Raw genomic sequence first — 71,686 nt, 5'->3', positions numbered from 1 at the left:
TGTCTTGCAATAACTAATAACTGAAGAAAGACACGGAATAACATGTTCAAATTTGATTAAAGCACAGACATTGACCACTGCAGAATCCTCAAAATGCATATCAGTGGAGGTTGGGGCCATCCAAGGCTATAAACCATAGTAAAAGGTAACATTTACAAAAAATGTGCACAAAGAGAAATATATATATAATAGGAGTTTGTGTTCTAAACTTATCATCCAAAACGGCGACAACAACAGTAATAAAATAATAATAGAAATCTGCCCTTGAGGAGGTAGATTTTTCATAGCACAATCTAAAAGTTTTTTCTATTTTCATCTTTCTATGATCTTTCTATGTTTCACCCTTGAACAGGAGAACAGGCTATTTGCATTCAGTTCCCGTGGAAGAGACAAACAACTACAAATACAACTTTTGCTCTCCCGATGCATTCATCTCGTGTTTTTGTTTTTTTGTTGATGTGGGAGCCATTTCCAAGGAAATCCCGTCCCACGTTGTGGCGAGGAACACACATAATTCAAGGCTCTCCTTGATGGAAACTTTGTAAATATATTCTTTTCTGTTCAATAGTGAAGCTGGACTGAAGATCCCATCTAATCAGATTTAGTAGTGAATCGGCCGACCAGGTGACACAGAAATCGAGGAGAGGGGCATGAATGTTCATCATTGCGACTGTCAGATTTGACCGAATATCAAGTTCAAGACTTGATTCTCTGCACTTCATTCCAGTTCTTTAATCACGAATAGGACGCAGGATAATAATGTCCTGAAGAAAAGGGATTTGACCTCGGAGATGAGATGAATGAGTTGTGTGGCACTGCACATGATTGCTACCGCGTGAGAAGGGTTGTGAAGGTGAGTGTTCTCATCTAAGTGTCTTTATCTATCTCATCGCTGTTTGCTTCAGACCTCGAGGACCATGCGAGGAGACCCTACTCTGATCAAACATATAGATATGTGTAAATATATCCTCAATGAGGTGATCAAACAAGACAGGCTCTGGTGGGTTAAGAAACAGATAACTCTTTCTACGACTTACAGACTTCCGTTTCCACTTAGGACAAGTATTAGGAGGCCTATTGCACAAAAGTAATGTTTCCCACTGTGAATAGCTGCTGCTTCTGCATCCTTCACAAAAAGACCTCACGTTTCACTATCTTTAACAAGTGTTTTCACTCTCAGGGACGGACGCTTCCATTAGAGAAGCCCACAAAAGAGTTGTGGATAATACTATCCTCTCAAATCTTTCGGTCTGAACGAATGCGTCGTTTACTGCTCCCTGCCAAGCTTAAACTGCGGCAGAATGCCAAGGTGCTTTGTAAGAGGAAACAGCCTTGGATTCAGAATTAAGGGAAGTCCCTCTGAAAACACTACAGCCACCTGAGTGAGAGAATTAGAGAGCCAACAACCCATTTGTTGCTTTTTTGTCTAAAGTGCCTGGAAATCTTACCAATGCTCTAGAAACTGCGATTGTACTGGTTGAGCAAATTCGGTGACTAAGTCTTCAATTAGGCTTTTAACCCGCTTTGGTTTGTGGAACTGTATCCATTTTTCTTCTTGCCATCGTATAGATTGCACTGGGTTAGGAAGGTAGTCATAGAAGGAGCCCCAAACGAAGCTTTGTGGAGGTACTTGTCCCAATTTTGCTGAAGGGAGTGTAGGCTCTACGCAGGCTGTAACTTGGATTTAGTTTTGAATGTGATGTGATAAGGACTGAAGACACTGATGTCTTATGGCAGAGGAAGTTGATTCTGTAGTTCAAGTCAGACAATTAGCGTTAATCCAGACAAATTAATGTTTCGGTTCATTGCCTATCCTTGCACTGTTTCGAAATCAGATCTTTCAAGTTATCAGAAAAGCAGAAAGACAACCCAGCTACTTAATTTTCAGCACAAATTCAAGGTCAGAGAAGCAGATTTGTACCAACAGCAGGTAAGCTTACCTAGAATATATCTTTTGTGTGTTACATAATGGCATTTATACGTCAATATAAACCACCTAGTTTTTGTATATTTTATACAATATGTAATATCTTTTGTGTAGTAGTTTTTAGAAGTTTTTGATTTTATTCTTGCAGTTTGGTATTTTCAAACAAAATTTTATATTTTTCTTTACAGAATATATATTTGTTGAAGATGATGATGATGATTTTTTTTTTTTTTTTTTTTTTTTTTTTAATTTTGTTTTGTTTTGTTTTGTGATTTGTACTTATTTTTTATAATCAAAAATAAGATGTAATACTTAAAAATTAATTGGGTTTGGTTTTGGTTTAGTTTGATTTAAACTACCACAAATACAAACAAAACCTAACTAAATCAAATTAGGATGTCCAAACTAAATTAGAATGTCCAAACTAAATTCAAATCAAACAACATACCTCAAACCAAACTTAGTAAAATCAAAACCAAACCAATCAAATAAAAAAATTATATGATGTAAACTTTTTAATGTGACTTTATCAATTCATGATGTGACTAATGTAACTATGATATGTTTATAATTGTTATTTAATATCACAATGGTCAATCTTTCTCATAAAAGAATTAATGCAAAAACATTATTCATTACACCTTAATTATTGGATTTATTATATTTTACTTTTGCCAAATTTAAAAGATTTATAAGGTGTATATTGATTAAGATTTAAACTTCAAGCTACTCAAAAATATTGAACTAAGATCAACAACAAATTTTTCTTATCAAAATTAATATGCTTAAATTGATGCCATCATAAAATAAATATTTTCTATGAATGTTGGCCTTTTCAAATAGAACCAATTTGGCATGATTGTTAATATAATCTTATGCAATTTAAAATAAAAATAGTTATGTTTTGCAACAATCATCCTATAAAATAATAATATCTATTATTTTGCTATAGTAATTTTTTATAGTAACATTTATATTTTCTTCAATTTTATAAACAATCATTGCTTGATGTCACTTAATTTTAAGAGTAATGATGGAGCACATAGTATCTAAATTTTATTCTTAAAATAAATTTGATTATTTATTAAATGCTCATTATTTTCTACATTATCTTTCAATAGATAATAGTAGAAAACATAAAGTTTTTGAATCTAATCAATTATTCATTTAAAATCATCAAAGTTCTTAATACTATATGGATATAAAAATACATCAATAGTTTTTGGATTTTATTCAAGGTATATATCATATTATTATTAATAATAAATCATTAGGGATATTGCTTCCTTAAAAACACTCTTTCTTCTAGCTTTTGTAAAAGTACTCTTACAATGTTGTTTAGTTAAATTGATAGCAATAATGGCATATTTTAACATTGAATATTCTACACCATTTAATGATGTCAATTTTTTTGCTGAAGCTTTGAAAATTTAAAAATATCTTTAAATATTTTCTAATTGCATTGGTTAATAGAACATTGTTCTAGATTATCACTACATTCTACTTTGTCAGTAAATCAAATCATGGAGATTTTTTAATCACTTGGCTGAAATTATTAGAATAACAAAAAAATAATAATAATAAAAAATTAATAAAACTTATTGATAATAATTAATAAGGTTTTCCAATTGATTAAGAATAAAATTTAAGATTATTTTAATACCTAATTTGGATGAACATAAAGTACAAAAAAATAAGTCATTATATTTTATAATTGAATTATTATTATAATTGCATTGAGATAACAAAAATTCTATATTATTAATAACACTAGAGCAAATATTATTTAATGTGGCAATTAATTTATTATGCCAACAAATTTTTTTTATAAATTTAATCAAAGTTTCTTATATATATTTATTTATTGTTAAGGGCATGAACCTCAAAGAACCAAAATGTCAATATACTTTTGTGTCACTTGAAAAGATTAGAAAATCACTCAAAGGTGATATAGTATTAAATTAGAGTGGTTATTACCAAAGACAAGAAGACTAGAAAGTCTTGAAACAAGACTAAAGACTAAAAAGGCATTGACAAGAAAGAAGAAGGCTTTATTTTTGCCTCCATATATACTCTTAACTAGGAGCTATGTAGCAATGTCCTATAGGACCTCCAAAACAAGTTGACTTTGCAAGACACATATCTTACCTTGCAAGGCAAGTTTTTTATATGTGTGCCACATAGTTAATTTGTTTTGCAAGCTACCAACATGTGGTTAACTTGTTGACCAAGTTTCTAACCTACCAATCAAATACAAATATATGTAAAGTTAAAGCAAAGTCTATGAAGCTTCTAGAAAGCTACTCTAGAAAATATTATGAAATAAATCTACTTTTACCTACTTCTACCTAATCATATAGTTAAATATTAAAATAAGTATGTATGTCCATAACACCTACACCAAGATCTAAAACAATATGTAAAAATTCTATGATAAAAAATAATATAACATATTTTTTAAATATTTTTTAATAGAATGTGTTATAATAAAATTCTATTAGTGATGATAAGTAGCCATTAAATTCAATAATAGACTTTAATGTGATGGATTTGAGATACTCCACAAACATCAATAAAATATAAATGAAGTGTATATTAAAGGTACTATGTCTTTACAACTATGCATTTTGGTATTTATCTAAGCCACAAGAAAAAAAGTTCATAAAAGATGAAATATTTAATTTAAAAAAATACAAGATTTTACATATTTAATAATAAAAATTTAAGACTAAGTATTATTATCTACAATTTTTTCATGTGATTGTTGCATAAATATACTGTATATTGAGAATTGGGCTAACATGTGCAAATCTTAATTAATACTATTATATTAGAATATAAATTAAGATTTTTATAAGTAAGATTATATTCAGCTAATAAATAGTTAATAAAAATACTACACAATTACATTTTTGGCAATGTTTGGTAACAATAGTTATAATACATTCTACCACTCTTATTTTAAAATTAATTTTTTTGTATACCATTTGATTAGCAAGTGTTGCAAATAGACTTGCTTTAATTTTTGCAATATATACGTTTGTAATATATAAGAATTCTATCTTATTTTATATTAAAAAATAATTAAATTGAATCTTAAAAAAGATTATATATATATATATATATATATACTAGCTTTAAAAAATAAAATAATATTTTTTTAGTATATAATAATATATAATAGATTCTTGTATTAGTAAATAAAATAGAAACATACAAAATAAATAATAATATGTTAGATGAATAATTCTTTCTTCAAAAAATATCAAAGAAGCTTCTTATTTAAAACCTAAATTTATAATTATTTTAGATATGTCATGTGACTACAAAAAATTCTCTTAATAAGGTGCTTATTTTTAAAAAGTCCTAAAATCTAGATATTTGGAAAATAAGTCTTTTAGTTCTTAAAAAGCTTTTATAAGTCTATATTTAATAGCTAATATGTAAGAATGCAAGACTAAAGCTATATTGAGTCTTGTGAGCACATTTTTTATATTTCAACTTTAATTTAAATTCATCTAATTTCTTAATATATAATTTTTTTTTTCTCAATAACACCTTAGTTTTTAATATTTTTAGGTTTTTTTTTATTTTTATATCTATAGCATTGAGTCCTTCAATAAATAAATTAATCTACAATACTAAAAAAAAATAAAAAAATAAAAAAAAATAAAAAATTGCTTTACTATTAAAAATTTTAAGATAAGTAATCAAAAGATAAAAAATTAAAAAAATAAAATAATTACTTTTTATTTTTTATTAGAAAGACATAGATATTTTTTAGTTTATTTTTTATTTTATTTTATTTTATTTTATTATTTTAGCAATAATGTTGTCTTAAATTACTATGATAATTCTTAAAAATATATAAAATATCTAAGAATTTTAATTATATTTTATAAAAAAATCCAAATAATTATAGAAGATCTAAGATTTTTATTGAAGAATATGAATTGTTTTAAAATAATGTATAATGTTTCTAAAATTTTCTAAAAAGCTTTGGAAGATTTTAAGGTATTCTAAATATTATTAAGGAATTGCAATGATAATACATACATTTAAAAAGTACAAAGTTATATTTTTAAATTTTAATTTTTTAAATATATTATTGATAAAAGATATATACATATATGTACATATAAATAAGAGAATGTTAAACAAACCTAGGTTTTTACTACATTAATCTATACATGATGAAGAATATACAATACATGATGAATAAGGTAGATTTTTGTTGGTTTTGGATTAAGCAATGGAAAAATAGATCTAGAGTTTTTATTTATTTATTTATTTATTTATTTATTTATATATTTACTTATTTTTTATGATAGATAGATAAATTTAGTAAAAATATGGATCTATTTAATGTTTTCTTATGAATATACATACATAAATACATACATACACATGGAGAGCTATTAAAGCCACGTTCCAATTTTATTAAAGCCACACCCCTCTTTCCACCCCATGATCCATTTTGTACATGTCTCTTGTCCTTGACCCCATTCCTAAATCCCATTTGTAGTGCCCATTTCCAACTGTTAGGGACATAGTCCTTAGACCTTTCTAGAGACAAGTTTCTAAAACCTTCTAGAAAGAAGTCTCTAGAAACTTCTAGAAGATTCCTTCAATATTCTCTTAGAATATTCTTTAAAGATTCCCTAAAGATTCTTTGAAGATTCCCTAAAGATTCCCTTAGAAGGCTCTAGAAGATTCTTAGAATATTCTAGTAGATTCTAGGAAGTTACTTAAGAAGCTTCCTAGCTCTTGGGTAGTTGCTCGAGAAGCTTCATAGTTCTTGGGAAGCTTCTTGATGCGCTTCCTTAGAACCATAGGCCAGTAGTATATATAGGAGTCGAGGCTGAAGAGTTCTTCAGTCTCGACAACACATCTCTTAAAGCTCTAATTCAATTCTCTTGGCGTTGCTCTGGTACTCATCTGATAATCTAGTTCTTGTCATTTCTTCTTGAACTTCTTGTTTAGATTTCTTGTTTGTATTTTTGGTCCGTGATAGTTTGTCGAGACTGCCTTTATCTTAATATCAGAGCTGAATCCTTCTTGTTTGAGAGCGGATTACCCCTCTTCTTGAAGGTATTCTAGCGCTTTAGGGGTTGCGGATTACCTTCCTCTAAACTGATATTTTCTCAATCACAATATCAGAGCTTAGTTCTTTGAGGCAGAGAGTGGACTACCCCTTTTCTTGGAGATACTTGAGCGTTCTAAGGGTTGCGGATTACCCTCTCTTGGACTGATATTAATTCCTTCTTTTTGTTTAGCATAGCTAGTAAAAAAGACTGTTAACATCGATTTCAGAGCTTTGCCTTCTTGATAGAGTGCGGATTACCCCTCTTCTCGAAAGCATTGAGGCATTTTTAGAGGTTGCGGATTACCCTCCTCTAAAACTGAAATCGTTTAGTGTTTTTTTTTCTTTTCTCCGAGTAGGTTTTAGTGACAGATAGTGCTATAATTTTCTCCAAGAGACTTAGCAATTTCTTCTTCTCTCAAAATTTTAATCCATCTATTCTCTAAATATAGAAGTAGACCAGGTCATAGACAGTGCATCTCCACAAGTAGACAATAGAGTGGCAACTCTTGCAGATCTTCAAGCTCTTATGAATAGTGTACGAAATGAGATTACATTTCTTCGCAATCCAAGTAAAGAACCTCAAATTGATCTAGTGACCGAAGAAGCTAGACGCGAAATTCATAGCCTACAACAAGAGATTATTCGACTGAGAGAAGTAAGACATGTATCACATACGACCCCTATGGATACTTCAAGGATTAGTACGAAAGAACCAAAAGCGAGTATGCCAGACAAGTTTGACGGAACAAGAGCCAACTTCCGAGGTTTTGTGCAACAAGTACGGCTTTACCTACGCCTATACCCTTCTTGTTATCCGAATGGATTTACCTAGGTTGCTTTCATAGATACTCTTCTATCAGGAAATGCTCGCTCTTGATTTGCTCCACTATTGGAGAAGGATTCTCCAATATTGTACGACCTAGAGGCTTTCATAGAGAGACTTACTGCTGTGTTTGGAGATAGCGATCGAGAAAAAGTGGCTGAAAGAAAGATACAAAATCTACGACAAGGATCACGTTCTGCTGCAATCTATGCTGCAGAATTTCAACAGCTTACATGTGATCTTGATTGGAATGATAAGGCGTTCATGACACGATTTTGATATGGACTGAGAGATGATGTCAAGAACTTATTGATCACCATGCCTAAGGCGGATACTTTAGAAAAACTTATATCTCAGGCAATTATTTGTGACAACCGCCTCTTTGAATTACGACAAGAAAGACGATCAGGCTGGAGAAATGATGGAGCATTTGCTACATTTTCAAAAGGTCCAGAGAATCACTCCACAAATCCTGAACCCATGCAAATTGATGCGGTACGTTTCAAACCCCTCACAGCTGAGGAAAGGAAGCGACGGTTTGAACAAAACTTGTGTTTATATTGCGGAGAAGCGGGCCATAAAGCTGTAGATTGTCGGAAGAAACAGAAGCCTCAAACAACAAGACTCAGGAGTACAAGCATGCAGGAAAACAAGGACGCCCAGCCACAATAGGGACCGTGCGGCTGGACATCTCAACATCCAAAATTAATCAAGGTCCCTTTCTCTCAGCTCAACCTTCAGATTGTTTTATGGTACCTTTACATCTCGGTATTCAAGAACTACAAGTCGATGCTTTATTAGACTCGGGTGCATCCGCTTGCTTTATAGATGAAGAGTTTGCCAAGCTTCACAATATTTCTCTTGTAAAGAAACTTAAGCCTGTCCATGTAGAAGTCATAGATGGACGACCATTGTCTTCGGGCAATGTTATCCATGAAACTAAACCATTGAAGGTACGTCTTGAAAACCATGAGAGCAATATTGTGTTTAATGTTATCAAGACCCCTTCATGTCCTATCATTTTGGGACTATCTTGGCTTGATAGATATAATCCATTGATAGATTGGAAGTTGCGGAAAGTGACATTTCCAACAAACTCCTTGAAGGTGGAATTTGCCAAGACAATGTCTAGAAACAAATCCTTGTTTATAGGTGCAAGGGCTTTCATGAAAGAAGCTAGGCAAAATACACCTCTTGTCATCTTCGCAACTCCGACTCGAGAAGATGCAACTCCGACTTTGGTTATTCCAAAGCAGTATGAAGAATTCAAAGATGTCTTTGAAAAGAAGAATGCTGATATGCTGCCAGAGCATCGACCCTATGACTGTGCCATTGAATTGCAAGAAGGAGCACAACCATCTTTTGGACCAATCTACAATTTGTCGCAGACGGAGTTGACTGAGTTGCGGAAGTACATTGACGAGAATCTAGCCAAGAACTTCATCCGTCATTCAAAGTCGCCAACTGGGGCACCAATCTTATTTGTGAAGAAGAAGGATGGCTCACTACGGATGTGTGTGGACTATCGAGGTCTCAACAAGGTGACAAAAAAGAATCGCTACCCACTGCCTTTGATCTCTGGTCTTCTAGAACAACTTGGGCGTACAAGGATCTTTACAAAGATTGACCTAAGGGGAGCTTACAACCTTGTGCGAATTAAGGAAGGAGATGAATGGAAGACAGCGTTCCGAACAAGGTATGGCCATTTTGAATACAATGTCATGCCATTTGGTCTTACTAATGCTCCAGTGGTCTTTCAACACATGATGAATGACATCTTTCGAGAGCATCTAGACGATTTTGTTGTCATCTATCTAGATGATATTTTGATATTTTCTAAGAACGAGGAAGAATATGAGAAGCACGTTCGTTTGGTACTCAAAAAACTATGGGAGCGAGGACTCTATGCCAAATTGGAGAAGTGCTTATTTCACCAAACTGAGATGGAGTTTTTGGGATTCATCGCGACTACGGAAGGCTTGAAGATGGATCCAAAGAAGGTGGAAGCAATCATGTCTTGGGAAGTTCCGAAGACGGTTAGGGACGTACAATGTTTTCTTGGATTTGCTAACTACTATCGGATCTTCATCAAGAATTATTCTCAAGTTGTTGCCCCCCTCACTCGGTTAATGTGTAAGGACAAGCTCGAATGGGGACCTATCGCAGAAAAAGCATTTCAAGATTTGAAGATGGTATTTACTACAGCTCCAATCTTGGTACATCCGGACTTTACAAAGGCCTTTTATTTGGAGACAGATGCTTCGGATTTTTCTTTGGGAGCTGTACTTTCACAGATGGGCGTAGATGAGAAGCTCCATCCAGTTGCGTTCTATTCTCGAAAATTCTCTACTGCTGAGATCAACTATGAGATCCACGATAAGGAACTCCTTGCTATAGTAGATTCTTTCCAAGAGTGGCACCACTTTCTCGAAGGAACTGCACATCCAGTGACCGTATATACGGATCACAAGAATTTGGAGTATTTTATGTCGGCTCGGGTTTTGAATCGGCGTCAAGCTTGGTGGAGTATGTCGCTATCCAGGTTCGACTTTGTTATTACTTATCGGCCTGGGAAGCAACAAGGGTTGTCTGATGCATTATCAAGGAGATCATATCTCGCGCCAAAGGCTGGAGATGCAACATTTGATCAACAGTGCACGACATTGTTGAAGCCAGAGAAATTTCGGCTCAACGCAGCTTTTGTACCAATTGATGTTGACTTCCTCGACCAGGTACGGGCCGCAACCATTGAAGATTCTCTAGCCCTTGATATCAAGCAACATGCTAGTGATGATAAATTCAAGATGGAAGGAGATCTAGTATATTTCGAAGAGCGGTTGTATATCCCAAAAAGGCCAACACGACTCCGAGTTCTTCAATCTCGTCATGATTTTCCAGCTGCGGGACATTTTGGATTCAATAAGACCTTGGAACTTATCTCCCGCAATTTCTGGTGGCCTCAAATGTGGAAGGATGTGAAAGATTTTTTTGTATCTTGTGACATTTGTTCAAGATCCAAAAACCCTCGACATCGGCCTTATGGACTTCTACAGCCATTGCCTATTCCGCGCCGACCATGGTCTTCGATTTCTATGGACTTTATTACGGATCTACCACCATTGAATTCATTTGACAGCATTTTTTTTGTCGTAGACCGGCTTATAAAGATGGCGCATTTTGTCCCTTGCAAGAAGACATCGTCAAGCGAAGACACAGCAAGACTCTTTCTTGATAATGTGTATCGATATCATGGTCTACCAGATGATATCGTATCGGATCGAGGAACCCAGTTTGTGTCAAAGTTTTGGAAATCTCTTTTTGAAATATTGAAGGTGGATATCAAGCTTTCTTCGGCATTTCATCCTCAAACGGACGGCCAAACAGAACGGGTGAATCAAGTTTTAGAGCAATATTTACGTTGCACCATCAACTATCAACAAGATGATTGGGTCGCATATCTACCGCTAGCCGAGTTCGCATATAACAACACCCTTCATGCGTCAACTCAACAAACGCCATTCTTTTCCAATTATGGATACCATCCGAAGCTTGACTTATGGAGTTCGTCAACGATTAACAATCCGGCAGCTGAAGGATTGGTGAAGGAGCTTTCGCAGCTTCAAACTACATTGAAGCTTCAATTGCAAACTACCCAAGAATCTTACAAGGCGTCCGCGGACAAATTTCGGAATCAGGCACCTAAATTCACGATTGGAGACAAAGTTTGGCTGCTTCGACGAAATATTAAGACCAAGCGGCCATGTGACAAATTGGACTATCGGAGATTGGGACCATTTGTTATCCGGAAGTAGATCAATCCTGTAGCGTATCGTCTGGAGTTACCAGCTACTATGAAGGTACATCCTGTCTTTCATGTTTCTTTGTTGGAGCCTTATCGAGAATTGTCTTTTCCTGGAAGAGTACAATGTCCACCACCTAGCATAGAAATAGAGAACCACGAAGAATATGAGGTGGAAAAGGTCCTGAATTCACGGCAAAGACTGGGTAAATTAGAATACTTTGTGCATTGGAGCGGTTACGATATTAATGAACGAACATGGGAGCCGGCCGAAAATCTCGCGAATGCGTCGCAAAAGGTACAGGAGTTTCATCGACGATATCTTGAGAAACCCAAGCCGGTTCGACGATAGCTTCTTACTGAAGCTTGCTCATCTAGAAAATAGAAAAGAGGAGAGAGCACCACCAAAATCCATAGTTGATGTAGTCATTCTCTCCAAGATAGCGTAGAACTTTGTTAGTAGCCCAAGTTTGTTCTTATTGTTTTAGCCTTTGAATATGGATAGCCAAGATACTACACTTGTCATGTCATCTCAAGCAACTAGCTCACGAAGACGACCGCGAGATGAAGAACCGCTTGCACCACAACGACGTTGAAGGATTCCGAGCAACAGATCGCTGGTGATTGTATTTGAGGTCGAGCCTGCCTACAATGGTCAGCCAGAAGGAGTGTTTGCAGGACAATTTCACAATGAAGACACGGAGGTTCATGCTTGGTCAGAAGTTGAAGGCGTGGGCTACTACCGTTGGCTTCAAGGACCATTGAATCACTTGCCTCGTGAACAACAATTGGAGTTCATAGCAGAGGTTATGCGACAGATCTTCATTTTCTTGCGTTGGTATTGACTGACAATAACATTGCTTCTCGGAGACCTCGAAGCTAGAGGAGGAGGTGATGTTAGGGACATAGTCCTTAGACCTTTCTAGAGACAAGTTTCTAAAACCTTCTAGAAAGAAGTCTCTAGAAACTTCCAGAAGATTCCTTCAATATTCTCTTAGAATATTCTTTAAAGATTCTCTAAAGATTCTTTGAAGATTCTCTAAACATTCCCTGAGAAGGCTCTAGAAGATTCTTAGAATATTCTAGTAGATTCTAGGAAGATACTTGAGAAGCTTCCTAGCTCTTGGGTAGTTGCTCGAGAAGCTTCATAGTTCTTGGGAAGCTTCTTGATGCGCCTCCTTAGAACCATAGGCCAGTAGTATATATAGGAGTCGAGGCTGAAGAGTTCTTCAGTCTCGACAACACATCTCTTGAAGCTCTAGCTCAATTCTCTTGGCGTTGCTCTTGTACTCATCTGATAATCTAGTTCTTGTCATTTCTTCTTGAACTTCTTGTTTAGATTTCTTGTTTGTATTTTTGGTCCGTGACACCAACCCTTGTTCCTAGTTCCATTTCCAACCATCGTCTATACCCTCATCTTTGATTCCACCTCCATCCCACCCTAAAAATGTGATGTGTATATATATATATATATATATATATATATATATATCATGTACTTTGAAATGATATTTTATAAATAGTTTTGAAATTTTTATGACTAACTTTGAGTATAAATATAAGTTTTAATTCTTATATTATCATAATATTTTTTGTCACATTATAATTAAAAAAAGTATTTGTATTTAATGCATTTTATATCTTATATTTGAAATATTTTTATACATAAACTCAAACCTACTTCTCATATTTCAATATTTTTTATTCTCTTGTGGCATTAGAGACCAAACATATATATATATATATATATATATATATAGGTATATTTTTTTATTTCAAATTAATTTAAAAAGAAATTAAAAAAATATCAAATTTTGTCTAATTATACACTCCATAAGAATGTCTGTAATAAGAATAGTTCCAATATTAATATCTTCTTTTTTTGTAAATATATTTTAAAATGTAATATTCTTCAATTTATGACAAATTTTTTATCAAAGTTTTTAAGCCCTATTTTAATTATTTTATGTATTTTTACATGATAAAAATTTCTTTTATATATATATATATATATATATATATATATATATATGTTTTTAAAAATATATTTTTTATTTCATGTAAAATTTAAAAAATACATATATATATATATATATATATATATATATATATTACTAATTTTATTATAATGTATTTAAGAAGTAGTTGGATAAATGTAGAAGCAAATTATTCAAAGAAATAGATTAGTTATTATAAATTTTGACAAATTCTTATCCAATACATGTGTATAAAAAAGAACTTTTGAATGTGTTTTCTTTTGATAAAAAAATAGAGTCTATTGTTTATAGATGTATTAAAAATTTGTATATTTGTAAATTAATTAATTTTTGGTAATATATCTTGTAGTGAATTAATGAAAAGTAAAGTCACAAATTTGTCAAAAAGTCTCTTACTGGTATTAAGAAAATACTATATAGAATATACATATTATTTAGAAAACATATTTTACAAATTAATTTAAGTGAAGTGTTGAAAATGTTTTAAAAATTTCTTTCTTAACTGTTATAAGAGTCCAATAACAGATTATTATAGAATGCATTGTTATATTAGATATAATAACTTATAAGTTATATTTAAGCTACAATGTCAAGGACTTAATCGTTTTTAAACATAGGTCTATTATAGTATAAATAGTAAACCAAATAAGAAATAAGGAAGACTATAGCCTTAAAGAAATATAAAAATAGTATTTGTTTTAGTGTATGTTATAATCATCTTTATAAAGATGATACTAATCAAGTTTGTTATTTTATCAAGTGTTATAAAGTAAAAATCTACTTTTAGATAATAATTTAGTAGTATTTCAAAAAGCTTATAAGAATGTTAAAGATATATTTTTATTTATTTATATTGATGTTATAGAATATGGTTTAAATCACTTCAGTTATAATTTTAACTTTTTAACTAAAATCATTTGTGCAATTTTTTTAAAACAAATTAGTTAAATATTATAAGATAGTCAATGAATACTTGCTAAAAATAAAAATAATTTGCTAATCAAGCAATTGAACTAGATGCAAGGAAGATAGAAAACATGCATAAATTTAATAGGTGGAAGAATAGATATATGGCCAAGACAAGAAATAATGTTTAAAAGTAGGCAAAGTGGATAGGAGAGCCAAGTATAGCAATAAATCTCTTTTTAATAAGTAATGTTAATCTAAAACTTATTCAAATAGAAAGAATTTTTATTTTATTTTATTTTAATCTTATCCTCTTAAAATTTTTTATATATATATATATATACATACATATATTATTTTTTGATTTTTTTTGATTTATTGCTAAGTGGTGATTGGCTTGTACCTATTTTTGTAGATGCAATATATATATATATATATATAAGATTAAAATATACTTCAACTTTCTTAATTTATATTTTTAAAATTTTTTTCTTATATTATTATACACATAATTATCTCTTATGTAATTATTCAAAGGAATAAAACTTATTCTTTGAAAGTGTTACTAAAAATAAAAATAATTTTTGTAGAAAAAAGAAATCAAATAAAAGAATGTGCCAAATGCAAAACAAATTATCTAATTTTTGTCTAATATTTAATACTGTATATATAATTATATACTTATGTGTCCAGTTAATTAATTAATTTTTTCTCTAAATCTAAAAATTTGAGAAAAAAAAAAAAAATTGAACATTTATTCCAGTTATGCAAGTATGCTAAAATCAGATTTTTATATGTAATACAAATATTAATATCATTATCAACATCTTTAAAGGAAAAACTGTTGTTGCAAATATAACCAAGCTTTCTTATAAATTTTGCATTATCATGATAATTGGATTTTTGATATTTTAAATCAAAATTAGAATTTATCATTATTTTGATATATTTTACCTTAATAAATTCTTTATAAAATTAAATTTATCTAAAGTTAAACTTGTTGCCTTTAAGTTATTAAAAATTACTTCACAAATTGTGTGTAAATGTATAAATGTGCATTCGTATATATATATATATATATGTATATACACACATATGTATAATCGAGTAGTTTAAGAAAATATACATAGCAAATTTAATTTCAGGCTCCTTTGTTTAGGTATATTATTTGAATTCTTATTTAAAGAATATTTTGGTAATAATTTTTAACTTGCAAGTTAGAAGCATAAAAAATGCACTTATTGAGCACCACATAATCCTTTAACATTTATTTGCACATATTGATCAAATTAAATGAACAATGAACACTTCAAAAAGCTACAATAGCTCTGAACATTATAAAGTTTAGCGGCCAAAAGAAAAAAAAAATCAAATTCTTAAAAAATGCAGGTATATTGAGATGCGATACAAGTTCAACTACACAATATAAATAAGAATGGACCATCCAACGAATATGGAGGATTGCCACAACTTGTTGATTGGCAGCTAAAATGACCTCCAAAAGTTTTCAAATGTTAACACATCATCGACAATCATGCATGTCATAATACAACACCTAATGAACTGTACATCCACACAACCAATGTTTTAGCAGACTTTGAAGCCAAAATCTTAACATAACAGAAGCAATGTCATGAACCATTTTGGATAAACAATTTGGGGTGGCTGCTACAGACAAAGTGCGTGTAGGAAACATGGCCTCATTGCACAAATACATAAGAAATTCAACGAAGAACATCTCTACACTAGGCAGCAACTAGAGCTTCCTTGGCAATAGTTGACAGAGCCATTGTTACTGCCTTCACGTCAAGGTTAGACAGCTTGCCAGTCTTCGAGGCCACTACTGCACAGGAGTCCCTGGCATACTCTGGAATGAACAGCTTTGCCTTCTCCTGAGATGCAAATAATGAAACCCTGCAAAGCAACCGTTAGCATTGTTAGTCTGTAAACTGGTTTCGTGTCACATGCTAATCAAATGACGTCTACTTTCTAAGCACCATGAAGCATCACAAAAGGTTCTAGAAATCACGTACGTGGGTTTCTTCAAAGCAATAGCTAACTGTAATGCAGCCGTGTTGGTGGTCACAACTCCAGTGGAGGCATTGATCAAGGCTCCCAGCTGCTCAGTCCAAACAACACTCTCAGTAATCAGACACAGTTTGGAGGACAATCGGCTACGCATACATTTGAAAAGGAGGCATACGTTTCTGATAGTAAGCAAGGTGAACGTTGATGAAGTAGGTGGTACCTGGCTGGGGGTGGTGATGAAGACAATATGGGTGTTCTCCCCGCAGGACTCTTTCACTTTCGATCTCAGTTTCTCGTTTGGAATGACGAAGACCACTTTTTCACTGTTACAAGTAGTGCAGACCACCGATCTCAGATCCCGTTTTCAACCGCAAGGCATCACAGCAACCTCAAACTGCAACCATGGGGGTGTGATACAAGCGTCTAGGCAGATATTCGCTGATGTTGTTGCGATGTGTTGGATATGAAGGCAGCAAGTTGACCTACCTGGTAGACTTCGCGATCTCTGCCCACATTTCGATGGGGAGGAGGCTGTCCTTGTCTCCCCTTGACGTCATGGATGCGCTTGAGTCGCTTTTAATTCCGTGGAATACCAGGAACTCACCCTCACTCAGACCTGCTTCTAAGTACTTGTTTTCAACGTATGCTTTTACCTTCCTACCAATCCCAACTTCCAGCGGAGGTGCTTCAGTTTTGGGCAAATTCTTTCCCATTTGGCTGAGCTCCTCAATCATTTCGGCATACCTACAAACAATCGCCAAGAACGTTTTTTCATTAGTGCACAACTATCACACGCTGCCAGGACATTGTCGTGGTTTATCACAGATTACTGGAACACAAGTTACTGATCTGATCACAGAGTTCTCAGCCAAAATTGTGACTAACTAAAAGCTGCAGACAGAATGCCCTGTGTGGAATTCAGGCCTGCTGTACAATAGGAGGCGGTTAACGGGGCGCGAAATTTACATGTTGAACCCACTCTCTGCCAACTCCAATTGCGGGGCCTTGATAGCAACGTCAAGAAATTTAGTCGCTCCAGCGGCATTCACGTCTGGAAATGTGTAGCTGACTTTGTTGCGCACCGAAGCAAGCCAGAAGAATATAGACTGGCCCAAGCCAGCCAGTTTTGTTGATACCACCAGGTCATAATATTCACCCTGAGAGTTAAGTTCAGGCATGCAGTACCGAAAACATCAGTCTTGTGAACTGAATGATATTAGTCCAACATCTGCGTCGTAATGACGGTAAGAATTTGGATTTCAAATTTCAAATTGCAATTTAAAGTAAGAACTTCCATACAAACAAAGAATTCTTTGAAAAACTCTTGCGTACATATAAGGCTTGTTACTGTTACAAACCTTGATTTTCCCTATAGTCTCAGTGAAGTCCACGGGCCTTAGAAACTGGTCGTCCACAGGATGTACCCACGCCATCCGAACATTTTTGTTCATCTCATAAGTCTGCAGAAAACAGTATCATTAGGACAACAGCTCGCTCATTCCAAAAACATGCGGCACATCAATCGTTAAATTCTTCAGAGCTTTGCGCATTATCTAAGATTCGAGAAGCGCGAGTTTGATGCATCCTCCGAATTCAGCGATCCTGGAGAAGATAGCTGCGTAATTAAGATTAAGCCAACAAGTGTGACAGCATCAAGAAGTTGAATACCTCTTGCCAGTCTTAGCAGCAATTTTTTGCAGCCATGGTGAGAATTAGATAAGGGTTCACCTCACCTGCTTGCCTCTGGGTGTCGCCATGACGTCAATCCTCACTCCGGGATAACGATTCTTCAGCATCTGAATGACGGGGAAGAAGAGCAGGTTCTCGTAAACGCCTCCAGAGACCATGCACAGGCAGCGCCGCACATCGTTCCGAATCAACGTGCCCAGGCTGGCTACTTCGGGCATAAAGCCCGCGGGGAAGTCCAAGTACCCAGACTCGCTGTCGGGATCCCTGGAGGGTCTGGGGTCCTCTGCTTCCTGCGGACCCTGCGACATCAGCTCTCCCATCGTGTCCTCCTCTTCGTCGGCGCCATAGTCGAAAGGGTCGTCGAACCACCCTTTCTTCTTAGCACTCGCGACAACGGAGCTCGCATTGTGCACCCTAATGTTCGAGGTGCTCCCAAATGCGCGTGGCTGCAATTTCGACGGATTAGAGGAAGACAAAGAGGATTCCGAGCGGGTGATGCTACTGCTGCAGAGATGAGAGGTCGAAAGTCCCCCTCCCAGTGCCATTTGGCCCGCCATAGCTGCAGCACCAGCTTGCGAGCAAGTGTGCAACAATTCTTCACCTCATCAATTCTTCCCCAAAAAAATTCGATGTTTTTTTGCAAACCCAATTGCTCCCGAGCTGCGACGCTGCTCCTGAAGAGCTCACGTCGACCAGAAACGCATCGTTTCCTCTCAACAACGAACAATTTGCTTTCAGAAGTGCAACCAGCCTTATCTCTTCTTCCGTTCCCTTGAAACGTTCACCACTGTTCCCATCTGGTTCTCAACTCCCCCTTCTGGTCGTCTTCACTGCGCTTTTGTCTCATTCCCGAAGCCATTGAAACCCATTTTTTTTCTCTCTACATGGGCACGATTTCGTCTTGCTGTATTTCAGACAGACAGGAGGGGAATACTAATTTTGTGTTAGCACATGACCTAATTCCACAGTACCGTTCCGGTCATCTTTTGGTAGAATTTCTGGGAGTTGATAAGGGGTTTGGGGAAGGATCAGTGGTTTAATTCTGCGAAAGTGTGACCAGGCTCCTCTATTGTTTCGCACCCACATTTTTCGAAGCAAATCGAGCGCAGAAGGTATGATCTGCAAAGGACTTTTTACTTTAGTGGGTTTTCACGCATGACCCATTTTGCGATCTCTTATTTTATCACTCTGAAGCTGATTCTGGCGCACCTTCCAGTTGGAGTTGGCCTCTCTTGAAAGTTTGAACGTCCCAGAGCCCTCCCATCCGCTTTGGTTTGCATTGTAACCTTTTTGATTGAATTTGTTGCTTTGATTTTAGGGTTTGTACTACTTCACAAGCATGTCAATTGGGATCGATGGATAGCTTCCCTAATATAATGAGGTCGTGAATTTGTCACGGTGCAGGATATCCACCATGGATTCGAATAGGTGTTTGTGGGGCGGGTTGCCGTCTGAGGTCATTGAGCGCGTGCTGTCTTTCTTGCCAGTACCCGACTTGTGTAGATTCCGGACTGTTTGCAAGAGGTGGAATGAACTACTTTGCAAGCCAAACTTCCACGACCTTTGTGAACTCAACAGAAAGAACGCTTACTTGTTTGTAACGTGCTACCTCGAGTATCGTGCCTTCACCATGGTTGACTATAATTTTAAGGAAACGACGAGCTTTCTCGACCTAGAGGCGAGGCGATGGTATTTAATCAAGCCTGGCGAGTCTCGTGCAACCCGGAATGACGAGGAAATGATTTACGTGTTGGCTGTCGACGATGGTCTTGTGTGTGGTTTGGCTCCAGGAAAAGATGGCGAAGACTATTCATTGGTTGTCTCCGACGTAATTGCCAGGACTAGAAGGGAACTTCCAGAGTGGCCTATTGCTTGTGATTCTGATGATGACCTTCCTATCATAGTGACTGCAGTAGATGTTAGTTCTCGCAGCTACAAGGTATTTGTTCTCAACAGTTGTGAGTTGGAGGAAACGGGAATGCACGTATACGAATCCTGCACTAACGAATGGCGTGCCCTGAAAAATCCTCCCGAGGCGCTAGGGGCAAGAAATGCAGTGTCAGCAGTCGCTTTGCACGGAATTTTGTACGCAATTTTTCGCCAAGAAACTCGCGGAAGGTTCGTTCTTCTACACTACAATCTTCAAGAAGACTCGTGGAAAGAAGTCTCTATGAGCATTCCGCGGAAGAAACGCCATCCACAACTTGTTGTGAGCAGTAATCGCTTGTTCGTTATGATGTGGATGGGTGTGCCTTGTGGCTCATGCTCTGAGCAGGGATCCCAAAGAAAATTTCAATTGTTGTTTGAGTTGAGAGAGATTCTTGTCACAGGGAGCGGTGCCGGCAGGGTAGTGGCCCGCATTTCCAAGACACACCTCCAGGAAATATTTGATGAGCAGGACAAGAACTTTGACATTGCATACGCAGTTCCTTGCATCAATTCCAGCGGAGCCTGCCAGTCCATCGTCTTGATGTCACGTCTATCAGGGGTACTTATATCGTACGACTTGGTGAACAGATCAGCGATTGTCCTACCTGCACACCCTTTAATTCCATCGTCATATCAGGGATTTTCTAGAAATCCATCACCATATTCTAACCCTCTGGCCATCTACTACCAAGGCAAGTACACCAACCTGAGCTTGCGAAACCTCTCCTCCCGATTTTTGGAATAACTTATCAGGCTTGAGAGGACAACATGGTGTCAAGCACTGTCATCTGCACCTACAATTACTGCAAGAGTGTACGTTGGGCCCTTGTTTAAGCGGGAACCGCTGAAATTTTGATTTTATATGTGAGGAACTGATTTGTTGTCCTGCTCATCAAATATTTCCTGGATTAGACTCGGATCGGCAGTAAGCAGGGTGTTACGGCACATAATTTACATTTCGAAAGATAGAAGACAAGTGCTCCCATCACCAGATTTTTATATTCAGAGGATGGATAGAAACTTTTCTGTTTAGGTTGTTTTACAGCCACAGATGACATACTTCAAATTTTAAAGCGCCGCTGGTGCAGTCTTGAATATTGTCGTATTTATGTCCATCATACTCCTAAAACTCTGAGTTGCTTACTGTCAAGCCTAAACCCTAAACCAGCTCACCTTCAAAGACAAAATGACTTGAAGAAATGGAATGCGGCTTTCCTCCAAGCTTGCTACCCACAAACATTTAATAGCCGCTTGACCTCTACAATCGGAACACTTCCCACTAACATCTCACTATGATAAAAAAACTATAGAGAAACACCAAACAAAATTATTACCATTGTTGGTTGGTGATAAACCTTCCAACTGTAGTGGTAAGGCAATGGAATTTATTACCTTAAGATGTCTTGAGAATGAACGACAGTACAATGGGAGTACTTATTTGTACGTAATATGTAAGGAAATGGAAAGCCGTGTCTTTTACAACTTATTGAATTGTGAACAATGTGAACAGTATTATCACCATTTGGTTGAAGCATTATATATTAGGTTAAAAAAAATTGTAAAAATTCCATTGTATAATGTTATTGACAATAAAATACATGTCTTTTAAAAATAGATATAGAAGAACATCATTTGTATAAAAAATAACAAAATACAGTTTACTTAACATTGTAATAATACCTTATTTTAATTTAATAGTATTTTATTTAATTAGTAGTCATCTTTTCTTTGTTCTTAACGTTGCTTGTATTGTTGATCTTTGTTAACAATGCAAAATTTTGTGGCCTATCAAAACTTGCTGAATCAAAATTAAATTGGTAATAAATCTAGTCTAAAATTGATTCAAAGCTTTGGAATCATATATAAACTAAAATTAGCTTCAAACAAAATTTTATAAAACAACTAAACATTAATTTTAGAGGCTCTTATTAGTCATGGTAGTATGGCGGATTTGTAACATATTTTGCATTTTAAGGTATGCTATTATGCAAGGACATTAAATCCTGTTGTTATAACGTTGTTTAAGAAGTGATTTGTACTCCAACAATAGTTAATTTATTTTTTTTTAATTTTCTTTTTGGTTGCATTTCTTCTTAATTTAATTAAGAACATACACTAAATCATTATAAAGTGCATATTAGACAACCTTTCTTTTATTATTAGAAATGCACTATTTATATGTTGGATCTTAGAAAATTTTGATTATCTCAGCTTAACCATTCAATTATCCACTTGAAATCACTTTAACACTATTGTGTCTTATAATTTTAATTTTTTTAGCACTTTTTGGTGTTTTTATTTGGATTTTATTAATTAATAGATTAAAATATTTTAAAATGAAGAACTCTCATTTATCTAAAGCATTTTTATTCAATGAATTACAAGTAAAATATAAGAATATAAAATTTAAGTAATGGAAATTTGACATTAATTTTATAAAATAAAATAATTATTTCAAAAATAGAACACAAGTTATGTAGATAGTCTCTTTCTAATTTTTTATAATTCAAACCACTTAACTATTATAATAATTATTCATGGACATAAACTATTATAATATATACTTGATTCAATTGTTATTTTTGAGACACTATACAGTTCAACTATTTCAAGTTAGATTTGTCAATGGTGTAACCTACATTATTATTATATTAGAAGTTACAAAGGTAAAATAACTACCAAAAAGACAAAATTGAGTTAAATTACATCCTATCAATAGCACTATATTCTTCAAAACGTGTTACAAAGAGCTTTCAATCATCTAACGAACACTCTATGTATTTTTTTAAATTTAAAACATTAAGCATATTTTTTTATTACTGAATCATTATAAATCCACTAGTTAGAATTCACCACAGTTTTGTCAAAAATAATATTGTGAAAATATAGGTAAAAAAAAAAATCTAAATATGTGTCATTTATAATTTATAATTTTTTGAAGAAGATCAAGAAATTTAAAGTTATTCTCATTTGATTCAGGCTAGAATATAAAAGAACATGAAAGATTTTTTTTTATTTGATATTATAACAAAGAGAATAAAAATCAATACAAACTAGTATTTTTTTAAAAGAATTTAGTTGATTAGCCTCTTAATATATGCATTTAATTTTATGGTTTTTAAAATTATTTTAGTAGAATATTAAAAAAAAAAAATTAAATTTTTATTTTTATTATCAAATTTCTTTTGTAAATGGATTGAAATATCTTAAATATAGTTGAAATTTGTATAGTATTATGAATTTTTCAATATGCAAAAGAAAATTCTTGTTCAAAAGTTTTTTAGTGTTTTAGTTTTTTGTATAATTAAATAGAAAGAAATCAATAATTTACAAATTCTATGATTTTTTATTTTGATATATTCCCTTTGTAAATATCAAATATTTCTTACTTTAATTCATTGATATGAAGCTTCTAGATTAAAATTTGGAATCCCTTCTAAACATTGCCGAGACATAATTGCTGAGATATAATTGTTGTTTGATATTGAAAGTTATGACATCTTGAAATTAAACTTATAATTATATAATTTCATTGTAATGATTGGACAAAATTCACATCACAATTTTTTAATAATTTTTAAATATAACCTTCAATCAAATCTTATTTAATATATTTATCATAAAAATATTATTTAAAAAAAATTAATAATTCTATTTTATATATATGTAAATATATATATATATATATATATATATATAATTATTTATTTGAAATTGGCATAATTCTTGTTAATGTGAAGAAATTGATTTTATTTGTGTAAGAAAAGAATGTAACTATCATACTTGATTTTATTTTTAACTCAAGAATATTAATTAATAGCTTTATAAAATAATTTAAAATTTAAATTTAAAATATTTTATACAAAATTCATTATATTTCCTATAAAATTAATATTATGCACAATAAAAATACATTCAAACTTTTAAGTCCCATTAATTGATTGATAGAATTGTAAAAAATAAAAATTTAAGTTATTTAGATATAAAAATTTTAAGATTAAAGATTCTATCTTATTATTTAAGTATTTATTAAAATTTAGAAGTGTTTATAAGTTGCAAGAATCTTATTAGAAAAAAATTCATAAAAATAGATTCTTTATAAGTCTTGGAGGTAATTATCTTAGTTGGTTTAGTATTTTTTTTAATTGTGAAAATTGATATTTTTTTATTGAAAAAAATATCTAAATTGACCTTCTATCTATATGTATCACTTATAAAAAAACCTATAAATATTAATTAGTAGATAAAATAAGCATGAAAAAAATGTCATGTCTCTTCAATTATTTATATAAAAAATAGGATTTTTAATTGATTTAATAACTATAAATTATCACCAAGGTAAATAAAAATTAGATTTAAATTAATTTTATCATTAAAAAAATATTATAAGGATTTTTAGATCTTATTTAGAATTTATTTAAAATATTTTAGGAATTTTTAGAGAATTTTTTTAAGAATTCGGTAAATATGAGTTTACTACCTTAGAAGGTCATTATGAAAAAATTGAGCAAGATTTTAAGGCCTTACAAGGTTCTTAGGTTAATTTGATAATTTTAAACACAAAAATAAAGCCTAAAATAAAAATTAAATTATTAGTAGAAAATAGAAAGACCAACACCTAGTATAGTACTTGTAAGAAGTGAGGTAAACATGTTTAATATGGATTGTAGCACCCTAGATGTAGGTAGGAAGATAAGAGTAAGGCCTTGTGGCCTCTCTAAGAAACCCATATACATTAGTTGTGAGCCTTGGTGAGACTCAAATCTTTGATTTCTTAATCAAGTTATTCTTGAAATAGAACATTTTTACATAAATTTTATCTTTAAATTATCATAAATTACTCATAATAACTTAGATTTTATTTTTTTATGCTTCATTAAAAAGATTAAAAAATTAAAAATCTAAAAATATAATATTTAATTATTAATATTATTTTTTATTGGATGAAAATCCAATGAAAAAATTGTGATTAGTTTTGTATTATGTAATTGTTTAATTGCATTTCTTTTACTTGTTTTGTAATTTTTCTTCTTGTTATTTATAAATTGCTTCTCTCACTTCACACCACCAATTACATGTAACTCTTAATTAAGATCATTTTGTAATGTGGATTGATTAGAGAATTTTATTTTTAAAAATTATGACAAAAATGAATATTTTTTTAGGAAATATAAAATCATATATAGTAGTGATTGTAATTTCTAATGTGTGTAATGCCAAAAACCAAATATAACAATTTTAAAATTTATAACTTAAGATTGACGGTAAGATTGCATGAGCTTATTTTTTTAGTTTGTTTTAATAGAAATAATCTTATTAGAAATATTATTAAAGAAATTATAATGATTTAGTTATTTTAAATTGCATATTACAACTCTTATTAGTATTATTTTTTAACCGTGAAAAACTTTTAATATTTAACATCAATCTCTTATTTATTATAAAAATGAAAAATCCATAAAAAAATCTAATACAATATGGTACATAAATCTATATACTATACTCTTTTCAAATTCTTTTAAAAACATGAGTTTTTTTCAAAAGTGCTTTTTATTTGGTTTAAAAGAATTTGTCAGTTAATTTTTGTTAAAGCAAATATATATTGGAACTCTTTAAAATTCAAGAATTTATTATTTTTTTAATTGCTAACATATTGAAGTTGTTATTTTGCTATAAAAGTTACATTTAAAAAATGATATTGAAGGTTTGAAGGTTTTTAGGTGCATTTTGTTTTGATAATTTAGGGTGTTTTTAATACCTCAGGTACAAGGTGAAAGGTCATGAATTTTTAATTCTTCGATTGGTTGAAATAGAGAAGCTTCATTTATTTAGCTTTAAAGCCCCAGAGCTTTATAGCTTTATAGCCCCAAACCTATATAGCTATAGTATTAAAAAGATATATCAAATCATATTAAAAAGATATATCAAATATATAAAATAGTACAGCCGCTAACTAAATCTTGCTTCTAATCTGCGCCCAATTATAATCTTCACTAGCAACTTTTGCATATCTACAGCATCATTTGATAAAACAGCGTTCTGTGTTTTTCTTCTTCTTCTCCTTCAAAGTGAGTTTTACCTCTTCTTATTGATCCGGAAGGTGGCTGCCTCGGCCAACATGCGCAGTCGTGGCCTTAGATTTTCATTGAGCTTGATAAAAACCAAAAACAGAAGTCGGTAAATGGCTATCATCCCAAATATAACGGCAAGGTTCCCCCACCGCCCTTGCTGAGATATTTCAATGCCCCAGAGCTGCTCCAGGATGTATTTCCCAGACAGATTTGGACCCACAGGCTTGCCATCCACCAAGAAATTCTCAAAAGACAAGCCCAGGAAGTCATTCTCAAACAGTCCCTGAAAACAGCAATGCACCCACATCAGGGCTTTCAAGTTCACAGAACCTATTGTTGACTGATCATGTGATGCACACACACAACTTATGAAGAATCACAAGCATTCTTTCATATACGCAATGCGGTGTGATGCTCTCACAACAATATTCATATACACCGACATCGGGACCATGGTGTCGGTGTCAAGCTAATCTAGACTCACCCGGATGGCGTAAGTGTGGAAAGCGATGTACGAGAACGGATATCTCCATATGGGCTTCGGGAGGTCTCTCAAGGGACGAAAGAATCCTGCTAGCAACATAAACATTGCCTGGTTACAGGCAGGCAGGCAGACAAACAAGTATAAACGATGTTAGAACGGAGGACTGAGAAAGAGTTTGCTAGACCGATGTCTGTTGGAAAACAAAAAAGAGCCTGCTAATTGGGTGTAGAGCAAACAGGAATCAAGGTCTGACTGAGGATGTGTGAGCAAACCTGGATGCCGGCACCGACGACAATGCCTGCAAGGAAGTTTTCCCCCACAACGCTTGACACCATCATCATCAGACTCTCCACACACGCCAGGCATGCGAAGAGCATGATGATGAAATAGGCGTAGTGATCGAATCCAGGATGCAGCTCGCTCAGGAAGTACACCAGGGTGCCCGACGTCAGAGAAATGAGGCAGAGGTAAGGGATGGATGCGAAGGTGTTAGCCACCACGAATGCCGCCCCTCCGTAATGCCCACTCAGCCGCTCATGTTGAAAGACCTGCCACAGATGCGATTGCACGAGATTCGGTGAGTTCATGACTCCTTGATGCACAAAGACATAGTTTTGGGAGAAAGATAGTTGGTGCTGTGTGGGCAAACGACGGGAGGGGAAGATTTGGTTGCAATTTGTTTTTTGCCCTTCGGTGGATGAGCTGCAGATTGGTTTGGAGTATGGTACCTTCATGTCTTCCACAAAGGATGGGAAACCACCGATGGACATAAATGTCCAGAATGCCGCAACGGAGAACATGCATCCTAACCGAGCCTGCAAGCAATCATGGTATTCATTGATTTTGATCTCTTGTGTTGAGCATCAAATACTGATCCATCATCACCCATTACACCAGAATGCTAGAAATTCTCTGCTACGAAGTTAAATTTATATTCTAATAGATGTAAACAAACTTGGTGTGCACAGCAGCAGATCGGGAAAGTAACTCACAAAGATCGAGCTGTATTGAGTTCCAACTCGCCAACAAATGGTGCCAAGGCATATGCCTACAATGATGTACATGGTAACTCGGAGCCAGAAGTACCCCGGGTCCCTAGACATATTCACAAATGACCGCTGCGTAAGAGTTACGCACTGATGCAAAAAACTTGCGCGGCCCTTGCTTCCCTCGACAACTCCCCCGTTGTGACTCTGTAGGAAAACGGAAGCTACATTTTCATTCGAAGGGACAAACTCTGACTTCATAGATTTTGCTCCTCCCACTTGATGGATTCGCACAAGAAATCTCGATGATATCAACTCAAGAGGACTTGAATAACTGGTGTTGTTCAAACTAGACCTTGCATATTGTGAGACTTACATGTTTTATGATATGCGTTATTCTTGATAATGTTGCCGCAGCATAGTTGCTCTCCCCGTAAGCAGTTGAAAGTGATTTCGCTACTATGTCTCTACACAGGCAGCCTAATGTGATTGCACCACTTGGACTTGGGCACTGATTGAAGTTGGACAAAGATCCATTCCCCATTTCCGAATCCTGTATGTGCATTTGAAGTGGCAAGTAGCAAAACGTATTTCGTTACCAAAATAATCGTGGATCTCAGACCATTGTCAGCTCTATTGACAACAACGTTGACTGGAAGAGTGAGAGTAAGGAACATTCTGATGCTTCTATTACAATGAAAACATGCTTTAACTGAACGCAAGAGATCCTTCTAATCGAATGACGAAATGATAAGCAAGTGCACTCGATCATCCATTGGAATGATCCACACAACTACCTGGTTTGAATAAATTTTCCATGACTTCATTACATGGCTGCTGGTTTGTGTCTGGTTAATTCAGCACGTTTCTTCAAGTCGTGGCAATTTATTTTCAAAAACGGAAATCATGTGGAGATTGCTTACTGTTTGCACGATATCCACAAGCTTGTTCTTCACTGTGTCAAAGTCTGAGTTGATAATTTGCAAATAATGGTCTGATGGGTTCCGCATTGAGGGGCATGGATATCCTGATGCTGCGAAGAACTTCAGTTCATCCCAAAACATAGCAGATATAAAAGGTTACTTTCTCAAATACAAAAGCCGCATGAGATCTGCCTCTGAACAAAAATAAACTAGGGCTTTTGAAAACACGCATCGGTACACAATTTCCTATCAAATACTTGCCCTCTGAGGACGGAGGCATAAGTTACCTCAGAGGCATGCGTACTTTGACCGAAGAAAATTGTGCGCCCGCCTGAGAGGAGGGTGAGGTTGTCAAATTGTGCGAACACTTCACTGCTGGGCTGGTGAATGGAGGAGATAACAGTGCGACCGTCTCTGGCTAAATTTTTCAGCGTTTGCACCACAAAGTATGCTGCAGCACTACAAGATCCACAATTCGGTCACAAACAGGCTCAAAGACCCCGCACATGGTGGTAAACCAGGCCAATGCGAGATATCTTCAATGAGATACCCTTAGTGCTGACTGGAGACATAGCAAGGGGATTGACATTGACCAGCAGAAATTTAAATATCTGCCAGAACATCAGATAAATTGATGACTATGCTCATCAAACCTGCGAAATAATTGGAAAAGAAAGCTAAACATCGACTCATGAACTTCAGGGAACAGAAAGAAGAACATGTGAATGAGCACTACACCTATCTAGACCACTAGTTGGCTCATCCAGAAAGAGCAATTGGGGGCGATTCAAAATCTGCAATGCAATGCTCAGCCGACGTTTTTCACCACCACTGAGACCTCTGGCGAAGGCTCTCCCGACGCAGATATGTTGGCAATCCGAGAGCCCCATGTCCTGTATTGTGCTGTCCACGATCTTCTCTTTTCCCTCCCTGGTTTTTTCCGGTAAGCGTAGTTTGGCAGAATACATGAGGGTTTCTTTCACGGTTAGAGTCTTTATGAGCACGTCCTCTTGAGTCACATATGCCTGCAAATCGCAACAAATGAACATAACTAAAGTCGATTGTCAAAGACTCGTGAATGGAAGCTCGCGATTTCCATAGTATTGATCATGGCAACAATAAGTTATTCCATCCGTCCTGAAGACCCTGTACATTTTATAACGATTTAAAACATACTGCTGTTCCATAAGAAAGCGTTGCTTTGCTTTCTCCGTTGAGTAATATATTCCCTGTTAGAACGGCATTAGGAGGCAGACGCCCTGCATTGCATAACAGTTTCTTAGATGAGTACTTCTGTGGCAGAACATGTAACCCAACGCACATTCGAAAGCTTTAGTTCGACATATTGCTAGGGATAGTCGGTAAGGTGATGTGAGTAAAGCATACCTGCCAGAGCATCAAGCAATGTAGACTTTCCAGAACCGCTGGGTCCCATGATAGCCAAAATCGACCCTGGCTCGGCATATCCTGCAGAAGCCACAGTCCACTGTCAATCACAATCCATTCGCATCAGTTGAGACCTTCAACTCCACGTTTAACAGTTGTGTGGTTAGTTCAAGTGAACGCGCCACTCAGGTTTTGGGACTACACGGCTATCTGCAATGGAAGATGAACTCAGGGTTTCTCAGACCGAGTTTCTCCATGAAGTATTCTCTGCGGACAAGACGACTGATGCCTACCCCTATCAAATCCTTCTTCAAATTCTGACGCTGGAATGCCAGCGTCACCGTTACCAACAATCAAATTCCACTCAGTTCAGCTCTTATTCCTGCTTAAACCCCAACTCCACTACAATCCTACCGCGCGTGCATTACTGTAGAATCACAACGTCCGAGCTTCTAATTCCATGTATTTGGCCCTGCTCGACCCCCAAGTGATGATTTCACCAGCGAAGATTGCGCAACAGGGGTGTTGGCAATGGAGCTTCTCCAATGCCGCGACCAATTGGACACCAAAACCTCGAGATGATCCTGAGTCCCCCGAAATTGGACTGTGTCTCATTGCGCGTGTTACCATGGCGACGACTGATCGAAGGCAGACAGTCCACACTCAGCCGCCGCCGAGTACATATCTAGATTTTCATCGTAAGATTATGAAACACTGTGACAGGAAAAATCTTACAATGGTGTGCATAAACACATTGCATTGTAGTGATCAGGATACTCCCCACAATCACTTCACAGTTACGGAGATTTCTAGTGACCTCCAAAAATTCAGTCGGTATACCAACTTGGTTTTCATGAGAAGCCTAGAATTTATCAGTTCAGTTGTTTGATCACCAGCAGGTTGGATAACCAAACAAGTAGGATTTCATGAACTCTTGATTCTAAAACTGGTGAAAAAGAATCTGCTCGTAAACAATTTCATGCCAAAAAATCAGAACTTTATGCCAGACGTTTCTCTAGGCTTACAACACGCTGTGGCTATAGATCTCGGTTAGCGGTACCTGTGGCCCCCACAAGAATGGGGCGAGAGCTTCCTTTCCCCCATGCTGAACTCCTCACATTCACACAGAGATTGGTCCACGTAATGTATGCCCTGTTTGAGCCGCTGCAGCAGATCATGCTCTTCGCCATTTGGTCTTCCATATCGCATGTCTCCATCCCTCAATTCGTGAACAGCTTTCTGTGAAAGAGAAAGGACTAACTCTACAAGATTGCAGCTTCTATTTGAACATGAACTGCCTACAAATTTATATAAAGGTCTCAACATCCATTCGGAGAGGAGAGTGAGTTCCTGTTGTTTCTATTCCCTAGAAAACAAGAGATCAAAACTCCCATCACTTCGAGTGACATCGATTTGAACCCACTGGTCACATGATGCAGCTTTCCGAAAGTAAAACTGGCAAAAAAGGACGACTATGCAGAGGAATGCAAGGTGGACAGAAGAAATAAGAGACTGTCATCGCGTTTACTTCAAATTTTCATTTGGAATGCCACCAACTTCAGGAGGTTGACACATGCGAAATAAGTAAGCAAGCCTGCGAGCCAGAACGTGGCAACAAGAAATTAGTGAAATGTATGAATTGGTTTAAGAGTGGTTTTCGAAATCCACGAACAGCTTTTCGTCTGATGCTTCAAGCTTCAGACTGGAGAGATGTCTGGACCTGCTCAAGGCATCACTCTAGTAGACTGATTTGGTTAAAGTCCCTTCCTGGCATCTCATGATCGTCCTTTAGTAGTCGGAGGAGTCAGATAGTGCGTCAGCCCGGCAGTCAGGGTCGCGCTGATATCTACTCTAGTTCCTAGATAAGGGGGTGAGCGGTGGAAAATATCTGATGTGTCCTACTACCAGAAACCTCCTCCTCTTGCCAATTTGCATGTTTGGGTCAGTTTGCATGTTTGGGCCAGTTTGCATGTTTGGGCCAGTTTGCATGTTTGGGCCAGTTTGCATGGTACAGTCTCGGAGATCGGGACATAATTTGCCTTGACCAATCTTCATCAATTCTGGTATAGAGAATCGTATTAAAATCCGCAATGTTTGCTGCTGTACCACATTAGGCTGTTAAGGCTCCTGGAATGACTGTAGTAGTTGCTTGTCTGTTTTGTATTGAGGTGAAAATCATCGTCTGCATGTATCTGCACTGTGCCTGTGTATGACATCCTTGACCAACATTTCAAGGCATTCCTTTGAGAGAATGTTTTATCCACTTTTAGTTTCGGTACCTCACAATTTGAATTGGAGAAGGATTTGTGAGTCACATATTTTTAATTAAGAGCTTAATTATACAATACAGCAAGGAATTCCCATTAAAAATACAATTTTTGGTTTGAAATCAACACCCTCAAACTCCAGAATTTTTCAGATATATATATACAGATGAAAAACTTTAGTAAGAAACTTCCACCGAGAAATCTCTGGACTTCTAGTGTTTATCTTCAAACCATAGTAAAATAATTCATGTTCCTTTTTGTCCTAGGAGAAGTGAATATATACGACAGATAATAAAACCAGTCAACATATTGACATATTTGAAAGACCAGTTATTCATTTATGTGATCACCATGAAGAAAGAATTAGATTGAATACCACTTAATATTCACTTGAAATTAATAAAAAAAGGAAATAATAATAATAATAATAATAAAATAAAAATAAAAAAATTTACGAAGTAGCAGACGTTGTACCTACCTACATATCATCAATTGTAGGATTGTTTGAAGTACTGGTCGTTTTTTTTCTTTTCTTCTTTTTCAACTTCAGTGGGATTTGGGTTCTCCTAACGTTGTACAAATACAGACATCTGATCTACTCGTGGCCAAGTTCCTCTAGCGACTGGGCTATACAACTGTTATCTGTGTATTCCTACAGATTCTCCCTTCATTTGTTACAACGTTCTGTTTCTGCGTTTCTACCACCAAAGAATCTCAAATCTCATGGGTGAATTGTGTGATCTCCGTGGTGAAGGACAACATCTGTACTGGTGCTGCTTTCATGAACTTGGAAGTACAGGGCTTCTATTACTTCGTTAAGCTGAAAGTCAGATAATGCAGTTGCCAGTGTCTCCCTTGCAACAATGCGTGCCTCAACTTAGCGCAGGCTTTTGAGCAGAAACCAAAGTCCTAGCAGGTGAAGGACCAAAACTCCTGCACGCTCTTAACGAATCCCTTCCTTACAATCATAACCAGCGCAGTTCAATGTCATTCACCGGTTTCGAAAATCTTAGGCGCGAAGCTTGTAGGGGATGGGGTGGGGGGGGTGACAGACCAGGTGACCTAATGGCCCCAGGACGTTGTATCGTAACATGCGCAAATTGTCATGCGCATTGAAGGCTGTACATTTATTCGAGAGCTGAACCTGTGACAGGCTTAGCAATGTGGCTACGGATGGCTTCCAAACTTGTTCTCATTACAGTACTCCAGCCTGCCTGATTTTATCGCATAGAAGCTCAATTTATCAGACGTTGCACAGCCTGTTGGCCTTGGGAAATTTAGAGATCGCAGTACAGGCTCCACGAAATGAACTACTATTGTCCTACTACTGCAGATCAGCGGCACTGAGAATGAGTCAAGTCGTGGAACTAGTCCACAGACTTGAGTCCAAGCTTGGGAAAAACTCGTAAAAAAAAGTTGTTAGGCTTGAAGCTCACTCAATGAGACCGCTTGTTTCTTCTTAAACTCAATGTACGAAGCAGCATAGAAGAAGAAGCACACTGATCTCTTGTGGATTATACTCACGTCACGATATTAACCGACATAAAACTGTAGTGTGGCACCTCCTTTCAACCTGTACATTTCGTGAGCAAATCGGGGCTTGCTTACGCTCAAAATTATTAGAGCGCGCTGGAGGGGATAACAGTCATACACGATGCCCTGGTCATTCAGAATGGAATACTTCCTTTAGTACTATTTTCTCAAACGCCGATATGCAGCATCTTCAATGCTCAGCCTGGTTGATAGAACCTGAATATAGATAGTTGCATGTGAATTTTCGCATTGAATCTTGATTGTCAATTTCAAAACAGATCCATACAGTCTGATTTATCAAAGCATCTGGACAAACGATTTAACTCTTAGGTATAAAACTCCCAACCTTGAACGTTCAATTCCTGAGCATTTCAGACGTTCAATTTTTTAGATAATAGTGGAACTGATGTGAGATCGTGTCTGTCACGAGCAACTACTTGGGAAGACTTTAGCAAGAATTTATGTGGAATCATGAGGAAATGATGAAAAGTTCACCTATAGTTCTAGACAATTTGCGTTCGTGTCACGCAGGACGCTTAAGCATGGAAAGCTGAAACAAGAGGAAAGATTCTGACAGGAAATCGTGATCCAATCTATCAAAAGGTGTTCTATTCATTAGCTTCACGAAATTTTCTCGTAAAGTATTTGAAAGATACTCCAAAGTACAGACATAGAAGTATCCGGATTTCAGCAGTAGAAAGCACCACAAAGATGAAACAGATTAAGTTCACTCTCTTGAACACCTTTACTTGCTCCAACCATCATATGGGCAGGCTCAAAATTTTGGAATTAAATCGTATGGGGTGGGAGAGAATCCAGCACATTTGCAGCAATCTCAATCCTGAGGCCACTGAAATTCATCAAAACCACCATCATCACAACCAGCAACGTTGCAAAATGTACAGGCTGGAACAAGTCATTAAATACGGATGTTCGATTTCGGACGACCTAAGAGTCTGTTAATAAATGAAACAGAACCATTCACAAAATAATTGTAGAATATCTGATTTTTACCATGTTAAGGAGACCAAATGAGTGAATTTACACGATAATTGTCAATGGAATGTAAACCAAGTCCAAGTCGAAACTTGGGAGCGTGAAGATAAAGCCTGAAGCATGAAACTCAACGTTCAGCCAGGACAAGAACTCCGTAGGCAAGTGTATCTTCTTTCTGAAACATAAATGTACAGATAAAACTTTTAACAAACTTGATCTAATAAATGAACCACTATCACTATCCTTCAAGTACATGCAGTTCACCATGACCTCACCGTAAATGAAACGTGCTGTCTGTATCCTCCCCAATGGAAACGCACGGAACAACGTATCTCTTTCAGCCATGTAGTCTGCTTAGTCAGTTTCGTCTGGCCAGCTAAATCTCCGGTACTGAATTTCCCCCCATATCGAGCTAACGTGGAGCAAGCCACTTGTTGCAGGGGCCAAAGCATCAGCATCAGACAGTGTGACCATTGATCCCTTCCTTTCGTCACAAGTTAACAAATTCTTTGACTTCTGCCTATTTTGAAACAAGATTTGTCGTAAACAGACAAATTCATACTCATGTAGGTCACACCGAATCTTGTCTGCCACAGGAATTCCTTCGTTCAGGTCCAGACTTTGTTCGACGAGCACAACACCAAGCAGGTGAATAGTATCAAGATTAGTATGGTTTCGAGTATATTGGGGTGACTCAACATCTCATAACATACGTACATACTACTTCTCTTCAGACACCGAACCTGAACTCAGCTGGCATCTAAATCCTAAATAATCTCATGTGAAGTGCAACATTCTTCATGCACATCCTCGACCAATCTACTGTTAGCCATCTTGAGAGCAATAATGGAAAGATTTCTGATTGGCTTTTCTACCAAGCACACAAACAAAAGGCCCTCAGCTTTGCAATGCATGATTAAGCCGGGCTGGATGTGTCAGCAAATTTCTTGACATGCCATGCGCAGAACCTACTACCGAATGCTGTAGGAGGGAGGAGACAGGATTCCCAAAGATGTCGAGGGGATAACGTCATCAGGCTCAATCAAACGTTCTAAAGATTAATGCTTTGCCTACAACAATAGCGGTAACTCCACTACCGCACACAAGACTTAGATGTGGGCGTACACGTCATGATGCCTCTATTACGCTAACCCGTGCCAATCACTGATCCAGACTGTTGCTCTTGCAAGAGTGAGCGATTATTCTAGCCAGATTGGGAGCTAAAGAAAGAATAATCGGAGAATGCATGTGCAAGTTCTCACCAAATTCGTTGCTTGCTGTTATGGGCTACTTTGAAAAACTTCCTGCTTGTAAAATGAATAACGTATCATAGAAATGGCAATATACAGCAGTAATGTAGCAGTCTGGCGTTAGATGTGCACATTCTGTTAAGTGCCTTCGTGAGAACAATGCACTGCATATTAACTTACTGCACCTCGCCCAAACTTCACAGCACCGATTGAGTCTCCATTAAAATGCAAATTAGGTAGCTTAATTTCTGTTGAAAAATTATTGCAATCAAATATTAAATGGCACAGTCGACGGATGGCCAAATTGGACTTCTACGACGGGGCTAAACTCATATGCATTTTCAATTGCGCACGAGCATCTTCTTCAACTTTCCATGATACTGCAAATATCCCCTCCCAGTCTGGAAAGAAAGAAACTGAGGTAGCAACGACTAGACCTATTTCATCTCAGCAGGAAAAATCAATTTCTATAAGCTTGGCCTGCCGCAGAGATGGACTGAAACCATTCATAATCTCTGACACATTCATAAGACAGGATTCATCTCTCCCTCATTTGAAATCTTGAGTCCTACTACTTGGTGTAAATGGATCCAAGTCTTGCTCCCTACTACCAATAAAAATCGAGGTTAACGATTAGCAGTAAATTGCTATATTGATGATGACTGGCCTCAACTATTGATACAGTCAGGGCAATGAAAGTTCTTGACATTTTTTATGTCTTCGGAAGAAAGCATTACACATTTCGGATGAAACCTGTAGAGACACAATGACACATTCAGTCTCTCAGAAGAAATCGAAAATTCACCAGCTTGAACTTAATATTTAAGGAGAGAGTTGATATTGGACGAGCAACACTTCACTCAGCCAAAAGCAAATTCTACTAAACACAACGATATCTCATCCAGTGGCACTTTCTTTTTAAGGTCCTAAACATTTTTAGCGCCACTAATTACTACTCACTGAAAACAGAGATGCAAATAGACATCTACAATTGAAGATGAGTATTACCAGTCTTTACAGTTCTCGCATTGAACCATTAAATCATCGGGATTGTAGGGCATCTCACACTTACAATACCTGCGAAAAAAATATAAATCAGTATCACAGAAAACACACAGTTGTTATTAGCAACAAGTCAGGTCTCACTAACGACAGAAGAAAACAGCAGAAAAGCCTCGAGCAAATCCCCCGACTAGTCAGCACATCATGTCTACTACATGCAATCAATATCTTAACAGGAGTGACAGAATCAGGGGTTGATTACCGTCCCTCTGTGTAAGCTAAAGAACACAAATGGCAATTAGACAATAACTTACACGGCAACACGATCTGGCGAAAATGTCCCAGATCTAGCATTGTAATCGAATCGGCAGAAATAATCATCTGTTCCTACATCCTCCAGGCGTGTGTAATCTTTGAAAGTGTGGATAGTGCACTTGTTTTCTACGGCCTCGGGGCTGCAAACGTCGTAGTGGTCAGAAAGAAAAAGCTCTTTTGAGCCATGAAATTGCCTACGCCCACCTGCCGACTCTTCAGGTCGATAGTACCAACGCACTTTCAGCGTTATTTTCTCTGCCGCGTCAAGCTCAATGAGTTCAATCCTTGCCACATACGGGGGTGTGGTGAGATCTGGTGGCCGCAAAGTCACCGTATCTCCAGCTGCCATGACGCCAAAAACACCAGTGTGAGAAGAATAAATTTAACTTAGTTATAGGATTGGGTTACAGGTCATCCCTTTCAAGCCTAAGCATGCTTTTTAGAGTTGTCAAGTTCCGGCTACCAATCGTTCTGATTAATTACCTCAATGTAATGGTATCCTTTGAACAGAGTTCCTCGGCAACCCTGTGAAAGAAAACAATGGGGCCAAGTTGCTACTGTCAGTGGCGGAAGCAGCAACCAACAGAAATCGCCGCCTTGTTTTCTTTTCACAGGTGCCAAGGACTAAAACCTCCAAAAGCCGTTATGAGGATGGAACATACATGTTTAAATACCAAGTTACTCAGCTGCTAACGGCTTCCTTACCAATATCCAAAAAAACAATACCAGCGAGGGGTAGTGGGTCGTGACTCAAACTAGGTTTAAGATTGAGAAACCCTAAACTAATCGAGCTCACAGTTGTACAAAAATCAAGCACGAACGATTGAGCCCATTGATTAGCAAAGCCTACCTCAACATTGTTGGAGAAACTTACGTTTGATAATTTTCTGAGTGTTGGCAATGCGGTAGTAATCCAGCCGACTTTTAGTGGTACGCTTCTTTGTCATACTGCACATTTAAGATTAACTGGAAACAGATTAGATCCACAACGTGCTGCAAATTTGCAACTGAATTGCCAGCATGGGTATAGCATGACTCTCCCCTTCAGGACCTCCTTCACATGGGCCACTGGAGCAGTGCTTTACGATCTGCGAAATAACTCTCTGAAGAGATTTTCGGAAGAAGATTGTTGACACAAAACACAATATAATTCCGCCGGTTCAGCAACAAAGTGGTCACAATTCCAGTTGGTTTACCCGATTGTCTATGTGTAATAAACAAATCGTAGCCCTTCCCAGTTAGAACCATAACGTGATCTCATTACCTCCTGGGTGCACATATTGAATGTGATAAAGTGCAATCCTTATCCCAACGCCCTTGACATTGTGATTGACAATGAGATCATGACAACTCCATGACTTAACCATGCATACGTGTACTCAGGAATGCAACTGAAACCAAAAGAGGAAGCGTTGAGCATACTCACTCTAAATATTGAAAGACGCTTCAAAGGATACTAATTATTAGTGGGTGCAGATCCTTCCCGTCGGCACCCCCTAATCTGTTACGAGTGCCACATTATCCCCTCAAATTTCAGGCTACCTTGCAGTAATAAAAGCGACCTGCATATACAGAGCTATAAATCAGATGGTATTTTTTGTCCCGACCTCAATATTATCAACTATCAGTATCAGACAGGGGCCAGTAGAGCGTATTGTTCCAGGTACAAACCATCGACACTTAGGGCATCTTTATCAACATTGTATCGAGTCACACACACTTCGCATTGTGTTTTCTTTTTCCCAGAAGAGAAAATATTGAAACCTTGCTGTAAGTCAAGATCCAAAAATTGGAAACTCGAATTACATGGTATGTATATGGTTAAGAATTAATTGCTGATTAATCCCGTCCTGGAACAACTCAATGAGCACCCAAGAGCATCTTCATTTCACTCCAATAGGAATTGGTTCATTGACAGAAGTTGAAACTGTAAAAGAGATGCCCACCACCGTCGAGAACATTTCCTTCGAGATACATGTAATGCAGTATTCCAAGTGATGAATACAACGAAAATGGGATACAATCACGACTTAATTTCCAACTGTTAAAAAGAACTGCAAGAACCCAAGTCTCACAGGAGGCATTAGTTAGAGAATCCTATCACTCACAGAAAATCTCCAGCGAAACTCCTGGCACCTACGCCCATCAGACAAACTACGCAAGCATTCAGAAAAGCTGTCGGAATATCCACAAATCGCCGGCTCCGATGGAAGGATTTACTCACAATTACTCATCGCTGTCATAAGGGCCCATCGAGCGACCCAACACCTATCAACGCTGTGCATGGACGTGAATCAACCTTGAACACGTTCAACAGAGTAGAAGCAAACATTGATTTAGGGCTCTTGTCCAAAAACCGTCTAATTAGCCAGGCAGCAGCAAATATCAAGAACTAGAGAAGAACCCAAGAATGCTAAGGAACCCAACTTCGAGCTTCATATCATCAATTCCTTGCAGACGCTTCAAAACACCAACTCCATCAAAACGCACACATACCCACCTTTAATGCAACGCTCTAGCGAGAGAGGCAACAATCAACAACCTTCAAAGACCAGAAGCTCCCTCACAGGAAGATATCCGCCAATCAACCCACAAACCAAGCAAACTAACCGAGAATATACATTCAAGCCCCCAACACCCCGCCCTACAGGGTAGTAATACCGTATGAATTCACTGATCATCAACCAACCTTTTCATGCAAAACTGACACTGGATGTTGAGAGCCAACCACAAGCCGCACACAATCATTCAACATTTCCACCACATTTTCACCACACCTGCACAATAAATTTTTTTAAATGCTTCATGTAGACTTCCAATGAAGAGCTCCGGCTCTTGTGTCTGCGGCCTCTCCTGTACAGTGTGAAACGGAGGTCACCCACAACCCAATAACCTTACTGGCGATCATGGGCAGGCTGTCCACGCGGCCTTCTTTGCAAGTTGCTGTAATATTACTTTGTGTTGCATTGTACTGAGCCAAGTCTAAACCCATCCTCCTCCCCCAGTTCACCTACGGCCTGGAACCGCAACCGTGTTTCTGACAAGCGTTTGGAGCTTTGCATCTACAAAACCAAATCTGGGTTGCAAATCGCATCGGCATATTCTTCACACAAAGAGAAAATAACAGGGGAGAATTCTTCAAACTCCTCCTCGACACATCTTGGATCTGGGGTTACAGCATTTTAACAGTGCCTCTTCTAATAATTGAACGCTGGACCTGGCACAGGTGAGAATGTGAACAGGCCATTTGCTGGTGACCTGGAAATGCATGAGTGCAGGACATGCTTGATCATGCCACCTTCCACGGCTCTCCTTGTGTAAGTTACACAAGCAGATAACTAGCCCGTGGCACAAGTATGAGCACACAAGTGGGTACTCCTCAATCGTTGTTTAACTTAGTGGCTACGGCAGCCAGCGGCTAGTCATTGCGAGAGCGGGAAAATTAAAACTGTTGTATACATTATCAAGCTGGTTGACTTCGGCGTTACTGAGACAGTACGTGTGCGCTTTGACAGTAGCCCACCCTTGGATGTTGCAGAGTTTCTGCGGCAGCAACAAATTATTATTTCATACCAAGGGCAGAAGACTTTGTGGTTTCCCTACTGTTTGAAGACCTAGGCATTCTCAAAAGATTGTCCTCTTTTGCAGACTGAAATGAGCTGTGTATGGGGAGAACCAGCAGCTTAGTACGTGAACAGCCGTTGAAGCTTTTTGAGTGTTGACTCAACATTGAAACTGCAGGAAAGGAGTCAAACTAACTTTGCGTAGAAACTAGTATCCAAACGCTTAAAATATTAAAATTAAAAACCATATATGGCAGAGAAGACTGTAGGTCACCGAGTTCTCATGGAAAATGAGGGATTGAGCTTGTACTCGAATTTGTACAGAGATTGGAAGCAGGCATGCCTTGCAAATGGGCGGCCCATGGAAATAACCTCTTCAGAGTTTGAGATACTTATTCTCGATTCCAATGGTGAATGCTTGAACACTGCTTCTGTTAGGAGCTGGGATAATTGTGGGTGAGTTTGACCAGGACAATATACTGCTTGGCAACCATCAAAAGCTACCAATATTGAAAAAGTGAAATCTGTTCACGTCATGTGGGGCCATGGTGTTGGCCTGGCACTCCTGCATACCAAATGTGGCAGAACCCAGAGTTGAATGTGTTGTTTACATAAAAGAACTGGGTCAGATTTGCAATCCCTGAGAAAAATATTCTTGTGACCTGTGATTAAATGAAGGCACAGCGAGATCTCCTGCATCTAGTTCTGTGAGGCAAGCAACATGTGATAAAAGTGATGACAATGATCTAAGTTTTTTTGTGGCGTTTAGGAAATTTTCTTTTAAAGGAATCATGCAACCTTGTTCTTCAAACTAATTATAGTTATTTCATGAAATATGGAGGGTGGTTTTGTTTGTTGGAAAGATAATTTTGGTATGCTACGTCAGATTAAAAATTCCCTTCAAGATCAAATCTTTAAAAACCAAGTTTCAGGTGGAAAAGGATCAAAGTTGTCCAAAGTTGACCGGAGTTTGACTTTTGGTAGTTGTGGTCATGTATTCTTTAAAATGGGTAGATGAATTATTTTATAAAATGGTTCAAATAAATAAGTAACACTCTGCATGATCCGTAAAATTCTATCAGAAATGAAAATAGATAAAGTTTAATATTTAACAAGTACATATGAAGAACATTGAAACCCACAATTGAGTTGACGAGTTTCCTTACAAATAAGGCATTCCTTCCGAGAGTGGAAAAGCCTTGCGTGCGAAGTATCTCGCTTTAAAGATTCAAAGGAAATGAAGGGAAAGAGGGAGAAAAGAAAAGAGGATACGGGATAAGTGAAAAGGTGTAATCTATACAGCATTTCCGTGCCAAAGACAACAAAGGGATAGAAGGCAGATGAAAAAAAAAAAAAAAAAAAAAAAAACTTATACCACAAGTAACAGGCGGCGCTTCCCAAAATGCCAACATACCATTTCGCGGGAACTTTCCAAGTTTGTGAGCCTCTTGTGGGCACCTGCTAAATTTACCTTCCTTTTGTCCCTATCAACTTGGTTCTCACCAGTGGATAAATGCTTCATGTTCGCGACCCACGGTCACCTCCTCGAAGTAGTGAACCTGCTTTTCTAATCAGCATATTAATCGGCAGATTAAAGTGGTGATGTTTACCTGATTAGTTTTCGACTCACGCATGGACATGACTAGACGCCACTTTGGGCACTTTAGTAGAATTTTAACGTGCTTGATCGTGAGCGGAATGGACACTCGATGATCGCCCAGGATAACTTCAAAATTGCCAGTACGTGTAATGCGACAATGTCCAAGGAAAGAGTAGTAAACATCAGATTTGTCCTCACAAAATTGGTTCCATCGTTCTAAATCAATGATCTTGTGAGTTACAAAGCAGATCCGTGGGGTGCCGGAACTTGCAAAGCATAAAGTGGTGGGCTTGTATGGTCAAAGTCATTTAACAGCACAATGATTGGCGAGCTTGTGATTGACACCGATGACCTACAATCTACAGATTTAGATATTGTTCACCTGCAATCCACGCAGCATGGAAACACCAAACTATCTGCGGAGACACGGCACTGGAATTGACGACGGTCATGGCCACAAGGCTATTGAGCACCCCTGAACAGCAAGGATAACTTTGACTTGCGTATGACCAAGTTAGACGAAAAAAGTCCATGCTAAGACACGAGAATTCACTGACAGGCAGCATGATAATTTTCTTCAATTCACACGCATGAATATACACATTGCAAAGCAACGTTTACTTTATGTAAGGATCAACGCACAGATCCCCGGAACCCCATAGCCACAACCATCACATTCCAAAAAAAAAAAAAAAGCATGCGGTGACCATTTACAACCAAACACTAGGTAGAGAATAAGAAAAGCAAACAAATGTAAGTGAAAACTTGAATATTCACATGAAAGGTTGTGAGAAAATCATGAATTTACACTCATTTTCTTAGATAATATACATCGGAGTATTCATAGCAACGGAGCATACTAGAAAGTTACATTAAGACTTATGGATCCTTCTATATTACATGCCAGCGTCGTCAGGTCAGATTTGATTGACCACAACTCCACCCTTAGACACTGCAAACATTTCAATTGCGAGTATTTCTGACTTTAATGATAAATTAGCGAAACTTTCGAGAATCCTTGCCTGTACACTATTATGTCAAGTCCGTAACTGGTTAAATTACATTCCTCCACGTCTAACTTATGAAACCGTGAATGAGGATTTCCTAAATTTACGCCCAGCTTGTATCATGACGCCATTACACCTGGGCTTTGTTCTTCACCCAACTTTGTTAGTGTCTGTCAAGGTTGTCTCTGAGAAGCAGAAATGGGAGATACACGCGACGAGTCTCAGTTCGGACTCTAGTAAACGGCGTGATTATTCAGCTGCCCGTCTAGTAGACACCTTCATTGATCTGTATTAATGACATACAACAAGCTCCGCTGCAATCTCTGTAATTCATTGTCGACGACCGAGCATTCCCCTCCATTCCCTAACAACAGTCCTCTGTTCCAGATTCGTGGATACACAATCGATGTGCCCTGTTCACAAGAAAAGGAAACGAGAAGTAAGAAAAAAAGGGTCAACACGCGCTGCAATAGCCAAAATTGACAATGTGTCACAAGAGCGGTGGAGTAAGAGTGCAGACCAAGAAAACTCTCAATCGACTAAAAGTGCGAAAAAAATATGGCGTTAAACGGAATGCCAAAGGGACCAACGCCAAGAAACAAGAAGCGACTAATCACTGTTTCAGAATGAGGATTACCTTGCTTGCAAAATAGAAAGGCGGCATTGCTGCGCTCAAGGGCTGTAAGGCTGGTCACTTTCCACAACCACCGCATTCTACTTTCCACCACCACTGGGCTCGCGGTGTCGACAAAATCCCTCCTCCACACTTTCGTACAAAATAAGTAACTTCGCTTGCTTCAACTAATAGCATAAAAGCAAATTGTACACCCACGTTCACCCGTTGGCCATCCGCAAATTAACGCTCAGAACATAGGCGCCCTGTGAGGGCGCACTTGCTTCCTGTGGTGTACCTTGGGACCTGACTCGTAAGTCGGTGTGGGAGGTGCCATGGGGCTCATCGACGACAATCGCAGTTCATCGTCCCGGGGAAGGAGAACCGACATGCCAACACTAGGTGATGCAGACAATGCAACCTTTACTTTCTTCGACAACGGCCACTGGGTATCCTTGGCGCTGCGCTTTGAGTTCTTCATAGGAGTATCAGGGGTGAAATCCATAATTCCTGAGCCATGGCTGTGCGCACTGTGTTCCGAAGACATTGCACCTACACTGACTGTGCATCCCTTGGTAAAGAATCCTGGGCCCGACTTGGAGAACATCGTCAGTGTGAGGGTAAAATCGTGAGGATCCTGCTGAATTACCGCCAACTTGCACGAGATAGAGCAGAACCTAACCGGGTCGGCAATGCTGCGGTGGCACCACTCGCAGTAATGCGCCGCGCCCTTGACAATCTTGGTCTGCGGCTTCGACTGCAAGAACACAATCTTTGCGCTGTTGATGGTATATGGCTGAATATTGGCGAGGTCCACGTACTTCTGAATATCAGAAATGCGCACGACATCCCTGTGCGACGCCCTCCTGATTTGTATGGTAGCGTGTCCCTGTCCTCTGTGAGAAGCCGCCAGCCCTTCCGGACACAATGGTCCCTCCTGTGGACAGTCAAAACAAAATTGATTCCTCTCATTCTTCCCTGAAGTGTGGTGGTTGCACTGCGAGAAGAAGTTCTCGCTGTTCACCAACGCCGGCAACCACGACGGCCCTTCACGATTCATGAACATCCCGCCCATCACCATTGTACCTTGTTTCTAAGCACACTTCCCAACTCCCACAATGCAATGCACACTCAATTCACCCTCTAAACAACACGAGATGCAGACGCACCCGCTTCCCAATTCACTCCCAAGCCTCACAATACTCCGACTCGGTCAGAACCACCACCCGCGGCTTCTCTAGCCACTATACGAGAATGAAAGGTAAAAGACGAAGTCTGGGTAGTTTTATACGAGAGAGAGAGAGAGAGAGAGAGAGCGAAGAGGTTGATGGTACTCGGAGAAGTCTAGGAGAGGGAAAAACAGAGAGATCTGTTGGGTCTCGAAGAAGGTGTCAGACGAAAGAGTTGGCGAAGTGGGCAGGCTGGAGGGAGTATATTGGAGGTAGAGGGGAAGAGACCGAGGAAAGTGGGCGAGAACCTGGCTCAGAAGGCAGCAGGAAAGCCAAGCCACGGCAGTATGTAGTCTACACGCTAGTCATCCGTCTGCAGTGATGAGAAGGAGAGCGAGACCCTGAGACGCGGGGGCTGCTGCTGCGTCGGCGGCGAGAAGCGTCCTGGTAGCGGCGTCGCTTGTGGAAGGTAATTCATGTGCCACTGCCGCCGGGGAAATGGTGTGGCCGCTTCGTCCACGTCCCAATATCCTCCTCCTCCTCTTCACCCGCGACGGGACTTCCCTGCCCTTCACAAGCGCTGGGCATCTGGAAGCACACTTTCGGAGCCCACTTCTGGCTTCGCCCTATTTGGAGATTGGGATGTGGAAGTGAGTCATCTTCCCTTCTTGTGGTACTTGCTTCCCTTCCTCTTTGTAAAGGTAAAAGCGCCAAACTTACTTTACTACTCAGATTTTGTCTTGTTACTCGGTTGGCACTTGTTGTGGTTATACTTCATATTGACATGCAATGGGCTGCCCAGTCTTGTAGCAGTGCCACTTATTCAACCCCTTTTTTTTTGGTTCATTGGCACAGGGCCATCAGAAATATATATATATATATATATATATATACACACATTAGAGGGCTGCATTGGACTCTTTGGTGGGCATTCAATTGATCTCATTCTTCAATGCTTGTTGAGATTGTAATCCCAAAGAAGTTGAGGTGAGAGTTACTGATGGAATGATGTGACAATCAAGGCAGAAAATGTGCATGATGCCATTTTCATAAATGCCACACATGCATATTACCAAAAATTGATTTGGAAAAATCATAAAATTTTCATATTTATATGTTATTTTTCATTATAATAAAATATAAAAAACAAACAAACAAACAAACAAACAACAACAACAACAACAAAAACAACTTTTTTTTAGGTTTCAGAAGAAAATTCAATGTACTTTGAAAAGAGCTTAGAAAGTGTTGTGTGGTGATGTTGAAAGCAAAGTGTGTGTGTGTGTCCAAGTTCTGGAAGATGTGGGAGTTGGCTGTGCTGGCTGGCTGGCTGGAGCATGTGGGTGGTGGAGATGGGAGGGAGAGAGAGACAACTGCCCAGATTGCACTCTGCATGAATTGAGACACATTGATGGGTTCCTTCACCAACCATACCAAGCCTCACAACATCACCTTTTACTCATTGGAACATGGAAGTCACTAGAACATGTTGACTTCAAAAGCTTTTGGTTGCTTTAGGATACCAACACCAACCACGTCACCACTCACCATGTGGAAAATAATAGTGTCATGCTGGTAGTTTCTTTTCTTTTCTGCTTTTCTTGTATCAAACAAAAAAAACCAAAAAAAAAAAAAAAAAAAAAAAAAGTTGACATCAAAGCACATAAATCATAGTGACATCATCCACAACATCTCCAGCAATACTTCATCCACCAATCTCTCAAATCATGTGCAATGCCCAATATGGGTCCAGGTCCCCCACCCCCTTGCAATCCCTTCCTTTTATATTCCATTTGTCAAAATCAGGGATGTGACAAACAAGAGCTCTAGAAAACTCACATCAAGCAAGTCCTAACCACTTTTGCTCAAATCAGATCTCAATTGAACGGCCTTGATGGAGATCCCAAACTATCCCCCTCTTCATGATTTTGATTCACATCATTCATTCTAGATCAGTCCTTCTTCTTCCAATCATTGGTGATTAGTAAATCAGTACCTTTCAATCCACTTAAGTCTGAAGGCTACATACTCCAGTAAGGCCACACCCCAACTATGAATTCATTTTGATTGTTATACACTGGATTAATCTGCTTCACATTCTTTGTTTTCTACCCCAACATGGGCACCATGAGAATCATACATTGAATCCTACAATAATAGGATTGAATCAATGGTGGTGGTAGGTATTTGATAGAGTGAAGCATGTAAGATGCTCATCCATTTCTCTAGCTCTGACTTCTCTAAGAAACCATCAAATCAGGGGGCTATTCAAAAGGCAATTATCACAGTTGTTTTGATGCCAAACATAGTGGCAAAAGCCTGGAGGTTACATCCAATCACAAGCCACCCTGGCAAATTCTGATCACACACCAAGGGAGCTCGTAAGATTCAAGTACAACTGAGGCATCACAATATATCATTAGATTTTGAACCTCCTAAACTTAATAGATATATATTTCATAAAATGTTATTTTCATCAGTTATATTATTGTGTCTGTGAAGTACAGAAAGTAAAGCACATTCAATATCACATAGTGCCATTGATAATAAATAAATCCCATGAATTTGTACAATTACAAAAATACTATAAATAAACTCCGGAATCCGTTAATTCTGTAGATGATACTTCCAACTAACTGTCTAAAATTTGGAGAATTGAATGCCATTTCTTCTTTCTTTCTTCCTTCCTTCTATTTTTTTATTATCATCAGTATTATTTGTTTTCCAGGTTGACACACAATTCATAAATCTTCTCTCAATATTTATGCACACACACACACACACACATGTATATACATACTTCAGAAAAATGTATACATTGATTGCTGTAGCTTCCACATGCTACCCAAAATTTTTAATATCAATGTATCATATTAAAAAATACATATACATTTATAACAACAGTAATAAGGAGGAAGTGGAGAAGGAGAAGAAGAAGAAGAAGAAAAAGCAGGGTATGTCTTATGCACTGGTTTCTGGAGGATTTTGAATATGAAAAGATTGTCCACGAAGGGTTAAAGGTAACCAAGTCCCAATAATCAGAGGGGAGTGGACAGTGAGACTAATAAAACAGGAATGCAGACAGTCCGATTGGCTGCAAATGGAGGTGGCTGGGTCAATGATAGGCTGGACGATCCTGGTGGACTGGGATGACTAGTTTCCCAACCTTGACTTTTCTATTATAAATTTTCACATGTAAGAACTCGTGTTGACCATGCCATTCTCCAATGATTCACGTTCTCATGTTCTCCTCCTCATGGGCACACTTCCTCAGCCATTCCATTGACCTTGTTCCCAACCCCACACTCCAGGGTCAATCAGTAAGTCTGCAATGTGCACAGCATATTCCTCACATTTCAGGATCCATGATTTTTTCCATCTGTAAGCTAAAAATAAGGATTTGGAAGAATCTGAAAGGGTATCTGTTCCTGTGAGGCAGTGAAGCAACTGATCATGACCAGAAAAAACGAATGGGCTTCGCCGTGAACTTAATTTCATTCCCCCAAAGTGCTTCATCCCAGACTTAACCTTCACTTTCTTCACCAACCAGGATAGCACAAAGGTTTGAGCACTGCTGGAGGGCTGTGCTCACTTGAAAGGAATGTTACAGCATAGTTGAAGCTCACTAGCGTTTCAGACCAAGAGAATTTAGCGAAGGAGACGCTAATTCTCATCCCTCTTTCTCGACAGGAGGTTTTGTTACTTTGCTAAGCTGGGCTTGCACAGCAAAGGGTAGCAACCAATGGAGGGAGGATACTTTAGTGATTGGATTAGTGTAGTTGGTTGTATTTTGACCAAGTTCGATGTGCTGACTGGGTATATGCTGCTTCCAGTTCAGATTAGGATTGCAGTAAACCCCACAAATGGGCCCACAGAACAAAATCAACCCGAACGCTCACCCACACATGGACAGCAGATACAGTAATAATATTGCGTAGCTCTTCCTATTTTATTCTTGTAAAAAAACAAAGTGATGGTAGCGACATGGACAGTCAAAACCTAAACTGGTTTTCTGGAGTATTATTACTAGAGTCTGAGCAAGCTTCTTCCTATATCAAACATGGCTCGCAGGCATGTGTTCCTGCCAAGTGTGGGGTTCAGTGCGCTGGTCAATCTTTCTAGTGTTTATAAATGGTGAAACGAGAAAGAATGATAGGAGGATAGGATTTAACGCGGCATCCCCCACACGCCAATTCTGGTGTGCCCAAGCTTACAACCTGCAGTCTCTGCACCTATTTTGCAGTGCTGGGGTCATGGGTGGGGCAATCTTTTAAAGTAGCTCGGTTGAGGTGCACAAACATCAAATACGGTGAATTTTTGTGACCCTGCACAATGTGTCTGTACTTTCACACGTGAATCTTGATAATTTTTTTAAAAAATGAGCTCGCAAATGGGGATGAGTTGGCCATGTTGGGGGAACATTGGAATGGATGCCCAGTTATCAACTTCAATCACTTTGCTGACTCATGTGCTTGAGAGCAGTGGGATTTTGCCACGGAGGCTATCCTAATGGATAACGTTTAATGGAATATCTGACAGACAGCTTCTGAGAACTTGAAAGGATTTCTTCTTTAATTCTTTTCTCTGGAACATGAGGGAGTTGATCCCTTAGGAATTAATTATGAACTAGTTACACAGAACATGCCTTATACTAAGGCTGAATGTCTGGATAGAAGAGTCTTACCTTGTCAGAGTGGGGTGAACTTCCATGCTTAGTTTGTTTCTGCATCTCTAATTGCTATTTTGTCTTCTCTTCTTCATGTTTTTCAAATTTCTTCAAGTACTGGCGAACATCTCGTGGCTTCTTCCAATTTTGGAGTAGTATTTTATGCCAACATTCTCTTGTGTATTCTGCTAGTCCATGCCAAATTATTTGATGAACTTAACCGGTTTTCAGTGATTGCTATATTGTTGATTGCTTGTAAACTCCACACGGCATTAAGTCACTGACTCTGGAACAAAAGATATCTATTATTCATTGCCCTCGTACTGCAACCACGTTGTAAGGGTCTGACCTCAAGTATTAGAAATTGGGGGTAATATGCTCCACTGGTCTATGTTTAGCTAGAGAAGGCTTAAGCTGATTTGCACTAAGCCCTGCTTCAAGTTCTAAATTTCCAAAGTTACGAAGGATAATTCACAGAATGCCAATTTCGGCACTGCTAACGACGAAGCACATTTCGGCGCACGTTTCAAAATACACACAAGGATAGATGGAGTGTGGATGGAGCTGACCCTGGTCAGGAGATGAATTTCAGGCTTATCAGGATGAAACAGCATCCTAAAGCTTGAAATCTAGGGACCTAGTCACAAGAAGAAGAGTCAATATCAGCTTTGTGTCCTGCCTTTGAAAACAACTGTTGGATAACAACAGTTGCATTTCTATTGTTAGTATTCTGTTTATCAAACTAATTCACATGTTTTTTGTTATTTTGTACAAATATAGGAGAAACTTATATTGCTGGGAGGGAAGAATGTACTCCTCCCCAACCAGTTACTGTAAGATATGGAAGGATAAAGAAGAATAGTTACCTATAAATTACATGATCATTCAAACTGCCTAACAGCAGAGTAATTGTTTTGATGCAGAGAGGTGCTAGCTAGTTTGATTGATAAACCACTAGATACAACACTGATTTTCTGCACATTAATAACTACAATTTACTGGTGGGACTGAAACAAAGTAAGTAACAATATGTATTGTTGTTTGGGTCCCTCTGTGTTAATACTCTGTATGAGGGGAAGGGGTATTCAACATGAAAGACAAATGATAGTGTTGAAAAAGCTCTCCTCTTCTCCAAGAACATGTTTGAATCACTCATGCTAATTTCATTTGACACATGTCCCACAAAGTCCCAGCAGCCAATTAGGACCCATCCACAGTCTTTTGGGAACTCTATGAGTAACTTTCTCCAGAGTCTGTACCCATGTTATCAGTTTCATGCTTGCCTTAGAGGATGGTGTGGTTGTAGCCATGATTTCTGTTGTCCTTGATGGAGACTTTCATTCATGTGATTCCTATGTGTTTTACATTTTTATTTTATTTTAATGTTTTCCATTGTCATGCCAATCTCACAATCTGTTGCATGCAAGTTGCCCCTTACATAGTTGGCTAGGCCATTGTGGGGAGCTCAGTAGATTGTAGGCAGGGAGGCCACAAAAATTCCAACTTTTCTCTAATCTGCAATGGTATGACTTTGTTCTGCCTAATTGCTTCTACCCCAAATCCTTCTGAGCCTAGAAAACCATGAGCAGACTGTTGTTTTGTAAATTGGAGTTTGTGGGGGAGAGGGAGGAAGTTGAGCCTGGAGTGCTGGAATTATTCACCCCCACATCCTGAGTGCATAATCAGAAACCTGGTTACACAGGAGCAGGAAAATCCAAATCAGAAGTGACAATTGCAGTGTTTCATCAATCTATCGATCCATTACACATCCGCACACGTCGTCCAGGGCCACACTGGTTTGTATTATAGGTGACTTTTTCACACGAGAGGGAGGACAGACGTCAGTTGTTACCTGATCCATTTTCCGCCAATATATGACAAATCAGGGAATCTAAGGAATAGGAAGCCCTTACTCCACGACAGTCTTTGCTCCAGGATCCACGGTGCTTATTATTGTCAATTTCCAATTAAGTCGATTCGCTCCATGATTCCATCGCCTCTTTCCCAGTTTAGCACTCCGAGATAACTTCCCACAGCACACACACACTTCAGTTTGGACCAGAGGTAAGTCCTGCGTTCACACACTCCAAATGTGCCACGTAAGACTTAATGACACTTTCAATAAATATATTTTTGTCTTTGAATAGAAAACAACTTCCTCATCCTACCACAGCTTTCATTGCTGGAACACAAATTCGGAATGGATGGCATTTCTCTGACGTGCGATATCATTCATCGACTGGCTGTGTTTTGTTTTTTTTTGTTGAGTAGCAAAGAATAAGGCAAGAGGGGGTGAAAGAGTACAGAACAAGGTGAAGTGAGGCACAAGTCTTTTGATCCCTTCCAGTTACCCTCTACTTTTGTGTTACCCAGTTGAAGTGTGGAACAAGGCCCAGAATAGTAGAGGTGGCATGATCCAGAGCCCAGAGCCATGTGTCCCAAAAAGCATGAAAGAGCCCTGCATGTTGCCCCACATGCTTCATCCTGTTGCCACTGGCTGACTGAAGAGCCTGGTGTTGCATATCTTTCTCCACATTCCTACTGCACAATAGCTTTCCTCCTCCACAGTGGTCCTTCATCTTCTTCTTCCTCATGTGGCTACGACTAAAGATCTTGGACACACGATGACTTGGCCTCTTGCCCACTAACTTGTGGGTTGGCATTGTTTGGGGGCAATGTGTGGCTATGGCCACAAAGACACAAAGCTGGTGGTGGAAGGGGCATTTGTTGAAATTATTATTAATGTGTAAAAAACAAAACATTAACATTTGTTTAACTTATGTGGCAGGAAGGGAACAAAAAAAAAACAAAACAAAAAAACAAAACAAAACAAAACAAAACAAAAAAAAAAAACAGAGAAGTTTCTGTCCTACTCTACCCTATGCACATTAAAAAGTTTTGTTTGGGTGTTGGTTTTTATATAGAAAAGGGGAATCATCCAGAGAGTTTGGCCAGCAGTGTGATTGAGTGGTGGGGGCAAGCATGCCAAGCTCTCTGCCATGTGGAGACACACTTAGAGGTTAGAGTGGAAGCAAAATGAGGTTGAGTGTGCTATTCACCTTTGTATTTGTTTCTTTGTGATTCCTTCCTTCCTTGTTTTTTTGTTTTGTTTTGTTTTCCTTTTTCCTTCAGATTATGAAGAGGATTGAGCAACATGCTGCCCACAAGCATATAGTCGCAGCCCTTCTTCTTCACCTTCTTCATCTGTATCCCATGGGAGTTCCTACTTGCATTGCATTGCATTGCATTGCCTTGCCCTGCCCTGCCCTGCCCCCAACAGTCCTTTCTCAGGCAAGCAATGAGTGAGGAGTTCTTCTAAATGAGTGATGCCCAGCCTTCCTTGGGAGCCGCTTCAAATCAAGGTTACCATTCAAAAAGTAGTACTTGTAGTAAGGCACAAGCATGTTCCATTGCATACAAAATGTCCCTTCCTCATTTTCTACATCTCTCCCTCTCTCTCTTTCTCACTCACTCGACTGGCTGTGTGCTCAAGCCTTGCTTGCTTGCAGCCAATTGTTCACCACACCTAAATAATTCCTGGGAATAGGAGCTATGAACATGGTACCAATCATGAAAGGGTAATAGCCATCAGGCTTATATATATATATATATATCTATATACATACATACATACAGACACATATCTAGACAAAAGAGAGAGTTCGAGAGAGAGAGAGAGGTCACTTAGTCATGTACTGGTGGGCCGTTACAGTTCCAGAGGTTGTGATGCAGGTTAAGGTTTACACAATGACATGAAATTTATGGGACAAGAGACCAACAGACTTGTTCAGCTAAATAAGGGAATTGTACTATGTTTTGTTATTGTTTTTTGTTTGTTGGTTTGATAGTTTTCTCAGTTGTGTTTTAAACTGTGACTGGTCCAGCTAGAATGATGTTGCATTTGTGACAGGTTAGCTACCAACACAACATTATCCATACTATGTTATATAATATCCTGCAAGATACCATGGAACATTAGTTGAAGTTTAGCATCATGATAGTTTGATATATATGTATATATATATATATATATATATATATATTCTTCTTCTTTTCTTGTAATATAAACAAAGAAAGAAATAAAAATTTAATCTTTTGAATAACATAGGTTTAAAATTGATCAACTTTGGTTGAATGTGATTTTTTGATGTATAAGTTTTAATTCAATTGAATTTGAGTGAAACTGCTACAGTGCCTTGGTATTGAGATAATGTTAAAATACAACAATACAGCAATGTTTAGACATTGTTTTCTTTTAAGCATCATTATATATTTTTGAAACAAGCCCTTGATAGAAAAATGATTGGTTATTTTGAGTTGATATGTTGTAAAGCACTCATGATACAAAACAGCAAATAGAGTGACATGATCATTATCATCATTCCCATGGATTATTTATTTATTTATTTATTCTATATATGCTTATGAAAAATAAGTCTCAAGCAATCTTAATACAAGGAATAGTCAAAACAATCATAGAACTTGGATTTAAAATTTGGAATAGATTACAAAAAACTATAAATAAACTTGATTCATTTTAGTTTTGTTGTATAAGTACCATCATCCCTGAAATTAGTATGAAATAAATATATCTAATAAATTTTCGTTTTACATGATATGATGCATTTTAACTTCTAATTTAAACACAATAGAAATAACTTACTTAATGACACACTCATTAATATTTTCTATAATTGGGAGCACATTGATTTTTAATTTATTTATTGATACAAATATAAGTTGGTTTATGTAGTTTAATATGAAATTACCATTTAGAACATAGGAGTTTCAATTTAAAAATTTAAAAGTTTATTTATAATTGAGATATCATATTTGATTCAGTAAAATAACTTCATATTATTTTTATTGTTATTGATATAATTTGAGCATTTCTGAGTTCGTATCTACTCTATCCTGAAAATATACAAAATTCATGCATCTTTTAATCTTTTTAAAATTTTATTATAATCATTGTGACTCTGCGTATCTATATATCTATCTGTGCCTCTTCTCAAACAATTCTTACACTCATTCATTTGCACAAAGTTAACCATTTCAATTTTGGTGTTATTCTTAAGTCTAAGATCTTTTATTTATTTATTTATTTATTTATTTATATAATCATAATAATAGACATGATTTGATGAGTTTTGATGCAAATGTAATGCTTGAGACATACCTCAAGTTAGAGCCCCCAATTCAATACAATAATAACAATAAAAATAACAATAATAATCACAATTGTTTTATCCACATACTCTGATCAACAAACCCAAAATTAAATAATTTGGTGGGAGTTTGACCTCCAGTTATAAAACACCCATGTATTGACCAAATTCGTATTCCTCCACAGCTATAATACTTCTATGAAAATAATACTTGGAAATTCTAGATACAGTGAGGATAATACAGCATGAGCACTCACAACTGTAGGGGTGTCATTAAGCTAATTCTTATTGAACAAGTGATGGTTTTCACATAAACCCACATCATCAACCTTTGTGGCCCTAATTTAAAGGTCATGAGGATGTCACTTCATGCCTTCATCTGAAACTTTTAAGTTGTGTGGTTCCATTTTTATTTTTATTTTTATTTTTTTTTTCCCCCCCCCTTAACTGTCATTCCACACCTCCTCTCTCAACATCTTTGCATTCAGTAGAATCCAAAATATGCCACATGCACCCATTCGCCATGTTTCACAAACTGTTACACTTGCGGTAATTGAACCAAGTGGGGATTAAATAACACTAAGCACAGAGGAGGACTGGAGTTAATCAACAAACCAAAAAACACACACACACACACAAGAAATAAGCCTAGTTTTGAGTCACCGAAAGTCTGGTGGACAGGAGGAGGGAGGAGGAGGCTTTTGCAACGTGGTCTTGGTTGTCGATCCCTCGAAGGCAAAAAGCGCAGTGTGATGTGCCAACATGATTGATCGAAACAGGTTCGCAAAACTGGAACGGGATTGATGATGATGGTGATGATGATGATGATGATGATGATGCTGCTGCTGCGGTGGTGGTTCACAAGTCGCAGTTGCAATGGCTTCAGTTGTGACAAATAATTCACAACCGACGACGATCACCTGTCAAGCCTCAGAAACTCCTCCCTCACACCCCGTCTTGGAAGGTACACCACCCACCGTTTTCTTACGACCGATCTCCTACTGCTGCTGGTAGTCTCTTTCAGTAAAGGTTGAAGTGGCTGAAGCTCTGCATGCTCTTAGGATGTACAATGTTCGCATTTCCGGTGTCGATGTAGTTCAGTAAACTGCAGGCCACTGTTTGAAGGTTGCTGCGGCAGAGCTCTAGCGCCAGCTTGACAGCTGCCATGGTTGTCATGCCATCTCGTGTGTCGCGTTTAGGGTTGTGCTTGACCGCATTGCATTTGACAATGCGTTATTGCTAGTTTGCCAAAACGTTCGTCAGATCCCGGGATGAGGTGTCTTCGGGTGAGAAATGTCAGGTGCAAAGTCAGGGTCAAGGGAATTAACATCGATGGACAAGCCATGAAGGATCAGGCGAGATCCCGTTTCTGAGTGTGCATTTGCATTTTCTCTGTATCAATACTTTTGGGTTGCTTCCGTTGGTGCTGTGTGATGGAACGCAGGCCGATTTGGACCAGGTGATGCAAGGAACCGGCTTGCGACCAGGGTTTCCCTGCAAAGTCATCTTAGAGATCTGAGTATCCGCTGAGATTGAGGATGTCGACGGCGGCTTCAAACAATTCAGAAAGAGGCGCGAACAGCAGGGATACGAGATTGAGTGATCGCCTCCCAGCCACAAGGGATCGTAGTGGCTGCTTGCCCATGTCAAGCTCGACGGAATACACGATGGTAAACCTTAATTTCTTATCATCAACACCGCAGTTCCGGAGATTTTGAATTGGAATATACTCGACATCGGTTTCAACGCGCGAATCGTCACGCTCCTTGCCTCCGTCTGTACAGAAACTGTTGCTCTTGCACCGTGAAGGCTTTATTAACGTCAGGAGCAGCAATTGATGAGATATGTGGCGGCAACTGAAACCTCTTCATTCCGTCCCGCGTGCTCTCTTCTCAGTGACTACAACTCCTCTACGACTCGAGTCTGGCCTCTGTCCCTAAAGGCTTCCAGCCCCAGTCGCATTCTTCCTTAAAAATATAGAAGAAACCATGCTCTTTGACACCCACAAATCCTCACCACCTGATCTTGTACTTTCATGAAGCGGTTACTACCATTACAACTCCAATCTCCAAATAGAGCCCAACAATGTGAGGTATTCCAGCCAGCGAGGATCATTCACATCTCCCAGACGAAATTATTGCATGATCAATTGTTGAGGAAGAATGAAAGTAGATCATACTTTGTTTTTAAAGCTCTCCAACTCACGGTGATGCTAATACTAACTTTCGGCGGACAAGACCAAGTCTTGTTGCTCATTTCTTCACCTTCTCATCGCCAAAGCCTCATTGTCTCAAGCATCCTTGTCACTTTCTCATGACCATGAAAGTCTCCTTTCAATCAAGGGACTTTGGTTGCACAAGCTCGGTGCTCACTCTGATGCTGCAAAATCACTCTGATTCTAGCGAAACACTCTCCACAGCTTCATAGGGGATATCAAGAGGTTTAGGGTGTGAAAAAGCAAAGGTATTGATGTTCAATAGAATGGTGATAGAAACAAGTTGGATTGGTGGGTGAAGAATTACTAGAGATGTAGGAGACCAATAATAATTTAGTGTGAGAGGATGTAATTTGTTGATGAGGAAGAATGAAGGAAGATCATACTTTGTGGAGAATTATAATGAAGACTTCCAAAGTTATAAGGTTGCTTTTAGTTTAGTTTAGTTTTTTTCTTTCTAATTTGAGTTTAATATTAATAATTGGTGAAATATTATTTTTAATATTAATAATTGGTGGAATATTATTTTTTGTTGATAAAACTAAGTTTAATTTAATTGATGGCATCAATTGCACATTCAATTGTTTTTTTATTTTTTTATTTTTTTTTATTGGTTGGCCCACAATAGTTTCATTGAAAGATTAAGTAGATGATGTCTTTTTTGTTTAATAATTTATAGTCGTAGTGTATTTTTGACTCAAATATGTTGATAGCTTGAATACTTAGAGTTAAGAATTTTATACAACAATGACACTTGTGCAAAGATAATAATAAAATAGTTTGAATAGAATGGACAATAGATATATTAACAAATAGATCTACATCATCAAGTTGATTATTGTGTGTATATAAATATAAATATATATATGTATATAATAATTTAAAAATAAATAAATTAATATAAAAAATAATTTAAAAATAATTTTATAATTTTTATTTAGCTTTTATATTAATTATATATATTCTTTCAATCTCAAATTTAATTAAATATAACATATGATGAAAAATTAGATTCACAAGTTGGTTAATAATATTAAAAAATTAAAAAATTATTACAAGAATAATCAAAATTGTAGTAGGCTACTACCAAAAAAGAGATAAAATCAATTTTAAAATTTATAAATATAGAAGATTAAAATTTCTTTAATTTTTTATACATACATTAATGTGTACAGGAAATTTTGTATTCTAATTTTAAAATCTTATATATTTTTATTATTGATTAGTTAATTTATAAATTAAAATATAATACCTTATATTTAATAAATAAATACACATACATAGACAATACCAAGTTGTTACATCTAAAATATTTTTTTAGTATAATATACATCATATTTTTTCTTATTTTATATTTATTAAGTATAAAGTTAATAGTGTAGAATCTCTTTATAATAAAAATTACTTTGTAAAAACATAGTTATTAAATCAATCGTAGTTTTTTTTTTTTTTTTTTTTTTTTTTTTTTTTTTGTTTTTTTAATTTTTAATTTTTTTTACAAAATATAGCCTTAATTTTTCAAACTTATTTTTCACACATATTTTAATATGTTTCATTTTTAATAATATTAAAATAAATTATATGGTTTTAAATTTACATACTAATAAATTAATTGTAAATAATTTTGGTTTAAAAAAATCTTAAATAAGAATCTTTTAAGATATTAAAGATATAAGAACTAAAGATTAATAAATCAAGAAGTACATAGGAACTGAATATAATTTCAAAAATAAGGCTAAACACAAGAATAGAAATATGACAACACATAAATTACTTCAAAACTTACATCAATAAGATAAATATCACTCTTGTCTTGTTTTATTATTTAATGAGGTTCAACGAGAAGTTCTAAAAATTATAAAATAATATTTTAGAAGTATAAAGAATCATCTATAGAAACTTTAATACATATAAACTATCTTGGATAATAAAAAATATCAATTTTTTTAAGTTGTTAATTTTTTAATAATAAAAAATACTTTATAATCTTACTAAAGGTTCAAAAAGATTTTAATATTTCTAAGAGTCTAAAAGGCATTTGATTATTCTAAAAAGTAAATATATCAAGGATATGAATCACAAAGAATCAAAAGGTTAATGCACTCTTGTGTCATTAGAAGAGTATAAATAATCACTCTCAGATGATATAATATTAAATTAGAATGGCTATTATTAAAAGAGAAGAAAGCTAGAGACTCTCTAGACAAGACTAAGGACTAGAAAGATATTGGCAAGACAAAAGAAGATTATAAGATATTATCAAATCTATCTATATTTATTTTCTATCTAACACTTCTTATCTTGATAATTATGTATGTGTGTGACAAAATAAGAATTTAGATTCTTGTATACTTATAACATAATATTTTTCACAAAATAATATCTGATTAAGTACTTAATATACATATCTTTGTTAAAATCCTCTCAAGATTAACTATTTTTTATAAGATTTTTTGCATTTATTTTATTTTATGTTATTTATTTATTTTCTTCTAATTAGTATTGAATTTAAAAAACAATCTTTAAAGGATTTGACTTTGCATTTATAAAAAATGCAAAAATTTATTTGATAAATATTTTAATATTCGCTTTATTTTTAAATATTATGCATCAAAGATATAAAACACGGTTTTTTTAATAATCTAACTAATTTTATTTTTTATTATTGAAACAAATATATATTATTTTGTGATTTTTTAGGTTAAAAATTGCTCTTAAATTTTTTTAAATGTTACACTTAATCACAAAAATTTGGACCTTTTAAATTCATGATTTAAAGAATTTTCGTGTTCATTTTTACAAATAATTTTTAATTTTTTTTGGATAAAAAAAATAAATTTATATTATGTTAATTAATAATAAAATTAAAAAATATACTTTATATTTATAAAAATATTTCTATGGTGTTTTAGAAAAAAATTAAATATTTAATTAGATTATTTTAATTAATTTCTAATTTTCTTAGTAGAATTTGCAATAGCATAATTTAATTAGCATAAAAGAATTTTAGATATTTTCTATTCTTATATATATATATATATATATATTTGTGTGTGTGATTTAGGTCAAAGTGAAGAAATAAAAATTAGTCGTGCCATAATTAAAGTAATTATTTTAATAATAAATTTTATCTTTAAATGAATATGTCTAACAAGACAAGTTAATTTTAAGGTTATGCAACAAAAAATTGATTTTCTAAATGATAATTTAATATCATTACAATAAGTTACAAAATTTGTTATAGCATTATTTATGTTTTAAGAACAAAAATTATAGTCTTTTAGAATTTTTTACTTATTATTATTGTTATCATCATTATTTCAATTACTTATTTATGTCAAGTAAAAAATTCTTTTAGATCTATCTCCAATTTAATCTACTATAAATAGTTTTATAATAAATATATATGTATAGTTAAACCATTATCTTATGGAGTGAAATTATAACTTTTTTACTTTTTATATTTGAGTAATGATTCTTATAACATAATTTTAAAGTAAATAAAAAATATTTGTTTACTTTTAAGGAATAAGTCCTATTTGCGTAGTCAATAACTTATAAGATTTGAATCCATATCTATCTATCTATCTATCTTTGTGCTCTAAAATTGTATATATATATATATATATATATATATATATATATATATATATTTTGAGTATTCATAATACAAATAAAAATTGATTTTATTTTATTTATAAAATGGAATCATTTAAAATAAAAATTATAAATAAATCATTTAAAAACATATTTTTATTTATTAAATTGATATTCATAGTTTTTTTTTAAAGTTTAATTATTTAATTTTTCCAACTTATACAAAAATGTTATTTTCAGTCTATCATAATTCCAAATTTAAATAAAATTATTAAAGAGAATACATGGTAAAACAAAAACATTAGAACAAATATTTAATTACTAAAAAACCAATAAATTATGGAATTTTTTTTAAAATAAATCAAATTTATTTATTTCAAGTTATTGTCATATTTCATAAAATATTTATATTTGATAAAAAATTGGAAAAATCTTGAAAAATATATATTTTAGAAAAATGAGACCAAATTGTATGTAAAAATATTCAAATGAGTTACAAATATAATAGATATTTTGAAATGTGAACCTCTTATAACAATCTATTTGAACAAATGACTATAAAATAAAATTCATAGAGGTAAAACAAATGGTAAATATAAGAACTAAAAAAAAGAATATTTGATGAATATTAATTTATCAATCATCAGTTTATGAATAATTTTATAATTTTTTTATTTTATTATAATTTATTTCTTTATTAGAACTAAAATATAAGTAGTAAAGTTTGTATGATTTTTGCATGCTTATTTTTAATGGATTAAAAATAAAGCATTAAAAAAATACCAGTGAATGGTTTGAGTTACTTATATTTAAATATTTCTAATTAAAATATTACTAAATAAAAATGATAGATTCTTACATTTTTAAGATTAGTTTTTAACTTAGATTTAATAGTATTATTTTAAAATTATATTTTTGCTAAATTAAAATAAAATAATTAAGGTAAAGAAGAAAATAATAGAAACTAAACTCACAACAAATGAATATTAGAAACACATAAGCTAAACCAAGCAAATAAATAAAAAGGATGTAGCAATTTTACTAGGTAGACACTTTTCTTTTTATTGTTTTATTGTTTGCTTTAATTAGCTTATGTGTTGCTAGTATTTATGTATTGTGGGTTCTTATTGTTTTTTGTTGTTGTTTTTATACCGTTCAACATCATTAGTGCACAACATGTTGAAAAACTTTTACAAGTGGTGTATTTGTAGTGTGGCATTACAAGTGTCTATACAATAAAAGATATTTTTTTACACAATAGAAAGAGAATGTCCATCTAACAATTTACTAAAATAATAATTTGGTCCATTTCATGGCTTCTTCTTACTTTACACTATGTTCAAAAGCAAAGGTTTTTAAAAGACAACTTTTTTCACTACATGAGAGACCTTCGTAAAGCTTTTGAACCATAAACCTGGTACAAAGACCCACTAGGCAAGTTTATAGATATGTAACTAACAACAATTGATTCTTAAAGAAGTGGCAACCAATAATCCAAGCTGTTTTTAGGTTTTTTCAAAAATTACATTAATTTTTTAAAGCTGGTTGGGTTCCATGATGTGGTGCAATCCAAACTCTGAAACTGAGGAATAAATACACCCAGTATCCCATTGAATAAAACTTGATAGTTGTTGGGGGAATTCAAAGCCAATTGATAAGTTTGAATGCTGTAGAAGACGGACAAAATGATTTTTTTTGAGAATTCTAGACATGAGAGACAGATGCTGATTATGTTATTTAGGATTTTGTGCTGTTCATGGACACAATGTGCCTGCAAAAGTCAGGTATTGCAGAGGTCTAATTTTCCAGGAACAGTGTGTGATTGAACTCAGCCGGCAAGTCATTAGGTCTCTCGGGTGAGCACTTGTGTGGAAATGAGAAACAATTCCACTTGCATTATGTGAAGTTTCTATCCTCGTTTCATGTAGCGAGTTGATTGAGTTGCTCAGTGGCTCACAAGCTACGGTTGATGGAACAAAAGAAGTATCCACAGGATTGCATGTAATTGTCGGAACTCATCGCGACATACCACTGGTAACTAGTTTCTTTTCCGAATGTGGAGTTTTAAGGTTCACAGATCGGAAGGTAGCTTTACAGATGCATGAATAAAGCTGGCTGTTAGAGTAGATTCAGAACCATTGAGACAAGAGCCCTCACGAAATCAAACTACAGCCGATTTTTGGCCTCTTCAAACCAGCCAAGTGTCAATGGACTTTACCTGTTAAACCCACACAGCTTGCGAGATTTCTGAGGAAAACAGACATGTATTGTATTTAGATACCAAATTTTAACGATATGTTTGACCCAAATTCGAATGAGGATGCCCCAACTCGAAAGGATTACCAACACACACCGTCCGATTCAAATAGTTTCCCATTTGGATACATAATCTTGCAACAGTAAGAATCACATAATTGTTTCTTCAGTTTTAGATGGAACGCAAAATTTCACTTTGTCATTGCCATAAGTTGCACAATATCCTATACCCCACTTCCCGCGTATGGATGCTACTCAAAACATAGATTCTAGAAATCAGTGTGAGATATTGAAACCACATTTCGAGAAAGAAAGGGATACTTATCGGAGTGGATTGATACGCTTCATGATATTTATTAATTTAATGGCTTCTTTGAAGGTATGTAATGTGTGTGTGATGCAGCGTGTGGAATTGTCTTCGTGTTTCAAAAGTCGTGGCAAGGTTGTGTAGAATTTGCCAAGGGCCTGTAAAGTAATCTGCGGCAGTAATTTGTCTTGAAGATGCCAATCCGTGACAAGAAAAATGTTCTTCTTCAAAGTGATGTTCATGCAGCTATCGATTTGAAACTTCGGTTACGAAATTTGAAAAGCTTCCGTTTATTTCTTAGACTCCAGGTATGCTTGACGGTTTTTTGGTGACAGTCCAGAGATCATTTGACTTGTTCTTGTTTACTCTTCAAGAACTTGATCATTATTGAGGGCACAAGCATTCGGAAGAGGTCCTCTTCAAACAAGTCGGGAGATTCCAGTTACACATAACTTTATCAGAATTCTTCAGGAAAGGAACGGAAGTTAAATTCATCGTCAATAAGTGAACTTTTTATGAAGTATCAACCTTGTCAGCATGGGTCTGTCTTCTCATTCAGCTACACACGGCAAACCAGGGGGCCCAAGTGTTGGAATTAACCCGCCTCCGATGTAGTTCGACTAGGGCTGACGTGCCATTAGGTTAAGATACATATAGTGTAGCCACTAGTATAACATGAGACTGTGATATCTTGATCATTTGTGTAAGAGTTTCTACTCACTAACACCGCGAGGTGCTGGTGCTATAATCTAAATACCATTTCTTCGTGGTGTCAGATCAGTCTCCTCCGGAGGAAGATCTCCGAGTTTGAGCTCAAAACCAATCTCGCCCACTACCGCCTCGATTCCCTCGCCACTCGAGCCGACCCCCGGAGAACCACCGCAGGTAACTACTTCCCCTCACTCCTCAATTTCTTGCACTATGGCTAGCGATGCCAATTTGATCCTTGCCGAGTGTAGACTCATAGGAGTAAATCAAAGTACATGGAGCTTCATCATAGAACAGGTCCTTAGGAGGGAGGGCTTATGGTACTATGTCGAAGAAGCACCCCTCTCCGTCGAAAGGCAGTCTTCGGAAGAGAAGAGCAATCGATAGCGCACACTTGCGATCCTTACACTCTCTGCCCACCTCAGCCTTTTCACCGAGATCAAGTCGGAACGGGGCCCTCACTCCCTCTAGAAGGTGCTGAAAACATTGATGGTCTCCACCAACCAGTCCCGCAAGAACGATCAGCTCAACCGAGGTTTAGGGTTTAAGGTTTAGAGTTTGTTATAAACTATAACATACTATGCAACCTATCTGCTTCCCGCATCGTGATCGGTCTCCCCTGCCTATCCAGAACAGCACTTACATGCGCAGGATGCCTTCTCGTTAAGCCCAATCAACTCAAATTCCCGAAATCTAGTTCTACTTGCGCCTCCCGCCCGCTGCAACTTACCCATGCTGACCTTTGCGGGCCCTTCCGCGTATTTACTCTCGCGAGCGCAAAATATTTTGCACTATTCGTAGACGACTACTCTCAGTATATGTGGATTTACTTACTCCACACACAATCAGCAGCATTTCAGACCTTCTGCCACTTCAAAAATACTGTCGAAAAACAAACCGGGCTCTCTATATCTTGCCTCCGCTCCGACCGCGACGGCGAGTTTACTTCCAATGAATTCAACACATTTTATCAACAATAAGGCATTCTCCGACAGCTTACACAAGAAGCACCCCTTAGCACAATGGGATGGCCGAGAGAAGGAATCGATCCCTCCTTGAGATGAGTTAATTCCTCTTCCTCTCTAACGCGCTACTGGACTTCGTACGAGGGGAGAGTGGGGATTCTTTTTACTGGAAATGATACTCAACAAATCCAATGGCTCATTACTCAATTTCAACAAAAATCCAAAATGACAAATCTTGGCTATATACGAAGATATTTGGGGATTAAATTCTTTTATACATCAAAAGGAATCCATCCACACCGAAACACTTATGCCAACTAGATCCTACATGAATTCAACACAGCAACTTGTAATCCATCTCACACTCCACTCAATGAGGGACTCAAACTCAAAAAGGATATGGGAACAAAAAACACAGATGCAACACAATATAGAATCATGTTTAGCAAATTAATATTTTTAACAAATATTAGACCGGACATTGCCTTGCAACATATTATGTAGCAAAATTTATGCAAACATTCCAACATACTCATTTACAAGCAGTGAAAGCGATTCTAAGATACAGTAGAAAAATAGCTAACTACAGACAATTTTATCCTAAAACCAATTCACAAGAACTTCATGGCTATTCAGTTGCAGATTAGAAGAGTGATATTAACAACAAAAGATCTTAAGAAAACCACATCTTTAAACTAGGAGATGGACCAATCACATAGAAATGTAAAGGACAAAATTCAGTATCTACCTCTTTAATAGAATCTGAGTATAGATCCTTAATTGAATGCACAAATGAGGTAATCTGGCTAAAACAACTATTCACAAAATTAGAAGTAATTTGAAATCTTTCTACTCCATTTCATGCTGACAATTAAAGCAACATCAAACAAGTTGAAAATCCCATATTCCATAATCAAACCAAGCATTTTGAAATGTACTATCATTTTTCTAAAGAGAATTGAGAAATGGGGGAAATTGAAGTAATGCACATATCCACAGCATAGTAGTTTACCATCATTCTAATAAAAGTTCTAGGACAAACAAATTTTAAAGTATGTAGAATCCGACTAGGCATACAATCAATTTTTCATTACACTACCTTTACCTATGTGGAATTCACATAAAAAACTAGGCAAAAGATAGTCTCTTAACAATAGAACTTTACAAAGATAGACAATACGTCTTTATTCTAAGCATTAATTATGTACTTATTGGAGTACATTTAGCCATAGTATTAAATTAGAGTATTGGAATTAACTTACCTCTAATTTAATTTGACTAGAGATAATGTTGTTGTATTGTAACATGATTAAAAGATGAAAATATAATCAAAAATAAATTTCTAATTAATATCTAATCATCTTAGTTCAATAATAATTCAAGATATTTAAATATGACTTTTATAAAAGCTTATTATTTTATTTTCTTATCTTAATATCTAATAGATTAAAGGTTGGTTAGTAATTTTACCTTTCAGGCTATAGAAATTTTTTTACTACCTTAAAAGGCCATAAATTAATAAAAAGATAATAAAAGAGATAAATAATTAATATAGTTAATACTAGGATTAAATTGAGGATAAGATTGGACTAAAAAATCCCTCAAATAGATTAGATTGATACTTGAGGATTGACTATTTGTGGGACAAGGTCAAAATCAAATCTCTAGCTACTAAAATAGCCGCTTAGGGCAAAATATAGAAGCATTTGGACATTGGCAACAAGAATTAGAGGGCTAGCTTCAAGTTTGTTCTAAAAGCATAAGGCTTATTTTTATAGGATTTGAAATGACTTTTCAATGATGGTTAAAAGTTAATGTTTGTATTGGTGACTTTGAATTTATGCAATATAATTAGGACTAGCACTCTCAGCTAGTTCGTGTAATTGGTGTTACATCCATAGTTCAAAATTTAATAGTATTGGATTGATTAGATGTGCTAAGTGTGCATAAAATTTTATATTAATCTAATGGTGCAATTGAAAGATATTTGGTATTTGATACAAGAGAATATCAGAAGTTGGTAATTTGGAGTTGGCTAGGATTTCTATGATATCTAAAGATCTATTAGTTGGAACAACATGAAATTTGGTATGGTACTAGAAGACTTGAATATCAAGCTATATACTTATTTTTAGCTAAAATTAATAATTAGAGAAGGAGACACTGCTACTAGAACATCTAATTCAACTTTTAAGTTGGTTGCTGAGTGACATTAGTGTGGTTTTTTGGGCATTTTCTCACAATTTGTTAATTGGATTGGGCCGAATTTTTTTCAGCATATAAAAGACTTATAATGGCATTTATTTGAAATTTTTTGCACCAAAGAGATGATTAGATTAGAAATTATGGATTATTCAAGTTCAATGACTAGGATTAGGACTTGCAAAGAAAAATCAAAATTACCTAATTATGAAAGTAATAAGGCAATTGGAATTTGTATTTGGTTGAGGTTATTAAAAAGAGTATTTTTGAATACTTTGTTTTGGATTTAAGCAATTTTGAATTAAAATACAAATTACATGATTTTTATATGGATGAAAAATATTAGGGTTTATTGGATACTTATAAAATACAACTTCATCTTCCTTAGCCATAAGCTTAGTGCATTCCTAAAGAAGACAACATGTAATACTATAACTTATTATTAAGTTAAGATAAATAAGGTGTAATCACTAATAAAATTACAAAAGTTATCACCTAAATATAGAGATAAATTTATAATAAGAAATAAATTAAAAAAAATTAATAATTTATTAAAATAACAAAAAAATATTTAAAGTCTTTATAAAATCTTTTAAATAACTTTTTGAAAATAAAAACCGTATAGATTCTTGTAATATTAAGTAAAAAAGATATATATAGATTTTAATTTTAAATTATACATAAAATAAAAATAAATAAGATTATGAGATTTTTATTAATAATTAAATGATATTTTATTGAAAATAATTTTTTATAATAATGAAACTTAAAATATAATTAAAAAATCTTTTAATCTACCATACTTAATGTTACAATCATAATCAATACAAATAAGTGCTTAGATAAGTGGAATTCTATAGAAGTAAGTAAAAGTAGATGAATTATATAATATCTTATGGAGAAGCTTCTTAAAAGCCTTATTATAGATACAAATTTGATTTTATACATATTTGTAGGTGATTGGTAGGTTGAAAATTAGACCAACAAGTTGGCTATATATTGCACATGTTGGCTACTTGTAATATATGTTGATCATGTAATATACATATAAGAAACTTGCTCTGTAAGTTAAATACGTGTTAAATATTATACAAAACTTTTCGAAGTAGTTCTTAATTAGATTATATATATAAAGACAAGAGTGAGGCCTTTTTCACTCTTGTCAACTTTTTTTTTTTCTTCTAGTTTAGTTTCAAGAATCTCTAATTTTTTGATTTTTGGAAATAATAATTTTAAATTATTATTTAATATACATACTTTCTCATTTTTTTTATTATTTTTTTTTGAGATATATCTTACTTATTTATTTACAATCATTATTTTTTTTGGATAAGTATATAAGAATAGAATTCTAATATTAAAGTTTTTTTTTTTTTTTTTTTTTTTTTTTTTTTTTTTTTTCCTTAAATAAGAATGGATTATTTTTTTTTCTTGTTAAAACATAAGTATATTAGAAGTTGTTGATTATCTACTTTTAAATTGATGATTATTCTTAAAATTTTCTTTATTCTTGAGTCAAATTTTCTATTTGTCTTGAGAGATATTAGACATCTTCTTTTCTATAATATTATCATAGCAAAGCTTATTGAAATAAAGAATGTAATAACACAAATGTAAGAAGAAAATAAAAGAATTAATGCTTGCAATGCATCAACTTAATTTACCACTATAAGAAGCAATTAAATTAGCTAGAAATAAAGATATAGAGATGATTGGAGCTGCTTCAATATTCATATCAAATCATATTACTTTTTATTTTATAATAGAATATTATGCAAGTACCAAAAAATCAAGAGTTGCCTTAAGAAGTTTGATGATATAAGATCAAAGTTTTGATGATTTATCAATCAAGTATAAGTAGTGATTGAGCTTCAATCTTAAAGTTATCTAACTTCAAACTTATAAATCAAATTTATTGAAATATTACTATCAAGTTTTGTTCTATCATTATTTTAATCTTTTTAGAATGATATTATTTAATATATTAAATAATTTGGAATCTTTTTTAGCAAGTTTTTTATTTATGTATAGAAAATTTGATACAATTCATCTTGCAACTAATAAAATTTATATTTTATAATAAAAAAATCAATCCATAATATTATATGCTTTATATTTTTAACAACTTGCAATTGATATCAAGTGGAATAATGTTGCATTTATCATCCAATTTTTTTAAAGATTAGAATATAAAGTAAAGAAATTGATAGTGAATTTACTTTATTTTTAAACATTAAGTCAAGTAATTGACTTTGCTATAAAATGTGATACTTGGTTTTTTAAATCTTAATTTGAGATTGCATAAATAAGCCTCAATAAATTTACAATTCAATAGCAATACCAATATCTTTTCAATGCATATATTCAAAAGTAGATGACATGTAAATTGATGTGATAAGTTTTAAATTTCTTATCAAGTAAGAAAAGACTCAATATTATTAAAAAATATTGTGCTTATATTATATAAAATCTAAGCATATTATTCAATATTATTCAAAAAAGTGATGCAATTACAAAATGAGAAGTATAGTTATTAAAGAAGATAATATGTTGGAAAATAAGTTTATCTAACTACAATAAAGATTGTTTTCATGTTTTATGAAAACCAACTGAAAAATGTACTAGGCATGTGGTTGGAAAATAACTTATCTTAAAGTTTCATTTACAATCCAAGTTTTAATATGTAAGATATTTAGAAACATCCAAATAGAAGATAAATCTCTTAACTAGCTTCGGTACTAGCCAACTTCCTTCTCCAACCTTAATGCCAATCTTCAAATATCAATATTTCTTGATTTAATTGTCAAATTTTTTTTAAACTTTGCACAATTATTGAAAATTAAATTTATTTTTAGTTTATTTATTTATTTTATTTCAATCCAATTATAATTTTTTTAAATATGATCATACAACCAAAAAATTTTACTTATTAATTTTACTATATCTTTGATTATTATCTATACTTTTGAGGTAGTTTTATATAATATTTTTAATTTAGCTCTTTCATAATATAATATTATTTTTTCTATCTAATAGGTGTGTTACAATATAGTAATAATAGTTAAATATTCTAATAGAAAATAGATAATATAATATTATATTACAATTATCTATTGTCTTTTAAAAATATTGCTTATTAAAATATTCTTATATATATTACAATTTTTTTCACAATAGCTTATTAATATTTATTTTATTAGGCCTCTTTTTAATTCAATCATTTTAGATTTACTATAGCTAAAAAAATATAATCTTCAAATAGATTGAATTTCTTATAATTTTGATTTTTTTAAAGTATAATTAATAGTTTTTTTAATTAAATAAAAAATCATGAATTTAATGCAAAAAAATCCTTATCTATAAATACAAGAGCTTTTAAGTACGTTGCAAAAAAAATGTCACTTTTTATTATTTATACCATATCCATTTCTGATAGTGAAAAGACTTTAAAGGTATTTTAAGACAATGTCAAAATTATGTAGATGTTTTGAGAAGCAAAATGCATATATTCTTTCAAAGAAGTAGAATTGTTATTATGATTTTCAAATGATCTTTAAAAACAAATTCAATTGTCATTTGGACCAATTTATAGTTTATTACAAAATGAGTTGATTGAAATTAAGGAGTATATTGATGAAAATTTAGCCAAAACTTCATGCATTATGAAGAAGACAATTCTCTTTAAGAAAATACGAAATCTTTAATTATAGGTAGATTGTAAAAAGTACAATATTATCCTAAATGAATTCAAATATGAAAGAGTAGCTCAAAGGTTGAATACAAATTTTAGATTAGTTCCTTTCTTATCCCAAGATGCACTCAATCCTTAACTCTAATATCAAATTCAAACCTCTTCTCACTAAAATACTTATAAATCACTTATTACTAATCTAATTTAGTCAAATTTTAGTTCATTGAGCTTAACTCAAGCTACAAATTTTAAAGAAATTGAGAGTGAAGCCAAGGGAAAAAATTAGATACTTGCTATAGTTGCAATCTTGAAAATCCTTATTTACAAATTAACTTGGATCTCTCTTGTCACAAATTTATTTTTGCATGAAATATATTGTTGAAAAGCTAATAAAAAGATTTAGCTTCTTTCAAAATTTCAAAAAAAAAAATCCAATAAATGGCATGAAAAAAATCCAAACTAGTCTTGAATTTTGCCACTTGAAAATTCTAGCGACCCTCCACCCACAAATTTGTATGGATCTCCCTTGTCATAGATCTTTTTCTTGTATACTAAGACTTAT

The 71,686-nt window shown here is 35.5% G+C and overlaps 5 protein-coding genes and 2 long non-coding RNA genes across 19 annotated transcripts; 3 read left to right on the top strand and 4 right to left on the bottom strand.

Moving 5' to 3' along the window:
• The first annotated feature begins 794 nt into the window (after nucleotides 1–794).
• LOC149988388 (uncharacterized) lies at nucleotides 795–2,141 on the top strand. The gene is made up of 2 exons (XR_016504812.1): nucleotides 795–853; nucleotides 1,181–2,141. It is a non-coding gene; the product is annotated as an uncharacterized LOC149988388 (long non-coding RNA).
• A 14,008-nt stretch (nucleotides 2,142–16,149) lies between these two features.
• Nucleotides 16,150–18,973, bottom strand: LOC112286944 (photosynthetic NDH subunit of subcomplex B 1, chloroplastic). The gene is made up of 7 exons (XM_024529422.3): nucleotides 18,300–18,973; nucleotides 17,925–18,026; nucleotides 17,533–17,723; nucleotides 17,053–17,310; nucleotides 16,787–16,889; nucleotides 16,572–16,657; nucleotides 16,150–16,452 (listed from the first exon to the last, which is right to left on the bottom strand). The coding sequence occupies exons 1-7, from the start codon at nucleotides 18,810–18,812 to the stop codon at nucleotides 16,284–16,286; spliced, it is 1,422 nt and encodes a 473-aa protein (XP_024385190.1). The 5' UTR covers nucleotides 18,813–18,973; the 3' UTR covers nucleotides 16,150–16,283.
• Nucleotides 18,974–19,103: 130 nt separating this feature from the next.
• LOC112286945 (F-box only protein 6) lies at nucleotides 19,104–21,289 on the top strand. Its single transcript, XM_024529423.3, has 2 exons — nucleotides 19,104–19,367; nucleotides 19,660–21,289. Exon 2 carries the CDS (start codon nucleotides 19,670–19,672, stop codon nucleotides 20,927–20,929), a length of 1,260 nt encoding a protein of 419 aa, XP_024385191.1. The 5' UTR covers nucleotides 19,104–19,367; nucleotides 19,660–19,669; the 3' UTR covers nucleotides 20,930–21,289.
• Nucleotides 21,290–25,950: 4,661 nt separating this feature from the next.
• LOC112286461 (ABC transporter G family member 11) lies at nucleotides 25,951–31,400 on the bottom strand. Its single transcript, XM_024528367.3, has 12 exons — nucleotides 31,095–31,400; nucleotides 30,035–30,115; nucleotides 29,825–29,907; nucleotides 29,387–29,673; nucleotides 28,936–29,107; nucleotides 28,649–28,768; nucleotides 28,102–28,278; nucleotides 27,732–27,932; nucleotides 27,468–27,554; nucleotides 27,012–27,287; nucleotides 26,740–26,847; nucleotides 25,951–26,538 (listed from the first exon to the last, which is right to left on the bottom strand). The coding sequence occupies exons 1-12, from the start codon at nucleotides 31,249–31,251 to the stop codon at nucleotides 26,260–26,262; spliced, it is 2,028 nt and encodes a 675-aa protein (XP_024384135.1). The 5' UTR covers nucleotides 31,252–31,400; the 3' UTR covers nucleotides 25,951–26,259.
• Nucleotides 31,401–36,300: 4,900 nt separating this feature from the next.
• Nucleotides 36,301–40,755, bottom strand: LOC112287131 (chromatin remodeling protein EBS). 11 transcript variants are annotated; one of them, XM_090253235.1, is made up of 7 exons: nucleotides 40,175–40,552; nucleotides 39,622–39,696; nucleotides 38,824–38,959; nucleotides 38,272–38,345; nucleotides 37,397–37,739; nucleotides 37,089–37,157; nucleotides 36,301–36,833 (listed from the first exon to the last, which is right to left on the bottom strand). In XM_090253235.1, the coding sequence occupies exons 4-7, from the start codon at nucleotides 38,342–38,344 to the stop codon at nucleotides 36,749–36,751; spliced, it is 570 nt and encodes a 189-aa protein (XP_090109361.1). In that variant the 5' UTR covers nucleotide 38,345; nucleotides 38,824–38,959; nucleotides 39,622–39,696; nucleotides 40,175–40,552; the 3' UTR covers nucleotides 36,301–36,748. The 11 variants fall into 11 exon arrangements, with proteins under 11 accessions (XP_090109361.1, XP_090109358.1, XP_090109357.1 ...); XM_090253232.1 differs by having other exon boundaries at nucleotides 40,087–40,405; XM_090253231.1 differs by having other exon boundaries at nucleotides 38,272–38,363; nucleotides 39,506–39,696; nucleotides 40,175–40,318.
• Nucleotides 40,756–43,345: 2,590 nt separating this feature from the next.
• Nucleotides 43,346–45,574, bottom strand: LOC112286880 (protein RGF1 INDUCIBLE TRANSCRIPTION FACTOR 1). The gene is made up of 2 exons (XM_024529236.3): nucleotides 44,205–45,574; nucleotides 43,346–43,980 (listed from the first exon to the last, which is right to left on the bottom strand). Exon 1 carries the CDS (start codon nucleotides 45,259–45,261, stop codon nucleotides 44,431–44,433), a length of 831 nt encoding a protein of 276 aa, XP_024385004.1. The 5' UTR covers nucleotides 45,262–45,574; the 3' UTR covers nucleotides 43,346–43,980; nucleotides 44,205–44,430.
• Nucleotides 45,575–55,923: 10,349 nt separating this feature from the next.
• On the top strand, nucleotides 55,924–57,446 carry LOC149988387 (uncharacterized). Of its 3 annotated transcripts, none has more exons than XR_016504810.1 (3): nucleotides 55,924–56,147; nucleotides 56,628–56,853; nucleotides 56,968–57,446. It is a non-coding gene; the product is annotated as an uncharacterized LOC149988387 (long non-coding RNA). The 3 variants fall into 3 exon arrangements; XR_016504808.1 differs by having other exon boundaries at nucleotides 56,006–56,147; XR_016504809.1 differs by having other exon boundaries at nucleotides 56,628–57,446.
• Nucleotides 57,447–71,686: the final 14,240 nt, after the last annotated feature.

This window comes from Physcomitrium patens, chromosome 9 (assembly GCF_059467195.1).
Source record: "Physcomitrium patens ecotype Gransden chromosome 9, ASM5946719v1, whole genome shotgun sequence".
NCBI lineage: Eukaryota > Viridiplantae > Streptophyta > Bryopsida > Funariales > Funariaceae > Physcomitrium > Physcomitrium patens.
The sequence above is the reverse complement of the archived record's forward strand: the minus strand, read 5'-3'. Positions and strand labels throughout refer to the sequence as shown.

What these genes read in the sequence shown, in the direction of transcription:
- LOC112286944 (XM_024529422.3), bottom strand. Translation starts at nt 18,812, where the DNA reads ATGGCGGGCCAAATGGCACTGGGAGGGGGACTTTCGACCTCTCATCTC. An exon ending in TCATCACCACCCCCAGCCAG is followed by an intron (nt 16,658 to 16,786) that starts GTACCACCTACT and finishes TGGACTGAGCAG; the next exon opens with CTGGGAGCCTTGATCAATGC. An exon ending in ATTGCTTTGAAGAAACCCAC is followed by an intron (nt 16,453 to 16,571) that starts GTACGTGATTTC and finishes GTTGCTTTGCAG; the next exon opens with GGTTTCATTATTTGCATCTC.
- LOC112286945 (XM_024529423.3), top strand. Translation starts at nt 19,670, where the DNA reads ATGGATTCGAATAGGTGTTTGTGGGGCGGGTTGCCGTCTGAGGTCATT.
- LOC112286461 (XM_024528367.3), bottom strand. Translation starts at nt 31,251, where the DNA reads ATGGAGACATGCGATATGGAAGACCAAATGGCGAAGAGCATGATCTGC. An exon ending in CATTCTTGTGGGGGCCACAG is followed by an intron (nt 30,116 to 31,094) that starts GTACCGCTAACC and finishes TGGCTTCTGCAG; the next exon opens with GATATGCCGAGCCAGGGTCG. An exon ending in TCCACACTTACGCCATCCGG is followed by an intron (nt 26,539 to 26,739) that starts GTGAGTCTAGAT and finishes TGCTGTTTTCAG; the next exon opens with GGACTGTTTGAGAATGACTT.
- LOC112287131 (XM_090253231.1), bottom strand. Translation starts at nt 38,353, where the DNA reads ATGTGCAGTATGACAAAGAAGCGTACCACTAAAAGTCGGCTGGATTAC. An exon ending in CACTCAGAAAATTATCAAAC is followed by an intron (nt 37,740 to 38,271) that starts GTAAGTTTCTCC and finishes GCGTCATGGCAG; the next exon opens with CTGGAGATACGGTGACTTTG. An exon ending in TGCGAGAACTGTAAAGACTG is followed by an intron (nt 36,834 to 37,088) that starts GTAATACTCATC and finishes GTGTCTCTACAG; the next exon opens with GTTTCATCCGAAATGTGTAA.
- LOC112286880 (XM_024529236.3), bottom strand. Translation starts at nt 45,261, where the DNA reads ATGGTGATGGGCGGGATGTTCATGAATCGTGAAGGGCCGTCGTGGTTG.